Source organism: Loxodonta africana, chromosome 1, assembly GCF_030014295.1.
Source record: "Loxodonta africana isolate mLoxAfr1 chromosome 1, mLoxAfr1.hap2, whole genome shotgun sequence".
Classification (NCBI taxonomy): Eukaryota; Metazoa; Chordata; class Mammalia; order Proboscidea; family Elephantidae; genus Loxodonta; species Loxodonta africana.
The window spans coordinates 86,221,463-86,282,410 of record NC_087342.1 but is presented as its reverse complement, the minus strand read 5'-3'; the positions used below and the strand labels follow the sequence as shown (position 1 = coordinate 86,282,410).

General features: G+C 37.8%; 2 protein-coding genes across 2 annotated transcripts; both read left to right on the top strand.

The window, feature by feature from the left end:
- The first annotated feature begins 22,804 nt into the window (after nt 1-22,804).
- Nucleotides 22,805-24,223, top strand: LOC135232998 (olfactory receptor 2B11-like). The gene has a single exon (XM_064295840.1). It carries the CDS (start codon nt 23,132-23,134, stop codon nt 24,110-24,112), a length of 981 nt encoding a protein of 326 aa, XP_064151910.1. The 5' UTR covers nt 22,805-23,131; the 3' UTR covers nt 24,113-24,223.
- An 18,941-nt stretch (nt 24,224-43,164) lies between these two features.
- On the top strand, nt 43,165-44,482 carry LOC100661697 (olfactory receptor 2B11-like). Its single transcript, XM_064282566.1, has one exon. The coding sequence runs from the start codon at nt 43,210-43,212 to the stop codon at nt 44,146-44,148; it is 939 nt and encodes a 312-aa protein (XP_064138636.1). The 5' UTR covers nt 43,165-43,209; the 3' UTR covers nt 44,149-44,482.
- The last annotated feature ends 16,466 nt before the right edge of the window (nt 44,483-60,948 follow it).

Sequence of the window (60,948 nt, the reverse complement as noted above, 5' to 3'; positions counted from 1 at the left end):
GAAGCAAGGATGGTGAGACTGCATCTTACATACTTTGGACATGTTGTCAGGAGGGATCAGTCCCTGGAGAAGGACATCATGCTTGGCAAAGTACAGGGTCAGCAGAAAAGAGGAAGACCTTAATGAGGTGGATTGAGACAGTGGCTACAACAATGAACTCAAGCATAACAACAATTGTAAGGATGGCTCAGGATCGGGCAATGTTTCCTTCTGTTGTGCATAGGGTCTCTATAAGTCGGAACCAACTCAATGGCACCTAACAACAACAACAACAACTCAAAGCTGAAATAGATGAGGGCAGACCTCTCCTAAGAACTAAGGGGTTAGGTAGAGATGGAACACAGTAGGCATTACAAGGAGAGTAAAAAGGAGAGTAAAAGAAATAGATGAGGGCAGACCTCTCCTAAGAACTAAGGGGTTAGGTAGAGATGGAACACAGTAGGCATTACAAGGAGAGTAAAAAGGAGAGTAGAGACTGTTATTTTCCTGATATTTGTAGTCATGGTGTCTTACCAGGTCTTGGATTTGTGAGTCTTTAGGTTTCTTCACTTCCTGTTCTCTTTATACACCAGATCCCTTGTTCATCCCAGCCAGAATTAGGATCACTGCTGGTGACCTTCTCTTCCTCATCACCCTGTCTGATGACAGGGACTTTGGAAGTAAAGGTCTGGAGGAGTGACCTCTCCAGTAGAAAAGGAATGCAGGGTTATTTGGCATTAGGAACTGTTGGGGATGTGTACTTCCCCAGTCTGGCTTGGCAGCCTACCTTAAGACAATTTACCCAGTCCCATTATATCCTGTCCATGGTAATCCCAAAATACATATTTCATCACCTTTGCTACATTCTAGTTGTTAAAAGAGAGTCACTAGATCCAGCTAATGCTCTAAGTGAGGAGATTACACAAGGGGGTGAATACGAGGAGGTGGTGATCATTGGGGGCATCTCAAAATCTGTTCACCACAAGGATGACTCTGGGAACTGTGTGAATGCATAATATCTCATGGTGCTGTAGCCAAGGTTGCAGAGACCAGAACTGAATACAAAGCTCAGGTTAAAGTGATTTGGTGCTCACCTACCAGGAAGACAGGTCAAAGTCAGGATTCCTGATAGTGGCCCATTGTTCCCGGTAATTCTGGAATTAAAAAGAGGCAATTTTGTTAGGTAGAACCATAAGGGTTATGAAATGAAAAGAAAGCCAGCAGTTCTAATAGATAACATTGTCTCTTAGGGACCAGTGAATTGGCAATGATTATTTTATTTAATATATATGTGATGTACTTATCATCATGACCATAAAAAAGGTATTCTTATGGTTGTTAGTTGCCAATGATGTGATTCCAACTCATGGCTAGATAGTGTAGAGAATATTATAGTGGCCCAGGGGATGTGGGAAACACATGACCCAGACCCGACCAATCAGGATCTACCATATTATACCACAACTCCCAGCAACAGGGATTGGTAGAAGGGTAATCTTCTCTGGTACTTCATTTATGGATGCTGTGAGAAAGATGTCTATCTTTCTCTTGAAGCTATTAAGGTGTGATGATGTGAGTGGACTTAGAAATTACACTGCCTAACTTCTTCAACAACAGATAGAGTGGAGAGGACAGGGGAGAAAGAGATGTGATGGCAAATTTGAGTCCCCAGATCTAATCCTTTCCTTCCCCAGGTAAATCAACAAGTGAAATCTCTTCTGCTAAAGCAAGAATGACTTGAGTTTTGTTGACTTGCAACTGAAAGAGTCCTGTCAAAATAACACAATTTTTTTTTTTTTTTAACCAGGGCCCACAGAATTTAATGTTTTCTCCACCACTTGACTCAAATTATTGCAAGATACTTAGGACAATTTACTTATATTAACCTTTCTACTCTCTCATCTCTGCATATCTGAAATTAATTCAGAAATTTGAAAGAATTAGGAGATATAATAAATGTGAAATGTCGGCAGCTGTCACCTATAAAGTCTTCCAAAAAAGTCAGATCTTGACATCATTTGTAAGCTAATTATTAATTTATTAACAACTTTTGAGGGAAAAATTAAATGTGTGTAATATTTTTGGCTGATTGGCCAATATTGATTATACATTTACCCATGCAATTATAAAATACTTCCCATCAATATCCAAACTTTATGATTTAATATTTTGAGAATTCTAAAGAGTCTAAAGCATTTTTAAAATTGTTATTGGCCACAGGTATTTGTGCACAGCATCACCAACACGTGGTAACCCTCTGCTCTTCAGAACTTGTTTATGACCTTGACCATTTCATCACTTTTAAGATCATCTGTTTCTCTTATGCTATGACATGGATGAACCTTGAAAACATTATGCTGAGTGAAATAAATCAGACACAAAAGGACAAATATTGTATGATCCCACATATATGAAACGTCTAGAATAGGAAAATGTATAGAGACTGAAGTTTACTAGTGATTACCAGGGGTGGGTGGGAGAGGCTGAAGGAGAGTTATTGCTTAGGGGCACAGAGTTTCTGTTAAAGGTGATGGAAAAACTTGAAAGCAGTGGTGATGGTTATACAATGTGATTAAAATAATTAACGTCACTGAATTTTAAAAAATGCTCAGTGTAAAAAAAGTTAAAATGGCAAATGCTTTGTTATATATATTTTTACCACAATAAAAAAGATCACACACACATAAAAACCTAGAACATGGCTCCCTAGACAGATGCACCACACCATCCTTCTGCGGAAAAGACTAAGTACAGTAGATACAAACACCAATCCTGGAATCCTAAGCAACGAATGAAGGGATAAAGAACTAAATCAGACACTGAATGGAAGAAGGAATTGATGGAAAACAGAGAACAAGGAAAAATATTAAGTGGAGGTCCCTGCAAACTAACACGGCATAGCATGGCCATCTTGAAAAACAGCCAATATCGACCCCAGAAACACACTTTCCACCCCTCATCTTTTTGGTAAGTAGAAGAAAGAACCCCCATCCCTGCAGGCCCACCACCAGGTTCCACAATACGATCCCCCCTCCACCCAGGCCAACCCACCACCTCCTGCCTCATAGCTTTTTTTTCTTTTTTGTTCCTTTTCTTTGTCCCTTCCACCTAGCCTTGTACACCACCTTCCTCTTCTTCCTGCCGGCTCCCACTACATCACCATATTTTTTCTTTCTTTTCTTTCTCCCTCCTGCCTGTCCCCGTATGCCACCACTCCTCCCCACCATCCCCCAGGTCCACCATGTCCCCCCTTACCATCCTCCACCACACCATCATTTTTTTTCTTACTTCTCTTTCTCCCTTCCACCAGCTGTTGAACAGCTGATGAACAGTGGGAAGTGAGCACATACCACTACCTGTCTGATGCTCGCCCCATCTGGTGAGGGACTTTGAATACTCCCACACTGCTGGACAAACATGAGCCAGATAGTATCTTCCCAGTCCACCCTCAGGCACCTCACCAAACCAGTGGACAGTGAAGTGGACTCACCCTGCCTGCTGCAGCTCTGCCCACCCAGATAAGGTAGCAAGAGCTATTGTGCCCACAGACAAGCAAGCAGCAAAACATGCCTGATCTGTGCACCCCTGACATCTCAAAACATAATAAATAAGACAAAACAAACAGACATGCAATCAATAAATAAAGAAAATAATACCTTAATATCTTGAAGACAGTAGACAATATCAAAATATATAAAAAAGCAAGACAAAATGGCTCCAGCAAAGTTACCAAAATAAAGAACCAGATGACATTTCAGTAGAAGAAATGCAATTAGAACTACCTGATATGGAATTCAAAAGACTAATATTTAGGGCTCTCAAAGAGACTAGGAAAGTGATTAAGGAAAACACAGACAAAACCAAGGAAAAAATTGACAAAGTCATGGAAAACACTGACAAAACCAACAAAAACATACCCAAAATCAAGAAAAACACAAACAAAGCAATAGAAGAATTCAGGAAATAATACAAGAACAAAACATCAAAATAAACAAACAAATAGAAATCATACAAACACAGCAACTGGAAATCCAAAAGCTAAACAACAAAATTATCAGCAATGGAGAACTCAATAGAAGGTTTTAGGTTAGGAGCAAATTTGAAACAATGGAAGACAGAATCAGTGAGATTGAAGACAAATCAACGGATGCCACTCTGAGGAAAAATCAGAGAAAAGGATGAAGAAAATATAAGAATTATATGGCACACATTCAAAAGCAAAAATTTGCATGGGATCAGAGTCCCAGAGGGGAGAAAATGGAAAACACAGAACACAGAGAAGATTGTTGGAGATTTTCTGGCAGAAAAATTCCCAAGTATCATGAAAGAAGAAAAGCTGACTATTCAAGAAGCGAAATGAACCCCAAATAGTATATAACCTAAAGAAAGTCACCAAAACATATTATAATCACATTTGCCAAAATCAAAGACAAAGAAAGAATCCTGAGAACAAATCAAGTAAAATGAAAAATTACTATAAGACTAAACTCTGATAACTCAGCAGAGACTATGAGGGCAAGGAGTCAATGGGATACATATACAAAACCTTGAAAGAAAAAACACTGCCAACCAAGAATAATATAGCCTCCCAAACGCTCTCTCAAATACAATGACAAAATTAGGACATTTCTAGATAAACAGAAGTGAAGGGAATTTCTAAAACCTGTAGCAAACTTACAAAGATATTAAGGGAAGCCCATTGGTTAGAGAACCAACATCAGACAAAAAACTGAGTCTAAGACACAGGGCAGCATCAGTCAGATACCATCCTAGGTAATGAACTCTCAATAATAAAGCAAAGCTGAAAGACTTAAAATAGGGAAACAGATGACAACATCAAAACAACAATAATGGGGGAGAAAAATGGTATAAATATGGAACTTTCAAATGGAGAAAGTCAAGGTGACATCGAGTAATAAAAGACTGGTTCAAACATAGGAAGATAAAAGTAAATTACAAGGTAACCACAAAGAAAGAAAAATTATCAGAATAAAAAGAAAAACATAAAGGTTCTGTAAACACAAAATCTATAATAATGGAAGAAATGAAAATTCACACACACAAAAATATGGAATTCAGCGCAGGAAACTAATAGAAAGAAAATGTCAGCACCACACACACACACAAAAGCACAAGAATATGACAGTAATAAACTCACACCTATCAATAATATCTGTAATCACACTGAATGTAAATGGATTAAATGCTCCCATAAAGAGACAGAGTCACAGAATGGATTAAAAAAAAAAAAATGAACCATCAATAATCTGTCTACAAGAGACAAACTTTAGACACATAGACATAAATATATTAAAAATCAAAGGATGGAAAAACTACATCAAGCAACCAAACAAGAGCAAGAGTGGCAATACTAATCTCAGATAAGGCAAAATCCACCATAAAAGATAAGGAAGGACATTATACTATGATTAAAGGGCAGTCCACCAAGAAGACATAACCTTAATAAATATCTAGGCACCAAATGACAGGACTCCAAACATACATAAAACAAACTATAACAGCATTGAAAAGAGAAATAGGCAGTTCCACAATAATAGTAGACTTCAACATGCCACTCTCAGTAAAGAACAGAATATCTAGAAAAAATGCAACAAAGACTCAAAAGATCTAAAGGCCAAAATCAACCAACCTGACCTCATAGATATGCATAGAACTCTTCATCTAACAGCAGCAAAGTTACGTTCTTTTCCAACACTCAAGGAACACTCTCCAGAGCAGAGCATATTTTAGGCCACAAAGCAACACTCAATAAAATCCAAAACATTGAATAATACAAAGCATTCTTGCTAATCACAATGCCATAAAAGTCAAAATTGATAATAGGAACAGCAAGGATAAAAAATCAAATACATGGAAACTGAATAACACCTTACTTAAAAACAACTCAGTAATAGAAAAAATGAAAAGGGAATAAAAAAATTGCTAGAAAAAATGAGAATGAAACCACATCATACCAAAGCCTTTGGCATACAGCAAAGGCAGTGCTCAGAGGTCAACTTCAAGCAATGTATGCACACATTGAAAAAGAAAAATGGGCCAAGATCAAAACGTTAGCCCTATAACTTGAAAATACAGAAAGAGAATAGCAAAAGGAGCCCACAGTCAGAGGAAGAAAGGAAATAATAAAGATTAGAGGAGAATTAAATAAAGTAGAGAAAACGAAAGCAATAGAAAGGAAAAACAAGACCAAAAGTTGGTCCTTTGAAAAGATCAACAAACCTGACAAACCATTGGCAAAACTGACAAAAGAAAAACAGGAAAGGAAACATACAGCCCAAATAAGAAAAAAGAAATGAGACGGGGTGCATTACAACAGACCAAACTGAGATAAAAAGATCATAACAGAATACTATGAAAAATTGTACTACAACAAATTTGAACACCTGGAGAAAATGGACAAATTTCTAGAAACACACTACCTACCTAAACTAAAGCATATTGAGATAGAAAATCTCAACAGACCCACAACAAGAAAAGATATTAAAGAGGTGGAAAAAAAAAAAAAAACTTTCAACAACAACCAAAAACGCCCTAACCTGGACTGCTTCAGTGGAAGATACTATCCAACATTCTGAGAAGAGCTCACAGCAGTACTACTCAAACTATTTCAGAGCGTAGAAAAGGAAGGGATGCTTCTGAATTCATTCTGCAAAGCCAGTATTACCCTGATACCAAAACCAGGTAAAGACACCACAAAAAAGAAAATTACAGACCAATATCCCTCATGAATATACATTGAAAAACTACCCAAAAGTTCAAGCCAATAGAGTTCAGCATCATATAAAAAAACAATACACCATGATGAAGTGGGGTTCATACCAAATAACCAAGGATAGTTCAACATTAGAAAATCAATCAATATAATACAACACATAAATAGAACAAAAGAAAACAATCACATGATCATCTCGATCAACTCAGAAAGACGTGTGATAAAGTCCGACACCCATTCCCGAAAAACCAAAAAAGAAAACCAAACCCAGTGCTCTCCAGTCGATTCCAACTCATAGCAACCCTATAGCAATAATACAGGGATAGAAGGGAAATTCCTTAACATAATAAAGGGCATCTATACAAAGCCAATAGCCAACATCATTCTAAATGGAGAGAGCCTGAAAGCGCTCCCCTTAAGAACAGGCACCAGACAAGGATGCCCTTTTATCATCACTCTTATTCAATGTGCTGGAGGTCTAGCCAGAGCAATTAGGCTACATAAAGAAATAAAGGGCATTTAAACTGGCAAGGAAAAAGTAAAAGTATCTCTATTTGCAGATGATATGATCTTATAAACTGAAAACCCAAAAGAATCCTCAATAAAACCACTGGAACTAACAGAAGAGTTCAGCAAAGTATCAGGATAGAAGATAAACATACAAAAATCAGTTAGATTCCTTTACACTAACAAAGAGAGCGTCAAAGAAGAAATCAAATCAATACCATTTACAATAGCCTCCAAGAAGATAAAATACTTAGGAATAAATCTAACCAGAGATGTAAAAGACCTATACAAAAAAAACTGCAAGACACTACTGCAAGAAACCAAAAGAGACCTACATCAGTGGAAAAGGATACCTTGCTCATGGATAGGAAGATTCAACATTGTGAAAATGTTGTATAGATACAAAGCAATCCTTATCCAAATTCCAAATGCATTTTTTTAATGAGATGGAGAAAAAAATCACCAACTTCATATGGAAACGGAAGAGGCCTAAGATATATAAAGCATTACTAAAGAAGAAGAACAAAGTGGGAGGCCTCACACTACCTGATTTTAGAACCTATTATACCATCACAGTAGTCAAAACAGCCTGATATTGTACAACAGATACATAGGCCAATGGAACAGAATTGAGAATCCACACGTAAAGTCATCCACCTGTGAGCAGTTGATATTTGACAAAGACCCAAAGCCCATTAATCGGGGAAAAGTCAGTCTCTTTAACAAATGGTACTGGCATAACTGGATATCCATCTGCAAAAAAATGAAACAAGACCCATACTTCACATCATGCACAAAAACTAACTGAAAATGGATCAAAGACCTAAATCTAAGATGATAAAGATCATGGAAGAAAAAATAGGGACAATGCCAGGAGCCCTAATACATGGCATAAACAGTACACAAAACATTACTAACAATGCACAAACACCAGAAGAGAAATTAGATAAGTGGAAGCTCCTAACAATCAAACACTTATTTATGCTCATCCAAGGACTTCACCAAAAGAGTAAAAAGATAGCATACAGACCGGGGAAAGGTTTTTGGCTACCACAAATCCAATCAGTGTCTAATCTCTAAAATCTACAAGATAATGCAAAACCTCAACAACAAAAAGACAAATAACCCAATTAAACAATGGGCAAAGGATATGAACAGACACTTCACCAGAGAAGACATTCAGGTGGCTAACAGATACATGAGGAAATGGTCACAATCATTAGCCATTAGAGAAATGCAAATCAAAACTACAATAAAATACCATCTCACCCCAACAAGGCTGGCATTATTCCAAAAAACACAAAATAATAAATGTTGGACAGGTTGTGGAGATGCTGGAACACTTAGACACTGTTGGTGGGAAGGTAAAATGGTACAACCACTGTGGAAATCGAATTGATGCTTCCTTAAAAAGCTAGAAATAGAAGTACATACAATCCTGCAATCTCACTCCTTGGAATATATCCTAGAGAAATAAGAGCCATCACACGAAGAGATATATGCGCACGCATGTTCATTGCAGCACCGTGCACAATAGCAAAAAGATGGAAACAACCTAAGTGCCGATCAACAGATGAATGGATAAACAAATTATGGTATATTCACACAATGGAATACTATGCAAAGATAAAGAACAATGAATCTGCAAAACATCTCATAACATGGATGAACCTGGAAGGCATTGTGCCAAGTGAAATTTGTCAGTTGCGAAAGGACAAATATTCTATGAGACCACTATTATAAGAACTCAAGAAAAGTTTTTTCACAGAAGAAAACATTCTTTGATGGTTGGGAGGGTTAGGAGGGAAGGAGGGGGTATTCACTAGATTGTGAACAAGAATTATTTTAGGTGAAGGGAAGTCAGCACAGCTGGACTAACCAAAAGCTGAGAAGTATCCTGAATACAAACAAACACTTTAAGGGACAGAGTAGCAGGGGCAGGGGTCTGGGGACCATGGCTTCAGGGGACATCTAGGTCAATTGCATAATAAAGTTTATTAATAAAATGTTCTGCATCCCACTTTGTTGAATGGCATTTGGGGTCTTAAAAGCTAGCAAGTAAGTGGCCATCTAAGATGCACCAATTGTTGCCAACCCACCTGGAACAAAGGAGAATGACACCCTCCAAGGACATAAGGAAAATATGAGCCCAGGAGACAGAAATGGCCACATAAACCAGACACTCTGTAAGCCTGAGACCAGAAGAACTAGATGGTGCCTGGCTACCACCAGTGACTACCTTGACAGGGAACACAACAGTGAGCCCCTGATGAAAAAAGTGGGTGAAGAACACAAATTCTAGTAAAAAGACCAGACTTGATATAAAGAGACAGTAGGAAATATATGTCTAAAATATCCTTATATAAGGCTGAGGGTTAGAGAAAAGAAGTCAAATTTTGTAGTCATTTTAATGACTAAAGAGAAGAGCATTTTAGATAGGAATGAAATAAAAACAGCAGCAGAAGCTGAATACAATCCTAGAATGCAGTAAGTGATGAGAACAAAAATGGAAATGATGACAGCAAATATAAGATGATTGATATAAACATTAGTGGAGGGATCCCAGCTGGTTTTATCTGCTGCTAATTTTGAGACAAGAGTGAATGAATAGATGCTTAAAGAAAGATGGCAAGGCTGAAAGTCTTCTGGGCATACATTTTGAAACACATAGGCCCCATCTTAAAACAAATCTATGTACAGTTTAATTTTTTCATACAGCATGTTGAGCTATTGTGAATTATTTCACTAGTGTCTCAATCATTGTGGAGCTAGGTTTATCAAGACACTGAGAATAAGTACCCATTACAGTTGAATTGATTTCAACTCATAGCGACCGGATAGGACAGAGTAGAACTGCCCCATAGGGTTTCCAAGGCTACAATCTTTATAATCTCTGAAAATTACTCTTGAATGTAGAGTAGCTAAAGCAAATGGAAGTAATGATGAAGTAAAAGAGCTGAACAGAAGATTTCAAAGGGTGGTTCGAGAAGACAAAATAAAGTATTATAATGACATGTGCATTGGCATTTCCGGCAAGCATGGCACCATAGACAGGAGCCATGCTGGCCTTCCACAGCAAAAATGAAAAAACTAAGTAAAACAGAGACAAATGTCATTCCTGAAACCCGAAGTGTCAAATGAAGGGATAATGAACCCAGCCAAACACTGAATGGAATAAAAAACTGACAGAGGACAGAGAATGAGGAGAGATAAGTGCAGAGGTCCCTTATCAGCTAACGCAGTACAGATTTGCCATCTTGGACTCCTGTTAGGGATCGGTGGACGGGGAGCACGGGAAAGCAACTTCACGGAACTCCCAGCAGGAGACAGAGCACCCAGTAACCAGTGATACATGCTTATCCAACCCCCTATCCTCGCCCTGCTGCTCTACTTCTGAGTTTCCCGGCCAACTGTGGTGGCTCAGCCACCCTGAAAGTGCAGCATCTGTGCCACTTGGATTAGCCCCACCCACATCTCAGATCAGCAGACAGGTGGACAGGGAGTATGGGAAAGCAGTTTCACAACGTTCCAGCAGGAGACAGAACACGGTGTAATAAGCAATATACACTTTCCTAACCACCCTTTTTCCCCTTCCCCTTCAGCCTCCTCTCTTTCCTGTCACCCACAGTCTCTTGGCCAGAAGGCAACTGCTTCCACCCCGGGCAGCTTGGATTCGCCCCTCCCACACTAGTCAGGTACCTGAGCTGGTGGTGCTTCTTTCCATCTCTATTGGTTTCTTCCATGCCTACAACCATCTCCCCCTCGTTTCTCTGGAACACCTGGCTCTGTGTGCCATGTTTGCTTCTCTCTGAAAGGCTGTGAGGCCCCACTACACTGGGGAACCACTACCCCGGCCCACAGCAACACACTGGTGGGATCCCTGGGGCTTTTTTTTTTTTTTTTTGCTTGTTTTGTTTTGTTTGTTTTCTTTCTCTTTTTGCACTTGGGAACCCCTTCTAGCAGGGCTGCACTGCACAGCTTTATGAGCCACTCCCAGAATCTGCATAGCTCTGTGGGTGGGATCCCTGGGGGCATTTCTTTTCTTTCTTGTTTTTTTTTCTTTCTTCTTCCTTTTTCCCTTTATGTCTTTCCTCATTTATCAGTTCTCAGCTGTCTATACTTACCTTCTTTTCCTGTCTCCTGAATACCTGGTGCTGTGTGACGTCTATACACCCTCTACCCAGGCTCTACTGCACAACCTGGGAGCCACTTCCCCAGTCTTTGTGGCCACATGGGTGGGACCCATGGAGGCTTTACTTGTTTTCTCCAAACTTTAATCTAGTTATTATTATTATTATTATTGCTTTTTCACTTTTTCCTTTTTTTCCCCTTTTGGTTTTCTCCATTTCTCAGTTTCTCATCTGTACACTTCAATGGAAACCTCCCTTAGCATATTTTTTTTTCTTTTCCTTTGTTTTTGGCTCCTGTTTCTCTCCCCTCATTCTCATATGCATATTAGCTTCACATACCACAACCTGCCCCTTCTTTCCTGCCTATCTACACTGTGCGGTGAACATCACAATGCTGAGCAGCACAGGGACGGCCTACTGGAACCTGCCTGGCACTGTTTCCTGGCCCACACTGTCGGCTGTAGTACATGCCATGAACAACCCATCCCAGCCTCTCTCCATGAGCTGGACCTACCCCGCTGCACCATAGCTGAGTGACTGGCCCTGCCGATCAGAGAAGGAGGTGAAAAGTAATGCGACTACAGGTGAACAGACAATAAAGAACGCACAGCTTGCCTGTTCAGACGTAACCAAATAAAACAAAAATCCAGGATGAAACAAACGTATCTATGATCAAGAAGAGAAGAAAATAACTACTGACTGTCCTGAAGACAACAGACAATATCAAAACATATGAAAATACAGGACAGGATGGTTCCAGTAGGTGTCCAAAATAAAAAAACCAGATGATTTTCCAGTAGAAGAAAAGGCACTAGAGCTACCTGACAGGGAATTGAAATCTCTTATATTCAGAACTATCCAAGAGTTGAAGCAAACAGCAGACAAATATGAGGAAAAATAGACAAATTTATGGGAAAGGCAGACAACTTCATGGAAGATACAGAAAAAAAAAATGGAAGAATTCAGGAAATTAATACAGGAACAAAATGCCAAAATAAATTCACAACTAGAAATCATACAAAAACAGCAATTAGAAATCCAAAAAATAAACAATAAGATTTAGAAATGGACAGTGTCATGTAAGGGTTGAGGAGCAGGTTTGAAATTATGGAGATAGGATCAGCGAAATTGAATACAAATGCTTGGATACAACTCTGTTTGAGGAAAAATCAGAAAAAAGAATGAGGAAAAATGAGTAAACCCTGAGAATTATGTGGGATACAATCAAAAGCAAAAATTTTCCAGTGATCGGAGTGCCAAAACAGGGAGAGAAAACAGAAAACACAGAGAGGATCACTGAAGAATTGCTGACAAAAAACTTCCCTGATACCATGAGTGATGAAAAGCCGACCATCTTACAAGCTCAACGAACCTCATATCGGATAGACCCCAAAAGAAAAACACCAAGGCATATCATAATCACGCTCACTAAAACCAAAGACAAAGAAAAAATCCTGTGAGCAGCTAGAGAAAAATAAAAAGTCACATACAGAGGAGGAACAATAAGACTGAAAAAAAAAAAAAGGCTAAGACTAAGCTCTGATTATTCAGCAGAAACCATGCAGGCAAGAAGGCAATGGGATGACATACATAAAACTGTAAAAGAAAAAAATTGCCACCCATGAATAATATATCCTGCAAAACTTTTGTTCAAATATGATGGTGAAATTAGGATATTTCCAGATAAACAGAAATTAAAGGAATATGAAAAAACCACACCAAACCTACAGGAATTATTAAAGGGAGTCCTTCAGTCTGAGAACAAGTAACATCAGACCACAGCCTGAATATAGGACCCAGGATTGTACCAGTCAGACACAAACCTAGGGAATGAACTCTCAAGGACTATCCAAAACCAAAAGAATTGCAACAGGGAACCAGAGAGGTTAATGTGTAAAAGACAACAATGTCAGAATAATAAAAGAGGGAATAAACAGTGTAGGTATAGAACTTTCTAAGGAGAGGAAGGCAAGGCAATACCAAGTAATAATAGCCTGGTTCAAACCTAGGAAGATAAAGGTAAATTTCAAGGTAACAACAAAGAAAGTTAACAAACCTACTCATCAAAATAAAGAAGAAAAACATAAAGCCTCAATGAAAACAAAATCTACAAAGACAAAAGAAATGAAAAAGAAATCCACAAAGAACTCAGCACTTAAGACTAAGAGGAACAAAGCAAATGTTAGCACCACAAAAAAAAAAAAAAGCTCTACAAAATGACAGCAATAAACTCACACTTAGAGATAATTACACTGAATGTAAATGGTCTCAATGCACCCATAAAGAGACATAGAGTGACAGAATGGATAAAAAACAGGATCCATCTGTATGCCGTCTGCAAGAGACATACCTTAGAAACAAAGGCATAAATTTATTAAAAGTCAAAGGATGACAAAATATATCAAGCAAATAAGTATTAAAAAAAAGCAGGAGTGGCAATACTAATCTCAGATAAAACAGACCTTAAAACAAAATCCACCATAAAAGACAAAGAAGGAGGGGAGGCGGGGCCAAGATGGCTGACTAGGTAGACGCTACCTCAGATCCCTCTTGCAACAAAGACTTGGAAAAACAAGTGAATAGATCACATACATGACAATCTATGAACCCTGACCATCAAACACAGATCTGAAGAGTTGACCTGAGTGACAGAGACTGAGAACGAACAACCACAGGGAAGCAGTGACTGTTTTCGGAGCCTGGAGCCAGCGTCCCAGTCAGGAAACCTTGGCACTGGGCTTTGGACTCAGCGCAGGTGAGCTGACCATGGCATCCTGAGACGATGCAAACATGGGACACAGCCCTAGCCCTCAGAAGTGAACTTGGGGGAAGCCCAGTCAGTCCATGCAGGCAGTGCAGCGACTCGGCTGACAGGAGGAGAAGTCACCAGGAGGCAGATACTGGTTTTGGAGCTGGGAGTGTGGAGTCCCAGCTAGGGAACCTTGGCGCTGGGCTTTGGACTGCAAGTGGAGGAACTAATCACGGCTTCTGAGACAGTGCAAGCACGGGACACAGGCCTGACATCAAAGTAGAAATTAACAACAGGAACACTAAGGGAAAAAAAAATTACATGGAAACTGAATAATGCCCTCTTTAAAAACCACTGGGTAATAGAATAAATCAGAGATGGAATAATAAAAAAAAAATTCCTAGGCTCAAGTGAGAAGAAAAACACATCATACCAAAACCTTTGGGACACGCAAAGGCAGTTCTTGGAGGTCAATTTATAGCAATAGATGCACACATCAAAAAAGAAGGGACAAAATCAAAACATTAGCTACACAATTCAAACAAGTAGAAAGAGAACAGCAAAAGAAGGCCACACGTCTGGGGTCTAAAATGCTAACAAGCGGCCATCTAAGATGCATCAATTGGTCTCAACCCACCTGGATCAAAGGAGAATGAAGAACACCAAGGTCACACGATAACTAAGAGCCCAAGAGACAGAAAGGGCCACATGAACCAGAGACCTACATCATCCTGAGACCAGAAGAACTAGTTGGTGCCCAGCCACAACCGATAACTGCCCTGACAGGGAGCACAAGAGAGAACCCCGGAGGGAGCAGGAGATCAGTGGGATGGAGACCCCAAATTCGCGCAAAAAGACCATACTTAATGGTCTGACTGAGACTAGAGGAATCCCGGAGGTCGTGGTCCCCAAACCTTCTGTTGGCCCAGGAGAGGAACCATTCCCGAAGACAACTCATCAGGCATGAAAGGGACTGGACAGTGGGTAGGAGAGAGATGCTGATGAAGAGTGAGCTATTTGTATCAGGTGGACACTTGAGACTGTGTTGGCATCTCCTGTCTGGAGGGGGAATGGGAGGATAGAGAGAGTTGGAAGCTGGCAAAATGGTCACGAAAGGAGAGACTGGAAGGGCTGACTCATTAGGGGCAGAGCAAGTGGGAGTACGGAGTAAGGTGTATATAAACTTATATGTGAGAGTTTGACTTGATTTGTAAACGTTCACTTGAAGCTCAATAAAAGTTAATAATAATAATAAAAAAAAAGCCCACAGCCACCAGAAAGGAAATAATAAAGATCAGAGCAGAAAAAAATGAGAATAGAGAATACAAAAACAATAAAAAGAATCAACAAAACCAAAAGTTGGTTCTTTGAAAGGATGAACAAAATCGACAAACCACTGGCCAAATAGACAAAAGAAAGACAGGAGAGGCCCCAAATAAGAAATGAAATGGGAGACATTACAACAGACTCAACTGAAATGAAAAGGAACGTAATGGAGTATTATGAAAATCTATACTCTGGCAAATTTGAAAACGTAGAAGAAATGGACAAATTTCTAGAAACACACTACCTACCCAAACTAACACAAAATGGTGTTGAAAATGTGAACAGACCCATAACAAGAGAAAAGATTGAAAAGGTAATATAAAAAACTCCCAGCAAAAAAAAGCCCTGACCCAGATTGCTTTACTGGAGAATTCTACCAAACATTTAGAGAAGAGCTTATATCAGTACTACTCAAACTATTTCAGAACACAGAAAAGGAAGCTATGCTTCCGAATTCATTCTATGAAGCAAGTGTAACCCTGATACCAAAACCAGGCAACAACACCACAAAAAAGAAAATTATAGACCAATATCTCTCATGAAAATGGATGCAAAAATTCTCAACAAAATTCTAGCCAATGGAATTCAGCATCATTTCAAATAAATAATACAACACAAACAAGTAGGATTCATACAAGTTATGCAAGGAGGATTCAACACTAGAAAATCAATCAACGTAATACACCACACAAATAAAAGGAAAATAAAGAATCACACGATCATCTCAATCGACGTAGAAAAGGCATTCGACAAAGTCCAACACCCATTCTTGATAAAAACTCTCAATAAAATAGGTATAGGAGGAAAATTTCTCAACATTGTAATGAGCATATATGCAAAACAAATGGCCAACATCATTTTTAATGGAGAGAGGCTGAAAACATCCCCCTTGAGAACAGAAACAAGATAAGGATGCGCTTTATCACCACTCCTATCTAACATTGTGTTGGAAGAGCGAGAAGGCAAGAAACAGAAATAAAGGGCATCCAATTTGGTAATGAAGAAGTTAAACTCTCCCTATTTGCGGATGATATGATATTATATATAGAAAACCCAAAAGACTCCACGAGAAAACTACTGGAATAGAAAGATTCAGCAGAGTAGCAGGATACAAGATAAACATAAAAATCAGTTGGATTCCTATACACTAATAAAGAGAATGATGAAAAGGAAGTCAGGGAAAAAAATACCATTTATAACAGCCCCTAAAAAAATAAAATACTTGGGAATAAATATAACCAGGGATGTAAAAGACCTATACAAAGAAAACTGCAAAATACTACTCCAAGAAACCAAAAGAGATCTACATAAATGGAAAAACATCCATGCCATGGATAGATAGACTCAACATTGTGAAAATGACAATTCTACTGAAAACAATTTACAAATATAAAGCAATACCTATCCAAATCTCAAAAACGTTCTTTAAAGAGATGGGAAAACTTATCATTAACTTTGTATGGAACTCTTTCCAGACAAGTAAAGCTGTATTGAAGAAGAAGAATAAAGTAGGAGGACTCGCACTACCTGAACTCTGAACCTATGGTAGTCAAAACAGCCTGGTACTTGTACAACGACAGGCACATTGACAAATGGAACAGAATTGAGAACCGAGATGTAAATCCATCAACCTATGCTCACCTGATCTTCGACAAGGGCCCAAAGTCCATCAAATGGGGAAAAGGTAGACTTTTTAACAAACGATGCTGACAAAACTGGATGTACATCTGCAAAAAATGAAACAGGGCCCATACCTCAAACCGCATACAAAAACTAACTCAAAGTGTATCAAAGACCTAAACATAAAGCCGAAAACCATGAAGTTCATAGAAGAAAAAACAGGATCAACGCTAGAGGCCCTAATACATGGCATTAACAGGATACAAACCACAACCAACAACACACAAGCTCCAGAGGATAAGCTAGATAACTGGGATCTTCTAAAATTAAACACTCATGCTTATCGAAAGACTTCATGAAAAGAGTAAAAAGAGAACCTACAGACTGGGAAAAAATTCTTGGTATTACAAATCAGACAAAGGTCTAATCTCTAAAATCTACAAGAAAATCCAACACCTCTATAACAAAAAAGACAAATAATCCAGTTAAAAAATGGGCAAAGGAAATGAACAGACTTTTTTCCAAAGGAGACATTCAAGTGACCAAGAGACACATGAGGAAATGCTCACGATCTCTAGCCATTACAGAAATGCAATTCAAAACCACAATGAGATACCATCTCACTCCCGGCATTACTGGCACGTATCAATAAAACAGGAAATAACAAATGTTGGAGAGGCTGTGGGGAGATTGGAGCTCTTACGCACTGCTGGTGGGAATGCAAAATGATACAACCATTTTGGAAAACGATATGGCATTTTCTTAGAAAGCTAGAAATACCATATGATCCAGCAATTCTACTCTTAGGAATATATCCTAGAGAAATATGAGTCACCACATGAGTAAATATATACACACCCATGATCATTGCAGTATTGTTCACAATAGCAAAAAAAGTGGAAACAACCTATATGCCCATCAACAGATGAATGGATAAACAAACTGTGGTAAATACATGCAATGGAGTATTACACAACGATAAAAAACAATGACGAATCTGTGAAGCATCTCATAACATGGATTAACCTGGAGGGCATTATGCTGAGTGAAATAACTCAGTCACAAATGGACAAATATTGTATGAGACTACTACTGTAAAAACTCATGAAAAGGTTTACATGCAAAAAGAAACAACCTTTGATGGTTACGAGGGAGGGAAGGGATGGGGATGGAAAAACACTTAATAGACAATAGATAAGCAGAAACTTTGGTGAAGGGTAAGACAGTGCACAATACTGGGGAAGCCAGCATAACTTGTACAAGGCAAGGTCGTGTAAACTCCATAGACACATCCAAACTCCCTGAGGGACCAAATTGCTGGGCTGAAGGCTATGGGGACCATGGTCTTGGGGAACATGCAGCTCAATTGGCATAACATAGTTTATAAAGAATATGTTCTACATTCTACTTTGGTGAGTAGTGTCTAGGGTCTTAAAAGCCTGTGAGTGGCCATCTAGGATAGTCCACTGGTCTCACCGTTCTGGGAGCAAGGAAGAATGAAGAAAACTAAACATGCAAGGGAAGTATTAGCCCAAAGGACTAATGGACCAAGATCTACCATGACCTACACCAGGCTGAATCCAGTAAAACTAGATCGTGCTCGGCTACCACCACTGACTGCTCTGACAGGGACCACAATAGAGGGTCCCAGGCAGAACTGGAAAAAAATATAGAACAAAATTCTAACTTAAAAAGAAAGACCAGACTTACTGTCCTGACAGAGACTGGAAAAACCTGGAGAGTATGGCCCTCGGACACCGTTTCAGCTCAGTAATGATGTCACTCCTGAGGTTCACCCTTCAGCGAAAGATTGAACAGATCTATGGAATAAAACAAGGCTAAAGGGGTGTACCAGCCCTGGGGCATGGACTGGAAGGCAGGAGGGAACAGGCAAGCTGGTAATAGGGAACCCAGGGTTGAGAAGAGAGAGTGTTGACACGTCACGCTGTTGTTAACCAATGTCATAGAACAATGTGTGGACTAACTGATGAGAAAAAAATTTGTTTTGTAAACCTTCATCTAAAGTACGATTAAAAAAAAAGAAAAAAAATATGACATGTGCATAGACCTGGAGTTAGAAAACCCAAAGGGAAGAACATGCTCAGCATTTCTCAAACTGAAAGAACTGAAGAAAAAACTTAAGCCTCAAATTGCGATATTGAAGGATTCTATGGGGAAAATATTAAATGATGCAGGAAGTATCAAAAGAAGGAGGAAGGAAAACACAGAGTCACTATACCAAAAAGAACTGGTCGGCATTCAGTCATTTCAGGAGTTAGCATATGATCAAGAACAAATGGTACTAAAGGAAGAAGTCCAAGAGGCACTGAAAACATTGGTGGAAAATAAGGTTCCAGGAACTGAGGGAATACCAACTGAGATGTTTCAAGAAATGTATGCAGCGCTAGAAGAGCTCACTTGATGGTGCCAAGAAATTTGGAAGACAGCTACTTGGCCAACAGAATGGAAGAGATCCATATTTATGCCCATTCCCAAGAAAGGGATCCAACAGAATGTGGAAATTATCTAAAAATATCATTAATAACACACGTAAGTAAAATGTTACTGAAGATCATTCGAAAGTGATTCAGCAGTACATTGATAGGGAACTGGCAAAAATTCAACCTGGGCTTAGAAGAGGACATGAAACAAAGGATATCATTGCTGATGTCAGATGGATTCTGGCTGAAAGCAGAGAATACCAGAGAGATGTTTACCTGTGTTTCATTGACTATGTAAAGGCATTCGATTGTGTGGATCATAATAAATTATGAATGACATTGCAAAGAATGGGAATTCCAGAACACTTAATGGTGCTCATGAGGAACCTGTACATAGACCAAGAGGCAGTGGTTTGAACAGAACAAGGGGATACTACATGGTTTAAAGTCAAGAAAGGTGTGAGTAAGTGTTGCATCCTTTCACCATACTTAGTCAATCTGTATGCTGAGCAAATAATCCAAGAAGTTGGACTATATGAAGAAGAACATGGCATCAGGATTGGAAGAAGACTCATTAACAACCTGCGTTATGCAGATGATGCAACTTTGCTTTCTGAAAGTGAAGAGGACTTGAAGCACTTACTGTTGAAGATCAAGAATTACAGCCTTCAGTATGTATTATATCTCAACATAAAGAAAAGAAAAATCCTCACAACTGGACCAATAAGTGACATCATGATAAATGGGGAAAAGTTTGAAGTTGTCAAGGATTTCATTTTTTTTGGATCCACAATCAATGCCCATGGAAGAAGCAGTCGAGAAATCAAATGACATATTGCATTGGGAAAATCTGCTGCAAAAGACCCGTTTAAAATATTTAAAAAACTTAGATGCCAATTTAAGGAGTACGATGAGCCTGACCCAAGCCTTGGTGTTTCCGGACAGTGTTTCATTCTGTTGTATGTAGGGTGGCTATGAGTCGCAATGACTTGAAGGCACCTAATAGCAACAGCAATCTTTACAGAAGCAGACTGCCACATCATTCTCCCATGAGCAGCCGGTGGGTTTGAACCACTGACCTTTGGGTTAGCAGCCCAGTGCTTAATCACTGAGCCACCAGGGCTCCTTGAGAATAAGTACAGGTCTATTATTTCCCGACTAGAACTTTAAGTTACATTAGGACAAGTTTTGCCTGCCATTGTTAACTGTTATATTTGCAGCATCAAGAAGAATGATACGTAGAAGGCATTCAATAAATATTTATTGAATGAATGAATGAAGGGACATTAACATATACCAATTTATTTTCAACACAATGCTTATATTGTTTAGACTAAATGAGAAACTTTAATATAGTCAATGTCAGATCAGGTAAAAACCTATACTGTGCTAGCCTATAGGGTCGCTATGAGTCGGAATTGACTCAATGGCACTGGGTTGGGTGCTAGCCTATTGTGGAACAGATATTCAAAGACAAAAACCTTTTTGTTCCTTAAATATCATATTGGAAGTTGATTGTCTCTTCTATCTCTATGTAGAACGAGGATTTTTCTGCCTTTGTTATACCAGGAATCTCAAGAAAAATATTCCAAGAAAAAAATAAATAAAAGAAAATTGGGTCTTTACACCAAAACTGATTGTCTTATATTTTCCCAGGCAATCCAAGGAAAGTTTCTATTAAATAGTTGAAGTAGATTAAGTCTCCTAGGATTATTTTACTTGAGTCTAGCATTCAACAGGCTGTGAAAAATTCCAACATTTATAATTTCATTTTATTGAGGTGAGAAAAAGTTAGAAGGTAGTATCCCCTCTGGGGAATTTCTACAGTGTCTCTTGCCAAGAAGTTTCCACTGAGGTCAATTGTCTGCATGGAGAACAAAGTCCCATGACTTTATATAAAGAGTTACAACCCTGTCTTAATGTTATTTTAGAGAAAAATACGGTTCCACTTCTAAAAATTCTTGGTATCTTTCAAATCAAAGAAAGAGATAAGTACTCAGGACTATAACATGACATAAAGCAACTGAATACAGAGAATATTAAGTCCTTATCCCCACTTAACATTGAATTCTGATGAAAAGAAAAGATCAATATCTTTTTTGCTAGAAAAAGGGTTTTTTTTTTTTTAGGTGCCATTGAGTCAATTTCAACTCATAGTGACCCTATATGATAGAGTACCACAACTGGATATAAGGTAGGTGTTGGGCAGGAGGAGGGGGCAGCTTGATTTTAATGTTTTTGTACAATCCTGTGTATGTTTTGACCTCTTCATGGAGTGTTGCATGCTAAATAATGTATGAATAAATTGGACTCTTTCAATATGAATACAATGTATTATTTAAAACATTGAAACTTGTCTTTAAAAATTGATTTAGGGATACAGTTTGCATTGGTGAGTATTTCCATTAATTAAACTGTTTGTGTACTAGCATAAAAATCTTGAAATCATTAACCTCAGATTTAAGCTTAGTGATCTCAGTAATTTAGGGAAATTAAAGGGAATAAAGTGCATTCCTTTTATGAAACTTTTTATGGGAGGATAAGGACACTTAACATTTGAATACAACCTAAAGAAAAATTAAACAGAGACTCACAATCAACCAGGACACTGTATTTCATGACAGTCAACATGAAGTATTTCACTTAATAAAGTGTGGTAGTACTTATTGAAATAATCCTTACAACACAGCAAGGTAGATAAGGAAGGTTTCAAATATTTAAGCAATGCATAAATGTTATATGTATTAATTATTGTCAGCGGCCTGGATCCAGGTTTTCTGATTCCATATCATTTTTACTTTTCTACTACATGAGTGTTTTTCAACCCTATTACCATCACCTATAGTGAGAAATATATTTTACATCATAATTCAGGTCACACAAGCACATACATACACCTGTAATGAAAATGAATAAAATAAATCAATAAAAGAGCATGTAACTGTTAAAATGGATATGATAGATTGCAAGACACATTATTAAAAATACTAAAATACACCATACTATGATTGTAAGCACCAATGCCTATTATCATTGGACTGTGCAATCAATGATTTTTAAAAAATTCTAAACATATTGCATTGCTTCCATTTATAATGAAAGTTTTATGTTGGCAAAAGTCATTCTTTGGGGAATAGGCCTAAGGAATAGCATTATGTGTTGTTGTTTCTGTGCCAATCAGACTGATCCACATGAAGCTCAATCAGTTCTGAACTTACCCTAAATCAACTAATACATCCAACCAGAGCATGGTTAAGGTCAGCAACTACTAATAAAAGAAATGAACACCTGTGGTAAGTTAACACGGATGGTTCTCGGGTACTCTTTCAAATCATTCTTTCCTTCATTTTATTCTTTTTTCTTTAATATAAAACCAATTGTGAATTCTCCTTTACCTAATCATTATTCTATTAGAATTTGCAATATTGTATTTTTGATAAAATGAGGAGATTTGTTAGTATTTTTTTTAAAGACACTACAAAAATTATAATGTGTGGCATTGAGACTGAGAATTTTTTTCATGTTGCAAGTATCAAATCGCTTCACTGGAGTTATAACACAGAGAGAACCCCTCTATAACTCACTTTATTTTATTTAACAGAATTAACAATTAAAGGAATTCAACTTGACTCCATCAACGAGAGCAATGACGGTCATGGATCTGGGCAATGGAAGTATTCCAAAGGTCTTCATTCTCTTAGGTTTCTCTGAACATCCCTGGTTGGAAATGCCTCTGTTCGTGATGGTGCTTGTTGCTTACATCTTCATGCTGGTGGGCAACACCTCAATTATTGTCGTATCCAGGATAGATCCTCACCTTGACAGCCCTATGTACTTCTTCCTTTCCAACCTCTCCTTCCTGGACCTTTGTTTTACCACAACCACCATCCCTCAGCTGCTGCTGAACCTCTGGGGACCAGATAAGTCTATTACCTATGGAGGCTGTGTGACTCAGTTTTATATGTTTCATTTCCTGGGGGCAACTGAATGCATCCTCTTAGCTGTGATGTCCTTGGATCGTTACACTGCCATCTGCAAGCCCTTGAGGTACCCAGCTATCATGAATCAGAGACTTTGTTTCCTCCTAGTAGTCATAGCTTGGCTAAGTGGTTTGGCTAACTCCCTGCTTCAGTCATCCCTTACTGTCCAGCTGCCACTTTGTGGTAACAAGGTAGAAAATTTCCTGTGTGAGGTTCCAGTGATAATCAGGATGTCATGTGTCGACACCATATTCAATGTAGCTATGCTCTCCATTGTGGGGATATTCTATTCCCTGGTGCCCTTGTCACTTATCCTTGTCTCTTATGGGTTCATTCTAGCTACCATCTTGAGAATTCGGTCCTCAGAGGGAAAGAAGAAGGCCTTTAACACATGTGGTTCTCATGTTATTGTCGTATCTCTTTTCTATGGGCCAGTCATTAGTATGTATGTCCAACCCTCTGCTACTAACTCCCAGGACAGTAACAAACTCATATCCCTGTTCTACAGTTTGGTGACTCCTATGCTTAATCCTTTTATCTACACTCTGAGAAACAAGGACATGAAAGGGGCGGTGAGGAGACTTCTTCTCATTGTACCACTAGGGAAGGAGAGCAAACATAACACCTTCCATATACAGCTCAGATGATCTCCTGTCCTAAAATCACCTCTTGATTTACCCTCCTCCAAAATTGTTAACATCCTTTAGTACCTATCCTATCAATATACATGTTTCATACCACATTATTATGCTTTATTCTTCTTTGGATATCATTTCAAGTGTGAATCCTAATTGTCGGTTTGTCTGAAATTTTTATGTGACTGGGGACCACGTCATTAAGTTCCCCTACATCCATCTAGAGATTCTACTATTGACATATCAAAGGTGGGCAATAAATAAATGCTTATTGGCTGACTCATTTACAGTCAGACAAAAAAATCCTACCATTTTATGATTTATTTTGGGAAAAAAATAGAAATAACATGTTCTATAACTGACCCCCTCAACACACATTCACTGCCTGATCCTTTATAAATGGGATATTTCAAAAATAATGCTTGACTCTTTCTTCCTTACACATCTCAATGGGATTTTTAAGATATTTGACTAAAGCAAATATTTCTAGGTTCCCAAAAGAAAAGTTGAAGATTAAAATCCTGAGAAACTTCTGCATGGACTCCTACTATGGAGAGTCACTCAGCCTTCATTGAGGAGGTAATTTGCCTAGAATGGGAAAATGAGGTGTATTTGGTACTACAGGCTAAAGTAGTACAGTTATTTTTTAAATATTTTAAATTAAAATATATATATTTATTGAATCAGAGTATTAAGTGTTAAGTAGAAGTGAAATGGAGGAAAAAAGTGGAAGATAACATGAAAATATAAAATAGATTGACTACCAGATCACTGAGTTTAAGATAGAGGTGATGAAGTACAAAGTTTGATGTGTTGAGGTGGGAGGATAAATATTCTGTTGATTTTTACTAATAACATCAACTCTTCTCATTGTAAAATGTCATTTCTCATACTTATTTACCCCCCACCATTATAAAAACCCTCATTTTCAACTTGTATTTAAGGTAAAAAAAAAAAAAAATTTTTTAAACAGCTACAAGCAGTCATATAAGGTGTATATACATTTATCTGCTCATCTTTGGGGCCAACGTATATTTGTACTGTTCCCTTCCAAACAGCAAGAACAAAATTTTCTAACTCATATAAACCTCTAACGCAATCAGTAATTAATTAATTTTAATAAATTAATTCATTCTTCAGTTTCTGCTCTGTTTATTACAGTAAAATTTCCTTTGTAGACGTGAAGGGAAGAATACTACAGTTTTGCTCTTTTTGGATAAAAGGAAACATCACTTGTTTGGAGGCAAGCTGATTCCTTAGCGTGGACATAATGTTGGTTAAGGAGTAGGTCTTCTGACTTCACTGTGTTCCCCTTCTTCATAGTGCTGACCACACTTGAAACTATACATTCCCTTAGATAACTCCCTCTTTTCTCCAAAAAGAACATTAGGTATTTTCTCTCTCACTTGGTAATCTGAATGCTTAGCAAGGTGAGTACAACAGATTAAGCTCTCAAATATTTTTTAAATAAAAATAAATGAATGAAGAAGTATTACCTACTGTACTCATCTGTTGTTGTTAGATGCTGTCGAGCTGATGTCAAAGACTTATGCAAATGCCAGTCACGTACTAAAGGATGAGTTAAGCAAGACAGGTTATTAGCTGGTTTTTAAGGCAATGTTTCCCAAACACTTTGCAATGAGAATTTACAGGGAAATCTAAACAAAACAGTAATCCATGTTCAAAAAATTTGGGAAATATCATATTTTATTCTTGGCATTTTGGAAGATAAAGTATCATATTAAGTTGGGAATTTGATAATTCTTAAGGAGTGCATGGCAAAGAGTTTGAGAAATTAGGCAGAAATTCGGGCATTTAAGAGAAAGAGAAGCTGAGCAGGATTTTTGGCAGTCATTTAAACCTAAGTAGTCAAACACTGGAGTCAGACTTGTTGCTGTTAGATGCCATGCAGTTGGCTCATCTCATGGTGACCTTATGTACAACAGAATGAAATGTTGCCTGATCCTGAGACATCCTCAAAATTATTGCTATGTTTGAGCCCACTGTGTCAATCTTTCTCATTGAGGGTCTCCCTTTTTTGCTGACCTTCTACTTTACCAAAAATGATGTCCATTTCCAGTGATTGATCCCTCCTAATTACATGTCAAAGGTAATCCTCGCCATTCTCTCTTTTAAGGAGCATTTTGGTTGTACTTCCTCCGAGACTGGTTTATTCATTCTTCTGGTAGTCCATGGTATATTCAATATTTTTCACCAAGTCCGTAATTTGAGTGAGTCAATTCTTCTTCAGTCTTCCCTTTTCATTGACAAGCCTTAGCATGCATATGAGGCAATTGAGAATACCATAGCTTGAGTCAGGCGCACCTTAGTCATCAAACTGGTGTCTGTGCTTTTTAACATTTAAAAGAAGTCTTTTCCTGTAGATTTGCCCAGTGCAATACGTCATTTGATTTCTTGACTGTCGCTTCCATGGATATTGATTGTTGAACCAAGTCAAATGAAATCCTTGACAACTTCATTCCCCCCCATTTATAATGATTTTGTTTATGGCCCCAATTTTGTGGATTTTTGTTTTCTTCACATTCAAGCATAATCCATACTGTGAGGCTATAGTCTTTGACCTTCAACAGTAAGTACTTCAAGTCATTTTCATTTTTGGCAAGCAAAATTGTGTCATGAGTTGTTAATGAGTCTTTCTCCAATACCTAAGGAAGTTAAAATGCCAAATAGAAAGGAAGCACAGAAAACCGATCCCTGCTTATAACTTCAAAATATCTGTCATTTTTTATGCATCACCCATGAAACAGAACAGAAAAGTGACAGTTAAGTGGCTTAAAAAAGCAGAGCTTTCAGTGTCTCACAGTACTGGGGAAGCAAATATTTGAAATCAGGGCCTCATAAACATCCAAGACTTTCAGATGGGACAACTGAAGGGCTGCAGCCTAGGTTATAGGAAAACTGGATATAGACCAGGCCTCACAAAAGCTGAAAGCCAGGTTTTATAATCAACTGTATTGAGTTATAATTAGTGTAGAATAAACTACATCCATTTAAGTTGTATAATTCAATAAGTTCTACACCCAATTAATTGTATAATTCAGCAAGTTTTCACAGTTCCATATACCACGAAACCAACACCACAGTCAAGATAGAGAATATTTCCATCACCCACTAAAAATTCTTTGTGCCTCTTTCCCGTCCCTCATTCCCTCCAGCCCCAGACTCAGGCAACTACTGATCTACTTTTTATCACTATAGAATAGTCTGCATCAAAAAAAAAAAAATTATATAAATGCAATCATACAGTCTGTATTCTTTTGGGTCTTTATTTTCTCACTCAGCAAAAGATTCTGAGATTCATCCATGACATCCCTTGTATCAGTAGTTTGTTCCTTTCGTTAGTAGTAGTGTTCCATTATACGGATATACTATAGTTTATCCATGGCAAAAAGATATGGCAGCCTGCCTCCATAAAGATTTACAGCCTTGGAAACCCTATGGGGCAGAGCCACTCTGTCCTATAGGGTCACTATTACTTGGAATCGACTCAAGGGCAGTGGTTTTGTTGTTCTTGTTGTTGTTGTTATAGTTTATCCACTTCACCTGTTGGCAGACACAAGGATTGTTTCATGGGTTTTGGCTATTTTGAATAAAGCTGCTATGAATATTTGGGTATAAGTCTTCATGTGAGCAAATGTTTTAATTGTTTTTTGAATAAATACTTAGGAGTTGAATGGCTAGATCATAGGGTGGGTATTTGTCTAATTTTTTAAGAAACCATCAAACAGTGTTTTAAAGATGGCTTACCACCAACCACCCAGGTGGCTGTATCATTTTACTTTCCCACCCAGCAATGTGAATCAGCTCCATTTCATTCAGAATTAAGGTGATTTGTTTTTACTCTAACTGCCTGCCAAAAGTAAAAATAAATTCTCTCTGGAAAAGGGTCATACTACTCAGGACTTTTTAAATATGTTTCTTGCCTATCATTCAATAAAAAAGAGCCAAATATATAAAAACAGGACCAAGACAAATATATATATACATATGTTAGAAACAAACCAGGTAAACCAGGTATTGAAGTAACCAGACATGACTTTTTAAGTCATTATGATTTAAGCGTTAAAGTAGGGGATATTGGTGATTCTGTGGTAGAATGCTTGCCTTCCATGTGGGAAATTCATGGACAATACACCTCATGGTGGCGGCTTGCATGTTGCTACGATGTTGAACAAGTTTCAACAGAGCTTCCAGACTAAGACAGACTAGGAAGAAAGGCCTGGTGATCTACTTTGGAAAAGCATTCAGTGAAAACCCTATGAATCACAATGGTACAATCCACAACCTATCATGGGGCTGGCATTGTTTTCTTGGTGGTATGAGGTCCCCCCGTCTCTCTGCTTGCTTCTCTCTTTTATATCTGGAAAGAGATTGGCTAAAATGGTAGAGTAATCTTGTAGATTGAGTCCACATAACTGCCACTAACCATCTCAATAACATCATAGAGATGGGATTTATAACACAGAGTAAATTCCTAAGGCATCATACATGAAGAAAGCAAGAGGTCATTGAAAAGACAGGAAAGAAAGAAAAGACTAAGCTGGATGTCAGAGGAGACTCTGAAACTTGCTCTCGAACATCGAGCAGCTAAAGCAAAAGGAAGACTTGAAGAAGTAAAAGAACTGAACAGAAGATTTCAAAGGGCGTCTTGAGAAGACAAAGTAAAGTATTATAAAGACATGTGCAAAAAGCTGGAGATGGAAAACCAGAAGGGAAGAACATGCTCGGCGTTTCTCAAGCTGAAAGAACTGAAGAAAAAATTCAAGCCCAGAGTTGCAATAGTGAAGGATTCTATAAGGAAAATATTAAATGACGCAGGAAGCATCAAAAGAAGATGGAAGGAATACACAGAGTCATTATACCAAAAAGAATTAGTCGATGTTCAACCATTTCAAGAGGTGGCATATAATCAGGGACCGATGGTACTGAAGGAAGAAGTCCAAGCTGCTCTGAAGGCATTAGTGAAAAACAAGGCTCCAGTAATTGTTGGAATATCAATTGAGATGTTTCAACAAACAGATGCAGCTCTGGAGGTGCTCACTCGTCTATGCCAAGAAATATGAAAGACAGCTTTCTGGCCAATTGACTGGAAGAGATCCATATTTATGCCTATTCCCAGGAAAGGTGATCCAACCGAATGTGGAAATTATACGATATCATTAATATCACATGCAAGTAAAATTCTGCTGAAGATCATTCAAAAACAGCTGCAGCAACATATTGACAGGAAACTGCCAGAAATTCAGGATGGTTTCAGAAGAGGATGTGGAACCAGGGGCATCGTTGCTGATATCAGATGGATCCTGGCTGACAATAGAGAATGCTGGAAGGATGTTTGCCTGTGTTTTATTGACTATGCAAAGGTATCTGACTGTGTGGATCATAACAAATTATGGATAACATTACAAAGAATGGGAATTCCAGAATACTTAATTGTGCTCATGAGGAACCTTTACATAGATCAAGAGGCAGTTGTTCGGAGAGAACAAGGGAATACTGATTGGTTTAAAGTCAGGAAAGGTGTGCATCAGGGTCGTATTCTTTCACCATACCTATTCAATCTGTATGCTGAGCAAATAATATGAGAAGCTGGACTATATGGAGAAGAACAGGGCATCAGGATTGGAGGAAGACTCATTAACAACCTGAGTTATGCAGATGACACAACCTTGCTTGCTGAAAGTAAGAGGACTTGAAGCACTTACTAATGAAGATCAAAGACCACAGCCTTCAGTATGGATTGCACCTCAACATAAAGAAAACAAAAATCCTCACAACTGGGCCAATGAACAACATCATGATAAACAGAGAAAAGGTTGACGTTGTCAAGGATTTCATTTTACTTGGATCCACAATCAACAGCCATGGAAGCAGCAGTCAAGGAACCAAAAGACGCATCACATTGGGTAAATCTCCTGCAAAGGACCTCTCTAAAGTGTTGAAAAGCAAAGATGTCACCTTGAAGACTAAGCTACGCCTGACCGAAGCCATGGTATTTCCAATCACATCATATGCATGTGAAAGCTGGGCAGTGCATAAGGAGATCGAAGAAGAATTGATGCCTTTGAATTGTGGTGTTGGCAAAGAATATTGAATATGCCATGGACTGCCAAAAGAATGAACAAATCTGTCTGAGAAGTATAGCTAGAATCCTCCTTAGAGGCAAGGATGACAAGACTGCGTCTTACATACTTTGTACATGTTGTCAGGAGGGATCAGTCCCTGGAGAAGGACATCATGCTTGGCAGAGTAAAGGGTCAGTGGAAAACAGGAAGACCCTGAACGAGGTGGACTGACACAGTAGCTGCAACAATAAGCTCAAGCATAACAATGATTATAAGGATAGCGCGGGACCGGGCAGTGTTTCATTCTCTTGTGCATAGGGTCACTGTGAGTCGGAACCGACTGGATGGCACCTAACAACAACAACAGTGAAATCGCATCAGATGACAAAATGGTGAACAATCACACAATACTGGGAATCATTACCTAGCCAAATTGACAGATATTTTTGGGGGGATACAATTCTATCTATGACAATGCATCTGCCAAGTGCGTCTGTCTTCATATGGCATCTTCCCCCTGTGTATGTCTCTGTGTCTATTTTCCTTTAATTATAACTCAGAAGTGATTAGGTTTGGGACTCACACTTTTCTGGTACGACTTTATAAAAAATGAAAAACCCTATCTCCATACAGGGCCACATCCACAGGTATAGGGGCCAGGATTTCAATACATATTTTGGAAAGACACAGTTCAAGCCACAGCAGCATGCTATCTTTGCTTTGGAGAAATGGCCTCAAGGTCTTCCTTCTTATTCTGCACTCTGAAATAGTTTATTACTGTTGAAATTATCTGATGTTTAAAGTTTTGGTGGAGCTGTGATGAGGACTCAAAGCTATCTCTATTTCTTCTATAGAAATTGGTCTTCTTAAACTTTCTAACTTAGTGGGCTCATTTCTATAAATTATGTTTTACTAGAAAATATAAACTTTTATCTACCTTTTAAAATTGATGTGCATGGAGTTGCACAAAATGGTCTAACATTTTTATAATATTTGCTAATTTGATAGTCCTTTCTCGCTGGTGTTTTTTAAATTTGCGTATTTTTGCTCTCCACTGTTTAAAATGATGTTAGCTATGGTTTGTCTAGTTTCCTAATTTTATTTCAAAGAACCATTCAGTTTTGTTTTTATCTTTACCATTCTTTCTGTTTTCTTTTCATTCACTGTTTTTTTTCCTATCTTTTTGAGTTGGATGTATATTTCATTCATAATAATTTTTATTCACCTAAGTGTTTTAAAGTAATGAATTTTCCTCTGAACTCTAATTTCTCTATATACATAGATCCTGACATGTCATGTTTGTATTATTGTTATCTTACTGAAATTTTGCCATCTTTATTTAGTTCTTCTCCTTTATCTGAAGAGTTGTTTAATAGTATATTCTTAATTACTGTGTAAGGGAATTAAAAAAAATTATATTGAGGTTCCTGATAACAACCGAAATGGCCAGTCTGAAGATTGGGTGAGATTCCTTGATTGCTGGTTCTGTTTTCACCCTAGCGGCAGCCAGCTACCATACTGTTTCTAAGAGAGGGATGTCTGCTAGGGTTAGCGTAACTGCACTGCAACCCCTCCCTGTCACATAGCTGTGTAATTGCCACACTGTAACCACTCTAAGAAAGAGATGTTTTCTTGGTCATCTCGTGCTGCTGTAACAGAAATACCACAAGTTGATGGCTTTAACAAAGAGAAATTTATCTCCTCATGTTGAAGTAGGCTAAAAGTCCAAACTCAGGGTGTCAGCTCCAGGAGAAGGCTTTCTCTCTGTCAGCCTTCTCATCAGTCTTCCCCTTGGGCTATGAGCTTCTCCACACAGGGACCCCGTGTCCAAAGGACCCACTGTGCTCCTGACACTGCTTTCTTGGTGGCATGAGGTCCTCTCCTCTCTGCTTGCTTCCCTTTCCTTTTATCTATTGAGAGATAAAAGGTGGTGCAGGCCACACCCCAGGGAAACCCCCTTTACATTGGAATGAGGGGTTTGACCTGGTAAGGGTGTTACAATCCCATCCTAATCCTCTTTAACAAAAAACTACAATCACAAGCGGAGGACAAACACAGAATACTGGGAATCATGGCCTAACCAAGTGGACACATATTTTGGGGGACACAATTCAATCCATGATAGACATATACCCTTTTAAGCCAATCACCCTATAGAGCTTGCATAGGAAGTCCTATCATACAAGCTCCTGCCATAGGAAGTCCTGCCTTAAAATGATCCACTACCAATCAAGTAATGCCTTTGGATGATGAAAGTCTGTAAATACCAATCAAGTAACATGTTTCATATCCATTGTTCCCCTCCTGTAAAACTTCACTGCTGAGTTGCCATTTGGAATTACTGTATTCCAGCTCAAGGGGTTCAGTCTATTCCCAGCTTGAGCTGTCTCTTTTCTTTTAATAAATCTCTCAATTTTACATTAATCAGAATACAAATCTTTACACTATAACACCACAAAGTCAAGGGGATTTTATTTTTTTCTTCATTATATTCTACATTTATTGGATTGTGGTTTCAGAATGTTATTCTCATCATTTCTATTTTGGGGGATTTATTGAGGTTTTTCTTTGGGGTTTATTGTCTAACATAAGGAAAAAAAACAAAAACAAAAACAAACCCAGTGCCGTCAAGTTGATTCCGACTCAAAGCGACCCTACAGGACAGAGTAGAACTGCCCCATAGAGTTTCCAAGGAGCACCTGGCGGATTCCAGCCGTAGCACTTAACCACTAAGCCACCAGGGTTTCCATTGTCTAATATAGAGTATATAATTTATATTAGTGATTATGTTTAGTCTTAGTATATTTTTTGCTCACTTGATTCATCTTCTATTGAGAGAGGTATATTAAAGTCTACTATATTAGTATGTTTCTATCTCTGTTTCCTAGTATACTCAGTTATGTCACTTTTGGTGACTATGTGTTAAGAAGATGTAGGTATTATATCAATAGCCATTATATCCTCATTGAGCATTTTAACCTTTAGCATTAGCAAGAGTCTTTGTTTCATTTCAGATTTACTGATCTTAATTCTTCTTTGTCAAATATCAAGACCATGACCATTATTGTCTTTTTCTTTAAAGTACCTTGTAAATTTTTGTCCTTCCTTTTATTCTTTTTTTATTATTATTATTTTTTATTGTGCTTTAAGTGAAAGTTTACAAATGAAGTCAGACTCTCAAACAAAAACTTACAAACATCTTGGTATGTACTCCTACTTGCTCTCACCCTAATGAGATGACACACTCCTTCCCTTCACTCTCTCTTTTCATGTCCATTCGGCTAGCTTCTGACCCTCTCTACCCTCTCATCTCCCCTTCAGACAGGAGATGCCAACAGTCTCATGTGTCTACTTGATCCAAGAAGCTCATTCTTCACCAGTATCCTAGTCTATCCCATAGTCCAGTCCAATCTCTGTCGGAAGAGTTGGCTTTGGGAATGGTTCCTATCTTGGGATAACAGAAGGTCTGGGGGCCATGATCTCTGGGGTCATTCTAGTCTCAGTCAGACCATTAAGTCTGGTCTTTTTATGAGAATTTGGAGTCTGCATCCCACTGCTCTCCTGCTCCCTCTGTTGTGTTCCCTGTCAGGGGAGTCATTGGTTGTAGCCAGGCACCATCTAGTTCTTCTGGTCTCAGGACGATGGAGTCTCTGGTTTATGTGGCCCTTTATGTCTCTTGGGCTCATAATTACCCTGTGTCACTGGTGTTCTTCATTCTCCTTTGATCCAGGTGGGTTGAGACCAATTGATGCATCTTAGATGGCCACTTGCTTGCATTTAAACCCCAGACACCACTCTCCAAAGTGGAATCCAGAATGTTTTCTTAATAGATTTTATTATGCCAATTGACTTATATGTCCTGTGAAACCCACTCCTGCTACACTGGCCTTTGAAGAATTCAGTTTATTCAGGAAACTTCTTTGCTTTTGGTTTAGTCCAGTTGTGCTGACCTCCCCTGTATTGTGTGTTGTCTTTCCCTTCACCTGAAATAGTTATCTACTATCTAATTAGTGAAAATTCCTCTCCCTCCCTTCCCTCCTCCCCGCTCTTGTAACCATCAAAGAATATTCTGTTTAAACTATTTCTCCAGTTCTTATAATAGTGGTCTTATACAATATTTGTCCTTTTGCAGCTGACTAATTTCACTCAGCATAATGCCTTCCAGATTCCTCCATGTTATGAAATGTTTCATGGATTCATCATTGTTCTTTATCGATGCATAATATTCCATTGAGTAAATATACCATAATTTATTTATCCATTCATCCACTGATGACCACCCGGGTTGCTTCCATCTTTTTGCTATTGTAAACAGTGCTGCAATGAACATGGGTGTGCATATATCTGTTCATGTAAAGGCTCGTATTTCTCTAGGATATAGTCCAAGGAGTGGGATTGCTAGATTGTATGGTAGTTCTATTTCTAGCTTTTTAAGTGGTTGTACCGTTTTGCATTCCCATCAGCTGTGTATAAGTGTTCCAGTCTCTCCACAACCTCTCCAACATTTATTATTTTGTGTTTTTTGGATTAATGCCAGCCTTGTTGGAGTGAGATGAAATCACATTGTAGTTTTGATTTGCAATTCTCTAATGGCTAATGACTCATGAGCATTTCCTCATGTATTTGTTAGCCACCTGAATGTCTTCATTAGTGAAGTGTCTGTTCATATCTTTGCCCATTTTTTAATTGGGTTATTTGTCTTTTTGTCATTGAGTTTTTGCAGTATCACGTAGATTTTAGAGATCGGGTGCTGATCGGAAATGTCATAGTTAAAAACTTTTTCCCAGTCTGTAGGTAATCTTTTTACTCTTTTGGTGAAGTCTTTGGATTAGCATTGGTGTTTGATTTCTAGGAGTTCGTTCCATGTGCACTGGTAAAGAAAGTATACTTGGCTGCTGTTGTGTGGAGTGTTCTGTGTATGTCTATAAGGTCAAGTTGGTTGATTGTGGCATTTAGATCTTCCATGTCTTTATTAAGGTTCTTTCTGGATGTCCTGTCCTTCACTGAAAGAGGTGTGTTAAAGTCTTCTGCTATAATTGTGGAGCTGCCTATCTCACTTTTCAATGCCGTTAGTGTTTGTTTTATGTATCTTGCAGCCCTGTCATTGGGTGTGCAAACATTTAATATAGTTATATGTTCCTGGCATATTGTCCCTTTAATCATTATATAGTGTCCTTCCCTATCCTTTGTGGTGGATTTAACTTTAAAGTCTATTTTGTCAGAAAGTAGTGTTGCCACTCCTGCTCGTTTTTGATTGTTTGCTTGATATATTTTTTTTTCATCCTATCAGTTTTAGTTTGTTTATATCTCTACATCTAAGGTGTGTCTCTTGTAGGCAGCTTATAAACGGATCATGTTTTTTAATCCATCCTACCATGCTCTGTCTCTTTATGGGTGCATTTAGTCCATTAACATTCAGTGTAATTACGGGTAGTTATAAAAAAAAAAAAAAAAAATTTTTTTTTTTTATGAGTTTAATGCTGTCATTTTGATGTCTTTTTTTGTGTGGTGTTGACAGTTTCTTTTTCCCACTTAATTTTTTGCACTGAGTGGTTTATCTTTATATATTGTCTTTTCCTCTTATTCATCGCTGTTGATTTTGTTTCTGGTGAGTCTCTATTTTTTTCTAGTATTTTATTTTGATGTATAGGATAGTTAGTCTCTTTTGTGGTTACCTTAACATTTACCCCTATTTTTCTAAGTTTAAACCTAACTGATATTTCTTTATATAGTCTTGTCTTCCTCTCCATATGAAAGATCTATGACTATATTTCTTAGTTCCTCTTTATTATTTTACTGTGGTCTTCTTTTACATAATGTTATCACTGTTTTCGTGTTTTAAGCTTTTTTTTTAAATCTTGATTTATTTTTGTTATTTCCCTGTCTGGGTTGACATCTGATTGCTCTGACCAGTGTTCTAGTCTTAGGTTGATACCTGATATTATTGGTTTTCCATCCAAAGAACTCCCGTTAGTATTTCTTGTAGTTTTGGTTTAGTTTTTACAAAATACCTAAACTTCTGTTTATCTGGAAATATCCTAATTTCACCTTCATATTTGAGACAGTTTTGCTCAATGATTCTTGGCTGGCAATTTTTTTCCTTTAATGTTTTGTGTAAGTCATCCCATTGCCTTCTTGCCTGCATGGTTTCTGCTGAGTAGGCTGAGTTTACTCTTACTGACTGTCCTTTTTAGGTCGCTATCTGCTCTTAAAATTCTCTGTCTTTTGTTTTGGCAAGTTTGATTATAATGTGTCTTGGTGACTTTCTTTTAAAATCTGCCTTATGTGGAGTTCGATGAGTATCTTGGATGGATAAGTCCTCATCTTTCATGATATCAGGGAAGTTTTCTGCCAACAAATCTTCAACAATTCTCTCTGTATTTTCTGTTATCCCTCCCTGTTCTTGCACTCCAATCACTCGTAGGTTATTTCTCTTGATAGAGTCCCACGTGATTCTTAAGATTTCTTTATTTTTTTAATTCTTTTATCTGATTTTTCTTCAAATATATTTTTTTATATTTATATTTATTGGTGCCAAGTGCTTTATCTTCAAGGTCACCAATTCTGCCTTCCACTTGCTCAATTCTGCTCCTCTTACTTTCTACTGAGTTGTCTAATTCTGTAATTTTATTGTTAATTTTCCAAATTTCTGATTGCTGTCTCTCTATGGATTCTTGGAGCTTATTAAAATTTTCATTATGTCCTTGAAGAACTTTTTTAATTTCTTCAACCATTTTATCTCTGTATTCCTTGGCTTGTTCTACATATTGCCTGACCTCCTTCCTTATGTCTTGAAGAGTTCTGTGTATTAATCTTTCGAATTCTACATCCGGTAATTCCGGGAAGCCACCTTCGTCCAGAAGATCCTTTGATGCTCTGTTTTGAAAGCTTGTTGAAGCTATCATGGTCTGTTTCTTTATGTGGTTTTATATTGACTGTTGTCTCTAAGTCATCTATAAGTTATTGTATTAGTTTATTTTATGTTTGCTTACTGTATCCTAGTTTCTTGCTTTGTTTTGTTTTGATATGCCCAAGTGGGTTGCTTGAGTGAACTGGCTTGATTATTTTCACCTTTAGGGCTCTGATGTCCTGTCACCAGATGGCTAGAGCTGTTATCAGGTGTATGAGTTTATGCGTCCATTCACTTTTCTTGTTTGGATTCAGCTCAGGTGTCCAGGTAGCTGGTCATCAAGAGTGTGGTACAGGCTCTGTCCTACAGTCTTAGAGTGGCAGAGTGTTTGGTGTAGGTACTGGTATCTGGTTGCGGCAGGGGGTCATGCTCTGAGCAAGGCAGGAGGCTGAGAACCATCCCCCGAATGTCTCTGAGAAAAGCACATCCCTGTTCCCTAGAGCATACAGGCGGGTGAATTCTGCAGATGGACCAAGGGCACCCAGTGCTTTTTGTTGGAGGACTGGGAGATATCAGTTATCCTTGTACCCCTGGGTGACCTGAGTGGAGCCACCAGTCCTTAGGCCCCTGATGTGGGTAGGTGAGGACCGTGTTTAATAGGCAAAGCCTTGTTAAATATCAAACACCCACCTCTCCACTGCACAGCTTAAACAGTCGCAGTCTGCCAGCAAGGGCCTATTCTCCTGAAATAGGCCCATATAAGTCCATGCAGTGGGAAAGGTATTCAAAGTCTGCAGACCATTGATGCCTGGACTGGAGCCTCTTTTGTTCTGAGCTCCCCAGGTTAGTGGAGCTGACAAATTATCTTTTCCCCTGTTGTGAATTTGTTCCTTCACCAGTGCTAGGTGGATGGCTCTAGGCACTCAACAGGGCCTATCTCAGGCCCAGGGAAATCAACAGGCACTGAAGCTGGCTTGGGGGTGGGGAGCACAGTAAAATATATGCAAGTACTTAACTTTTGCCAAGAGCACAGTTCTTTTCTGATTCTGGAGGTGCAAGTAGGCTGTATGGCTGGCTGGTTCTCCCTGAAAAAAGTACAGCTGAATTCTACCACCAGCCTGCTGCAGCCACTTCTGGGAATGGTGCCTGAGGGGTCCCAGCGATTCAGGTCTGGCAACTTCTCTCCGCTTCTGAATGGTCTCTTTCTCCACCTGCCACTCAGTCCATTTTCTAACTCTGCCTTTGATGTTGAGGGCTCCTAGCTTGTCATAAATATAATCGTTTCAGTTGACTTTTTGGATCTTTGTTGTAAGAGCGATTGCCGGAAGCATCTTGCTATTCCGCCATCTTAGCCCAGCCTTCCCTTCCTTTTATTCTTAATGTTTCTAATTATCTTTTTAGGCATATCTCTTAAATACAGCGTGGAGTTGGATTTTGCTTTGGAAGCTAATCTGAAAATCATTTTTTTAGTTCAGCAGGTGAGTTACAACCATTTTCATTTATTGATATATTTGATAAATTTTGATTTAGATAGGTCATATGATGTTTTAATACTTATTTAAAAATATGTGACTATATATACGTATGTGGCCATAGAAGCATAAAAAGCATATAAAATCTTTCACTATATGGTCAGTTTGCTTTCTATATTAATTTGATATTATTTTGGTATTTTGGAGATTTAAAATTTTTGTTCTTGTAGGTACTTTCATACCAATACTTTTTATAGACCTTATCAGTTTTCTAGTAGGAGCACTATTATTATTAATAATCTCCTTCCTCTTACTTCCCCAGCATTCATTTCAAAATAATTTCCTTTTAACTCTAGTTAGTACCTAATCTGTGAAGTTTTTCTTCTTTCCATATACTTTCTTCTTTATCCTACTCTTTATAATTGGTGTATCTACATTATCAGATGTTGTCATGTGCCATTGCACCTATTCTGACTTGTAGAGACCCTACAGGACAGAGAAGAACTGCCTCACAGAGAGTTTCCTAGGCTGAAACTTTACAAGAACAGACAACCAGGTCTTTCTCCTGCAGAGCCACTGGGTAGGTTTGACCTACCAACCTTTTGATCGACAGCCAAGCATTTAACCATTGTGCCACCAGGGATCCTCACATTATTATAGCATATACCGATTACTTATTATTCTGTATCCTTTTTCTCCACCATTTGGCCTGCTCATTGTAGAAATCAAACTTTGGTTGTTTGCCAGTGTCTTCCCTTTCCAACTCATCTTTATTTCCTTTAATAATACAAATAGAAATAATTGAATATCATATGAGATATTCTAAGAATGAATGAAGTAAGATATTTAAGGAACTCACATTTAAGTACCCCAGAATGATTTATTCAGGTAAACTCTAACCTTAGGGTGACTTTTTAAAATTAGTGACTGTTTGCTTTTTAAAAAATGAGAGGGATGCTGGTGAGGAGTGAGCTTCTTGGATCAGGTGGACACTTGAAACTATGTTGGCATCTCCTGTCTGGAGGGGAGATGAGAGGGTATAGCGGCTTAGAAGCTGGCAGAATGGACATGAAAAGAGAGTGGAGGGAGGGAGTGGGCTGTCTCATTAGGGGGAGAGCTATTGGGTGTATGTAGCAAGGTGTATATAAATTATTGTGTGAGAGACTGACTTGATTTGTAAACTTGCACTTAAAGCACAATAAAAATTAAAAAAAATGATTATTTCAAAACAAATCTAATAATCAAAGGACTTGCTACCAATCTCAGTGCAGTAGGTGACTAATTGAACATAGCATCTATTCAGAGAGCTCTGTCCCAAGGAACTTTTGTGCTAATCCATCTGGAATAAGGATAAAAAAAAAAGGTTAAATAGCTTGTTGGAAACAATGCCCAGAGGCCTCAGGAATAGAGTATAAATAACATATTAGCAAGGCATCCCTGATACTATCTACTATTATGTTCCTAACACATGCTTTTCTCTCTTTGGAGTCCTATCAACTGAAAAACTCACAGACTGAAGCTGATTCTTAGATATACATCTGTGTATGACAGTTTCTCCTACGAACTTTTAAAAAATTTAAATGTATCCTTTCATAATTCCTTTTCATTGAATGATATTTCTTAAAATAAGGTAAGTAAAAAGATACTTTAAAATGTCATGCATTCTTAGGAAAGGTTGGAATATAGGTAGGTCAAAGTGCCTGATTTACATGTAAAAACAGAATATTTCAGAGGTTTTTCCTAAACTTTAGGAATATCTAGTTCTGTGGCTAGGAAGCAACTGGCTTTCCCTTTGTAATAAATTAATCTCTCCCTCTCTCTCTCTGTATGTCTGTCTGTCTGTCCCTCTCCCTTTCTTTCTCACCAAGAACAATCTAAAAAGCATTTAAATTTCATCAAACACTGTGTCTGATAGATGTCAAACACCTGAATGAAGTATAAAGCCCTCATTCAATTCTGTGAACTTTTCAAAATGTATAGTACAAATTTAATGGATTGACCTGTCTATGTGTTTCATCCGGGTGGTTTGGTGTCAGACATAATTTTGTTTCTTCTTATGACCTTTTACTGTATCTAAAACTAAAACGAGCTGTAAATACTATGTGTGAAGAAAAAGTTGTAAGAATAAGATATGCTAGAATGAAAATGTGAGCAGAGACGCAAAGAAGATATCAAAAACAATGAATCATGGCATTTTATTAAAGGGACTTTAAAGAACTGTAGATAAATGTATTTCTGCATAGCAACATAGGGATGGAAGATCACAGGAAGTGGGAGATCCAAATGTCATGGGATCCAAGAGCTAGCAGTGATGAAATATCATGAGAATGACTTGAAAAAGACCTGAGTATAGAATTATGAAGTTTAACCATATATTTCAACAATAAATCTCATAGATTAGGACCACCTGCTGTGGCAACACTATAGAAATATCCAGAGAAATTCCTCATTTTTGGAAAGTTACCAGCTTCATGAAGGAGGCTCTGGGGTAGTCACTATTCACAAACAAAACTACACTTAATTCAGCAAACAATATGAACAAATTCCCAACTAACACAAATTAAGCAAAATTGCTGAAAGTGTACTTGAATGAATACCATCATTAATGTTATATCTACATAGAGTTACACACATTAGAGTTACAAAAATACTGTCCTTAGAGTTACATATTTGAATGCATACTGTCATAGAGTTACATTAGAAGAATTCATGGGCAATTAAATATTAATCTTAAAAGACTGAAGAATGATTCATGATTGAAAAATATGAAAAGGTGAATATAAAGTTAAAAGAATAGGCAATAGATAATTTTAGACAATTATTTAATAGCACGGGGAGATTGGAATTTTTAGAATGTTAATTTTAAAGATCAATGTAATTCACACCATGGTTTTATTTCATATCCCACCTACAGCATAGAATTTTCACCTGTAAAAGAACTTTACTCACAACACGTTTTAAAATTCTATATGTTCATGTAACATTTTGCATAATGTCAAGGTCAAATTAGGGTGTAAGGGGCAAGATTCATTTGGTAAACATCCCAGGAGTAGAGATGCTTTCTAAGGAATTTTCAAGCTCTGAATTTTTAGTCTCATTACCTAATGCCTCTTTTAAGGCATTAGTTTTTCATCTTTAGACCCTTCCTACTTATTAGCAGAGTATAAACTTAGGATACAATAATTAACAACATCCTAAAATATGGGTCCTAAAAACTCCTGTGTCATAGGGTTTGATGGTGGGAACTACATGAGTTAATGCATGTAAAAAGTGTATTGCAGTGTTTGGCATAAAATGAATTATTAAGGCTTAACTAGAATTATTGGTTTTATTATTTTTATTTTACACTACTAGCCTAGATAGTGTGTAAACAAAGGTATTCACATCTTAGCCCTGGGAAGCTTTGTGTGACCCTTCACAAGGTGGCTCTGAAGATGTAACAAAATTGTATCTGAAAACTGTATTTTGTAACCCTACAAATGTAATCTTTTACCTTTACATCACTAATTGAGAATAACTCAGAATTTTGTCACTAGGGTGCACTATTTTAACTCCCCATCTGTATTTCTGAATATACGCCATTTTAGGGAAGATTGTGGATTTCATAAAATGCACATTATGAACAAAAAAGCCTCATTACCTACTTAGCCTTTCTCAAAATTATTCTTCACTTGTCTAGTTAATTTTGTTGTGTTAATGTACACTTTAGCTAAACAAACAAAGGAATGTCCCAAAAATGTAAAAAATATATCTGGACTGGAATAAATTTGAGCCTCAAGTAGGATATAGACTTTTCTCCTGACAGCAGTTCCCTGGAGTTAAAAATATATTTGCAAACTTTTATATATGACAGGATAATAAGTTCACTCCAACCAAGAAAATCCCTATACAATAGATAAATTAGCTAAATTTAACATGAAAGATCAAATACCCAATATTTGAATTCAATAGTCACATATGAAAATATACACCTGAAAACAAATTCTTGGTATGTTCAGTTCTCTCATTTTATACTTCAAAAAATTAAAGCTAAAAGTGTTTTGGTTCTAGCTCCATTCCACATAGCTAAGATGGGTTTAAAGCAAGCCTTCTTACTCCCTATAGAGTTGACATAGTTAGTCAGCTAACTAAGTGGGGATGGACAGGGCTATCCTGATAACTCTTATCTCCAGGATTTCTCCTCCTGCTCCTCCTCCTGTAGCTACCTCAATATCTTTACTCTTCTTGTCACTGCTTTTTCAGCAATTTTTCTGTAAATGAGTCACATGAATTCTGGGCCCTGTGACATATTGACTATCAGACACACCTCGATATAAAAACTAATAATTTGCATTTTAACAGCCACCATACCTGAGTTTTTATATCAGCCAAAGTTTGAAAACCATTGCTCTAGAGTTTCCAAAACACATTCACATCTATTTTCCATTAGATCCTCACCCCAACCCAAGGAGATAATCAGTGTTATCTTACAAAGGAGGAAATTCCGTTTTAAAATGGTTAGGTTGTTTAAAATGACTGCCTTTAATTTGTAGTGTCATGAAGGGAAATTAGGCCACCTGGTGCCAGAACCCTTATTATTTCATCCTCAAGTTACTGCACTCCATAGTCTATGAGTGCATGATCAATGCATAATCATGTTTTGCCACTGTTCCTAACTTTCCGTCTTCCTTGCCACTTCCTACTGCAGCTGAAATAAAGACAATGGCACTAATTAACGTAAGCCACCCTGAAGAATTTATTCTACTAGGCTTCACTGACCGCCCTTGGATGGAGAAACCTCTCTTTGTTATTCTTCTGATAACATACCCTATGGCCATGATGGGAAACATTGCCATCATTCTGGTGTCCAGGTTAGACCCCAGGCTCCACAGCCCCATGTATTTTTTCCTCACCAACCTCTCCTTTTTGGACATGTGTTATACTACAAGCATTGTCCCTCAGATGCTGGTTAACCTGGGAAGCTCTAAAAAGACAATCAGTTACATGGGCTGTACAGTTCAGTTATATTTCTTTCACACAATGGGTGGCACAGAATGTCTGCTCTTGGCTGCTATGTCCTTGGATCGCTATGTGGCCATCTGCAGGCCACTTCACTACACCCTAATCATGAATCGGCGAATCTGTGTCCTCCTAGTATCCATTGTGTGGCTGAGTGGAATCATCTCTGCTGTCTCAGAGGCTGCGGTTACATTACAATTGCCACTCTGTGGTCTCAACAAACTGGATCACTTGTTGTGTGAGATTCCTGTTCTGTTAAAGATTGCCTGTGGTGAAAAAAGTGTTAATGAGCTTACGCTCTCTGTTGTATGCATTTTTATGTTAGCTGTTCCGCTCTGCTTAATTCTTGCTTCCTATGCCGGTATTGGGCATGCCTTATTGAACATTAAGTCTTCAGAGGGAAGGAAAAAGGCCTTTGGGACATGTTCTTCACATCTTATAGTAGTTTTATTATTTTATGGCCCAGGTATTAGCATGTACCTTCAGCCCGCCTCTTCCATCACAAGGGACCAGCCCAAGTTCATGGCTCTCTTCTATGGAGTGGTGACACCTACACTCAACCCCTTCATCTACGCCCTTAGGAATAAGGATGTGAAGGGGGCATTAGGTAACCTGATGAGGAGGCTTTTCAGTTCCAAGTGAAAGATGGTAGACAGCAAATGAAATTATTTACCAATTAAAGTAGGTTTATTCGAAATTTCTGTAATAATGCGTTCTTGTCCCTGTTGTAGGGGAAAAAAAATCTCCAACTTTAGTAAAGCAAAAAGAAAGCTTTATTCGTCATATATTCCAAAGGACAAAAGTTGAGAAGCAGACAACGCATGTTGCCAGAGCTGTGTCTGCCTGAGTCTAAGGAAATATTACAGACTAAGCAAGAATGGGAAAACAGACAAGCACACTACCACAGCCATGTCTGTCCAAGTCCAAGGAAATTCCAGAATAAACAAAAGTGGGAAAATGGACAAGCATGCTGGTACAGCCTTGTCTATCCAAGTCCAAGGAAGGTTAAAGAGTCATCAGTATAAATTAACATTAAAAGTGGGCAAAACAATTGAAAGCGTCACCTTTTCACAGATTGGCTAGAAACTGTCATCCTACATATTGAATTGTCTTAAGAATCATTGGTACAGGTTTCAGTAAGGACAGTCAGGAGGGTCTTCATTGGTCCAACAAATTTCTATTCACTAAATGTTTGTTAATAGAAAAAGATAAGAGTAGAAAGTCTTTTGTGTTCTGGCTTCTGTGAAAGTTTCCCTAAAAGATATTTTCCAAGATTATCCTATCTATTGCCTTTATACCTCAGGGCCCAGTTGATGTCCTTGTGAGTCCTTGTGAGCCCAGCTCCAGCTGGGTCATATTCTCTATGCTCAGAACAGGAAATAATAAGTCTAATATTATTTCCTAAATCATTCCCTCCTTTTGATTGGAGATTAGAGATACCACATCGATGATCAATACCTGTACTTAGTTGAGTTCATGGATGGCAACCATAGAAGGTTCTTTAAATGCACGGTGCTGGTTTTCCACCGGATACCATCTGGTTCTTCACCAGGATCTTAAGAGCAATATTCTCATTATTTGCACTGTCAAAGTGAGTAAACTCAATGTACATCAGCATTTTAGCCTGAGGCCTTCTTTTGCATTTTAGATGTGTAAGACAATAGAAGATAAGTTTTATTGTACCTAATGCTATCAAGATGTAGACTAAGAATCTTACTTGTAGTAGTACAAATAAATCTGGTGTTTGTAAGGGTGTTACAGTGTGTAACCAAGTAGCTTATTACCTAATTTATGTATATCTTTTTCTTCTCTTGTGTTGTTTATCTAAATGCAACAAGAGGTATTTGCTACAACACATACTTTTGTGGACCAATAAATAAAAATCTAAGGCTATTTTATCATCTCATGTCACCTTAGCTTAAGGAGGTCAGAGATCACTGTTGTGTTTCTATCACACTAGCAACATAACTATGTCTGTTATTTGTCTCATAGTGATTGGAAAATTTTTTAAAGATTTCTTCAATTCAAATATACTGTAAGTAGGAATTAAATTTACCAACTATACCCTGAGTATTGGACCAATGGGCTTTCTTCTGACTCTCGTTTTACAAAGGATAACAAACTAACATTACCTTTCTAGTATTTACTAGGAATACCTAAAGATAATCTTAACATTCTCAAAGTGTATTTATTGCCCACAGATTCTCTAGGAATCTAAACAAGAGATGGTCTACATAAATTCACTATTGGTTGGAAAGTGATCATCTAAATTTGTGTAGTTGGGTGTACCACACAAAAACATATTATCTATAAAGCACACAAAGTTTGTCTAGAGAGAACAGAAGGCATAGAAAAATTTACATATGAAAAACAAGTTTCTATTAAAGAATACATGATTAGCAAGATAATATAGGATGGACTTCTGTTGGAGGTCTCCAGTTAATCTGTCTAAAACATACTAAGTGCTTTCCCTGAGGGCAAGCTGCCTCTCCTTGGTTTACCTATCAACAGTCATGGGTCACTTACTCAGTAGCAAAAGTGGAATCTAAGACAAAATGCAGTCTGAGCCATGAGGTCAATTTCTTCTGAGAACCTGATTTCATTAAGACACATAATTTTCTACATAGCAAGAGGGTAAGAGTGTGATTACAAGCATTAGACAGGTATTGCATCGTCTTGAAGCCTGATAAACTGATTATTGATTTACCCTAAACATAACTCTATTTATTGAACTTTGGAGTCAGTTTCTCAAAACAAACTGAATCCTTCAAAAAAAAAAACAAAGCCCAAAACAAAATGGTCTTGTTAGTTTATCTGGACAATTGTTTGACTCAAAGTGGCTTCAAGAATCAGTTTTTTTCTCAAAGCCCGAGGTTTAAATGGACGCCAAAAGGCGATGGCCTATGTAGGTTGCCCCAACCTCTGTGAAAGCGAGAAATCTGGATTCCAGGAGAGTTATATACAGTCTTTCATGGTTCCCTCCTTTGGGTCAGGATCTTGTTATAGAATCATTGGTCAAAAATATTCAATAAATGGTAATTGGGCACTTTCTGGTGTTTAAGATCCCAGGCACCATACAGCGAATCAGAAGGTAGAATAGGAACACTAACACTAGGCCAATTGTCTGAAGTAATCAATGAAACCATGACCCTAAGGTCTTTGAACCAAGGAAACAAATCTCAGGAGGTGTTTTGTTTATGCATAAACAGTATCAGTAACTGCTTTTCATGTGCCTCAGCAACAACTACATTCTCCCAAACCTGACTGTGTATTAATATAAACACAGCAATATTTATCTATTAAGGCACAAACTATTCCTTGAGAGAACTAATAGAAAATCTAATGCTATTATAACTTCTAAAACCATAGCTCAAATTTCAGACACTTTTTTGGTTATGATATTTACAACTCTGCTAAATTTACCAAAAGGAACTTCTAATTCAAGGGTTAAAATAACTAAACCCATTAGTTATTTAGGAGAAAAGAGGAAAATGGTTTCTTATATCCAGAAAGTAGGACTTAAAAGCATTTCTTATTTCTAGAAAGAAAGACTTTCAAGTAACAGAAATATTTTTACATAAAACCTATAGTATCATTTCATTTACTCAGTCTGGTGTAGTTAACTTCTGTTGCAAGTGATTCTGGATGGACCGCAGTCTGTGAAACCATCAGCTTCTGCATCAGAGTTCTGGAAATCTTGATTGGGTCTAGTCACAGTCTTTTTTGCAAGTTCAATACAGTCCATATTTTTTGTTGAGATATTCTGGTCAAATGTTTTCAGAAAATCAGAAAGTAAAAATTTATCTGTAGATGACAAAACTTAATATGACCATGATTAATTTATAAACATAACTCTTAATGGTTAAGAGACCTGATATAAATTAATTATAAGCATAATGTAAAGATCAAGTAAAATCAGCTAAAAAAAAAAAACTTTAGATAAAAAATTTTCTAAATATAAACATTAATTGTATTTTTAAAAAATTTCAGATGTAACACATTATAATCTTGAGACATAAAACCTTATAGTCAGGTTATACTAAGAATAGACCAAGATTGTCAAGCCTCTGAATGCCTGAATAGTAATAAAAAAATAACTTCATAGGTAAATGATTTGAATTCTCCAGTCAAACTATTGGCTTTGATGATGCTATATTCAAATAATAAAGTTTGAACCAAGTTAGTAATTAAGAAATAATAATAAAATTATGACATAATGCTATGCCTTTATTGTCTACTATTAGGCAAAAACACAACAGGAAATACTAACATATAAATTTTAACCCAAAGAGAAAGAATCAGCACTTCTTTTGATTTTAACAACACAGTCTAAGTAATTTATAACATGTTAAATGAGCCTTTTTAGCGCTTCTCTCTTAAACAAATTTTGTGGCTTTCCATGAAGTTTCAAACTTGTCAGGCGTTTGTCATAAGTTACCGTGAAACAATACTTGTTATTTAATCAAAGATCTCAAAATAAAGACCTTAGCTTTTTTCTTCCAAAAGCCATGTGTCTTGGCTGCTGACTCAGGAATCTTGTTCTGATGAGAGACCAAACCTTTGTTTCAGAGGCAGATTACTCTAATAAATTAACTCTTTAACTCAGAAATCGAAGAAAATTTTGTGATTTTAACAGCTAGAAACCTGATTCTTTCTTTTATATGCTATAAAAGTTCTTAAAAACTATCATGAATTAAACCATTAAACTTCAATCAGACAGAAAACTTCTGACAATATCTAATAAATTTCCTTTTAATAAACTTCTTAGAAGTTGTCTTTGTTGTATATCTCTTAGAGTAAAAAAAAAAAAATTTTTTTTTTTTTCTTATAGTACATCCCTGTAAATGGCAAAAATAAACTTACTCATTAGCTGACCCAAATATATATCTTTTCTCTTGTGGTATAAAAAGCAAAATGTATAAGCTTAAATTATGAAGAATAATGATTTAGTAAATAATATTGGAGTCTATATTCCCTGTCCTTGAGCATAGAGAATGTGACCCAGCTAGAGCTGGGCTCATAAGGAGTCACAAGGACACATTAACTGGGCCCAGAGTTATGAAGACAATAGATAGAATAATCTTGGAAAACATCTTTTAGGGAAACTTTCACAGAAGCCAGAACACAAAAGACTTTCCACCCTTATCTTTTTCTATTAACATTTAGTGAATAGAAATTTGTTGGACCAATGAAGACCCTCCTGACTGTCCTTACTGAAACCTGTACCAATGATTGTTAAGAAAGCCAATTCAAAATGTAAGATCACAGTTTCTAGCCAATCTGTGAAAAGGTGAAGCTTTCAATGGTTTTGCCCATTTGTAATGTTAATATATACTGATGACTCTGTAACCTTCGTTGGCCTTGGGCAGACATGGCTGTGGTAGCATGCTTGTCCGTTTTCCCATTCTCGCTTACTCTGTAATATTTCCTTGAACTCAAGCAGACATAGCTCTGGCAACATGCTTGTCTGCTTCTTAACTTTTGTCCTTTTGAATATACGCTGAATAAAATTTTCTTTTTGATTTATTAAACTAGGAGATTTTTTTTCCCACTACAATATCTATTAACTCAATTCAACATCAATATCTAAAATATCTTAGAAATTATTTTAAGCCTGCATAAAACATAACTAATTGAAATAAAGTTTGTTTAAACATTTTAAGTTTTTATTTAACTTTTACTATTTTTCATATATATATATATTTTTAATTTTAGCCCTTAAAGATTTCATTAACTGGTGTTGGAAATTACAAAGTCTCTGTTTAATTGACCAATTCATTAATATGGATATAACCTTAAGTCTCCGGCTACTGTTGGAAACATTTTTCTAGGCCATTTTAGGTGTGTCATTATGATTTTTATTTGACCTTCCCTGCTGAGGGCTGGGGGCTGAGGATGCCTGATTTTGTATCACCCTACCTACCTTTTAACTCAAGGTAGAAGACAAGATTAGCCCAATCTGATTCATTTACATATGTTTAAATTGATAGAGGCATTTTGAAAGGTTATCTACCCAGTAAATACCAAAGCTCTTTAGCAATTATGTAAATGAATCCATTAATTCTTAGCTAAGCATCTGCATCATTTACTATGTTTAAGTCTACCTAGACATTTTGAAAGGCAAAAGATTAATTCTTTCTCTTTTGTTGTTTTGAAACTGTTAACTTTTTAAGACAAAACTATCCTTTTTCTTTAAATAAAACACATTTTATATAACATCTAGCTTAAGTTACTTAGAAAGATTTTGTTTTTAAGACTGACTTACAGAACATAAAGACCTTGGTGTGCTTTTCAAATAGACCAATTTATATCATAGTTTCTCTAAGTAGCTACTAAAAGCCTAAATCAAGAGACAGACAAGAGACACAGTTTTTCAGAACAAGGAAAGAACTGAGGTTCTTAGACAGTCTTTAAAAAAAACCAACAATTCTACAAATAATCCAATTAAAAAATGGGCAAAAGATATGAATAGACATTTCACTAAAGAAGACATTCAGGTAGCTAATGGTATAAGAGGAAATGTTCACGATTATTAGCCATTAGAGAAATGCAGAGCAAAACTACAATGAGATTTCATCTCACTTCAACAAGGCTGGCATTAATCCAAAAATCACAAAATAATAAATACTGGAGAGGCTGTGGAGAGATTGGAACACTTATACATTGCTGGTGGGAATGTCAAATGGTACAACCACTTTGGAAATCGATTTGGCACTTCCTTAAAAAGCTAGAAATAGAACTACCATATGATCCAGCAATCCCACTCCTTGGAATATATCCTAGATAAATAAGAGCCTTTACAGGAACAAATATATGCACACCCATGTTCATTGCTGCACTGTTTACAATAGCAAAAAGATGGAAGCAACCAAGGTGCCCATCAAGGGATGAGTGGATAAATAAATTATGGTATATTCACACAATGGAATACTATGCATCGATGAAGAACAGTGAGGAATCTGTGAAATATTTCATAACATGGAGGAACCTGGAAGGCATTATGCTGAGTGAAATTAGTCAGATGCAAAAGGACAAATATTGTATAAGACCGGTATTATAAGAACTTGAGAAATAGTTTAAACTGAAAAGAAAACATTCTTTTGTGGTTACGAGAGGGGGGAGGGAAGGAGGGTGGGAGAGGGGCATTCACTAATTAGATAGTAGATAGGAACCACTTTAGGTGAAGGGAAAGACAGCACACAATACAGGGGAGGTCAGCACAATTGGACTAAAGCAAAAGCAAAGAAGTTTCCTGAATAAACTGAATGCTTCAAAGGCTGGCGTAGCAGGGGCAGGGGTCTGGGGCCATGGTTTCAGGGGACATCTAAGTCAATTGGCATAATAAAATCTATTAAGAAAACATTTTGCATCCCACTTTGAAGAGTGGTGTCTGGGGTCTTAAACGCTAGCAAGCAGCCATCTAAGATGCATCAATTGGTCTCAACCCACCTGGATCAAAGGAGAATAAAGAACATCAAGGACACAACATGATTATGAGCCCAAGAGACAGAAAGGACCACATGAACCAGAGACTACATCATCCTGAGACCAGAAGAACTAGATGGTGCCTGGCTACAACTGATCACTGCCCTGACAAGGAACACAACAGAGAACCCCTGAGGGAGCAGTGGGATGCACACCCCAAATTCTCATAAGACCCGGCTTAATGGTCTGACTGAGACTAGAAGGACCCTGGTGGTCATGGCCCCCAGACCTTCTTTTAGCCCAGGACAGGAACCATTCCTGAAGCCAACTCTTCAGACATGGATTGGACTGGACAATGTGTTGGAGAGGGATGCTGGTGAGGAGTGAGCTTCTTGGATCAGGTGGACACTTGAGACTATGTTGGCATCTCCTGCCTGGAGGAGAGATGAGAGGGTGGAGGGGGTTAGAAGCTGGCGAAATGGACACGAAAAGAGAGAGTGGAGAGAGAGAATGGGCTCTCTCATTAGGGGGAGAGTAATTCGGAGTGTGTAGCAAGGTGTATATGGGTTTTTGTGTGAGAGACTAACTTGATTTGTAAACTTTCACTTAAAGCACGATAAAAATTATATATATATATAAAAAAAAAACCCAACAATTCTAAGCCACAGCCTCTAACCTGATATAAGACAGAAACTTAGACACAACACTCTAGACCAGAAGCAAGCTCTTAGAACAAAAGCAGACAGAAAGATCACATAAACTCACTAAACAATGCCACACAAAACAAGGATATAGGGATCTCAGTTTCTAGAAGTGTATATAGCAATTTTTGGTAAGACCTACTCAATTCAATGGAAAAAAAAAAAAGGTTCTAAATAAAGCTTATAAATTTGCCAGAGCTTCAGATGGAGGAATATTATACCTTTTGACAAAACCTGAGTATCAAGTGTAAGTTCCCTGAAGTGGAAAGAAAAAAAATTGAATTTTTTTTTTTTTTTACAATGCAAATGAAAGGTCATTTTCCCAAAATGGTCACTGCAATTCCAAATTACTTCTGGTATACTCAATTTATAGCAGATTTCAATATGAACCCCAAACTGGTGTCTCAGTAAAAAAAAAAAAAAAGTGGGGGGGAAATACAAGTTCATTTATCAAAGATATTAAGCTCTAAGGTTCAAGCTTCTGGTACCCTTCTTTTTGGGAACTTAATTCATCCTGCTGGCTAGAGACTGTCGTAGGGGAAAAAACATCTCCAACTTCAGTAAAGCAAAAAGAAAGTTTTATTCGGCAGATATTCAAAAGGACAAAAGTTGAGAAGCGGGCAAAGCATGTTGCCAGAGCTATTCCTGCCTGAGTCCAAGGAAATATTACAGAGTAAGCAAGAATGGGGAAACAGGCAAGCATGCTACCACAGCCATGTCTGCCCAAGTCTAAGGAAGGTAACAGTCAGCAGTATATATTAATATTACAAATGGGCAAAACCATTGAAAGCTTCACCTTTTCACAGATTGGCTAGAAACTGTCATCCTACATTTTGAATTGGCTTTCTTAACAATCATTGATACAGGTTTCAGTAAGGACAGTCAGGGGGGTCTTCATTGGTCCAACAGATTTCTATTCACTAAATGTTAACAACAAAAGATAAGGGTGGAAAGTCTTTTGTGTTCTGGCTTCTGTGAAAATTTCCCTAAAAGATATTTTCCAAGATTATCCTATCTATTGTCTTTATACCTCAGGGCCCAGCTGATGTGTCCTTGTGACTCCTTATGAGCCCAGCTCCAGCTGGGTCACATTCTCTACGCACTAGGACAGGGAATAATGACTTAATATTATTTCCTAAATCATCCCTTAATTCCCCAAATTTCATGTTAAATGTTTCTCTTTCAAAGTGTGTCATGTTTCTGATATTCTTGATGATGGTTTTAGGCAAGAATGATACTTAGCAAGTATGCACCAATACGGACACTCTGTTCTCGAAAATACATTAAAATATATTTGATCCATAGTAAAATAGTAACTGTGTTAAGAAAATTATTTAATAATATAATTTATAATATAACTTCATTTATTTCAAGCTAATTGTCATAATACAAAATGGTAAACATTCAACGGGCTTCCTATCAAAGTGTCACCTGAGAAGCATTTTATCATCCTCCCAAAGTTTGGTCCATGTCAGGGTGGACAGCATGGCTATGTTGAACATTCACTGGAAAGCACTCTGCGAGACAGATAGGGTGAACTGTGCTGGCAGAACAAAAGAGCTGTTGAGACTACCATCTAAAAGTTGAATAAACAAGAACCACACTCTGCCAATGTGAAATAAGGTTAAAACAACCCATGAATTACTACCCTGTCCATAGTGTTTCTCTAGCCCCTTCCCCCTTTATACAGGCTCCACATGTGCAGAGGAACAAAGTGTGACCGCTGTTTGACCTTTAGTTGGGGGAGGGAGGAGGGCCACCCCCCAGCAAGAGGATGATGTAGTGATGTAGAGGACCCCCTCCTGGACATCAGTCATGTTCCAGATGCCAGCACAACCTAATTAGTATGTACCACCATTCTGAGAAGTACCTGCCCCTTGAAAGAAACCCAGTAAATATTCATTACTCTATTGTCTCCACGGAACTCATATAAGCCCCAGCCTTCTTCCCTCCCCACCCCCACTTCCCAAGTCAGAGTTTTGGAGCAGCCTGTGATCCCTCTCTGACTCCGTTTACTTGTCACAAGTAAAATAAACCTATCAGAGTTAAATCCAAAATTGTGTCCTCTGTGTATTCTTACAAGAGACAGACAAGGACCCATTGAGTCCGGAAGGCCTCCAAGCCCTCAGTGGTAACACCTGTGCTTTAGAAAAATTAGAAGTCTCATGAATTCATTGCCCTAAATTTACATAGATGTTATTGCTTATTTAAAAATGCGTTGTAATTCTTATTTAACAAATATTCAGAGTTTTTGTATTGTTAATGAAGAATTTATCAGTAAATATTAAAGTAAATAGAATAGAGACAAAAAATATGAATACATTTCTTATTGTCTCTTTTAAATATGAAAAGCATGAGTTTTCTGAATTAGTGAGAGAACAAATAAGTGATATTAATAATGAATTACAACCTGAAAATTGTTCTATGCATAGCTTGGAAAAGGCAGAAATGCCTTTGAAACCATGCAAGAATCAGTATAAGGAAGAAACAATTTGCATTTCTGGAGTGGAAAACAACTTGATTATAATATAAATACCATTTTATTGATGTAAATTTTTTATGCAAATTGTGCTCAAAATCTGTATCATTAAAATTTGAAAGTGCTAAAATTTGGTTCAAGGACTCATACTCAAAATTTAAAAGCTTGTCATTAAATTAGTTATAAGTAAGAGAGAAAAATCAATAGATTTATAATTATTTTGTACTGAATTAATATGGTAAAAATTCAACACAAGGTGTAGGTGAGAAAATGAAGACTTTTTAGGAAAATAAGAGGGCACTTGGACTTCTGGCAAATCTTCTGATATGATCAAGATCTACGCAAATCATTGGAAGGAAAATCACATGCTATCCTGAACAAGAATCAACTGCAAACCAAAGCAACTCTTTGAAAAATAACAGATCATCTGGTACCAGCTACCAGCCCTTGAGATCAATGAATGAACTTTGGTATATTTAGTTTGGAAAGGATCCTAAGTAACTTTCAAAACTGGCTAATTATCAAAAATATTTTTTAATTTTCCACATACACATGAAAATAAAAATTTTGTGATGCTAAGTAAATATATTTGACAGTTATTATTATTTAAGGTACACTTTTTTTAACTTAAGGCCCTGGGTCATGAAACAAATTTGTGCAGTTCAAACCCACTAAGTGGCACTTTGAAAGAAATGCTTTGAGTCTTAGTTTTCTAGTGCTGCTATAAAAGAAATACCACAAGTGGATGGCTTTAACAAACAGAAGTTTATTCTCTCACACTCCAGTAGGCTAGAAGTCTGAATTCAGGGAAGCAGCTCCAAGGGAAGACTTCCTTACTTTGTCAGCTCTAGAGGAAGGTCCTTGTCATCATTCTTCACCTGGTCTGGTAGCTTCCCAGTGCAGGGACCCTGGGTCCAAAGGAAACACTGTTCTCCTGGCTCTTGTTTCTTGGTGGTATGAGGTTCCCCTGTTTCTCTATTCACTTCTCTTTTTTATATCTCAAAAGAAATTGATTTAAGACACAACCTAGTCTTGTAGATTGAGTCCTGACTCATTAACTCAACTGCCACTAATCCCACCTCATTAACATCTCAGAGATAGGATTTACAACACATATTAAAATCACATCAGATGACAAATGGTGGACAATCACACAATACTAGGAATCATGGCCTAGCCAAGTTAACAGGTATTTTGGGGTGACACAATTCAATCCATGACACCTGGCACTCTGCTTCCATAAATATCACAGCCAAGAAAACCATATGGCATTCAGTTTTACTCTTTAACACATGAGGGGGAATCAACTCAACAGCAATAGGTTTTTTGGTTTTGTCTAACAGCCTTATACACACAGGAATATAGTCATTTTTATCTTTTCAGGGGCAAAACCTATCAAGACATATGTAAAAGCTTAGCTATAGACACTAGTTAGAGTGTTTTGATTCCTCTGTTAATTATATCATTCTGTCCAGAGCTCAACTACTGTCTTGACTACCTCCCAAGCCTTTGAAGTTTGGTCATTTCAGAAGTGCATCATCCTGACTCAGTAAAAAATCAAGCTAATTGTGTAAGGTAAGGTAAGGATATATATAATATCAGGATAAAGAATACTGTGAGAGTAGTGATCAGGAAAACCCATAAAATCATTTTACTTGTACTAGACTTCAAACAGTAATGGGGTGCAATGAGGCACCGTCGCACACCCATCATCCTGGCTAGAACCTCCAGAGGCCAAACTGTGACCTTGACCACGATGCCTGCTGGTTCCTCCCTCTGCCACACTGGGGCCTCCCATCGCTCACCTATGTCCCAAGACCAGCCCCCAGCAGTGCCACCCCCTCCAAGTGAGGCCCCCAGTCCTGGCCTGCCCTGGTGTATCGGCTTACCACTCTGAGAAGTTAGCCCACTTCACGTACCTCCTGAAGTAGGGACTGCAAAGACCCCACTTTGAAAATAAGAAAACTGAGGCTCAGTGGGAAAGGACTTTCCCAGGGCCACGTGGAAACACGATTTGAATCTGATCTGTTTCTAGTCATTAATCTCACCTCCAGGCCCACTCAGCTGGATGCTCAGCTTCCAGTACTCACCCACCTCCTAATACTCCCTACTCTTGAAATACTGCCTGGCCTCCCCTCCTATCCCACGGTACATTAGGCTCTACTTGCACAATTCCAGAAAATATATGTTCAGTATATTTCAGCATGAGGGATACTCTGGGAAGCTCGCATTGAAGGGAACCAAAACCAAAATCAAACTCATTGCCGTTGAGTAGATTCCACCTCATAGTAGCCCTATAGGACAGAGTAGAACTGTCCAGTAGGGTTTTCAAGTTGCTGCTGGTGAATTCTAATTGCTTACATTTGGTTGAAAGGAAGCCACATATTGTATCTGAAGACAAAAATGTACACTACCCTTGATGCAATGTGTGAGCAATATGGAAATTGACTTTTCAAGGAAAGTGAGAAAAAACTTGTTTTCCCAAGCAAGGGGCCTCTGCTAAACAACAAATTAAGACTGCAAGGCATTTTAACCCCAAGTTGTAAAGACACTGAAAAATGCAGACACATATTTGGGGAAGCCTTTAAATTAGAAACAAAGAGGGTTTATGAGGATTTTTTCCCATACTAGGCACATTTTGAGATATACATAGCATAATGACTGCAGGCCAAATCATTTTACCCTGAGGTAATGAGGATGATAACTAAAACAAATCAGGATTCTGTTTCAACATATGCCTTAAATCTAATATAAACTCAACATCTTTTTCACTGGTACTCAGAATTCTAGTGCCTTGGAGGGATCCCAGGAGCCACTGGGGAGTGATGGTGGGGTGGAGAAAGGTTAGATGTAGTAGAGAGAGGAAATTTATGTCAGATTGTATTTGAGGAGGAGGGAGGTAGTAGGATATAAAATGAGTGACAACTCTTTGTTTCATTAGAGAAGTCATTTTACTTAGTGCTCACGTAACCAAAACAACAGTGTATTTTGACTAAATGCTCAGATTTTCCCCGCGTGTGTCTGTCAGTTTCTCATGCCGTGGGAGCTTGCGAGTTGATGAGATGCTGGAAGCTATGCCACTGGTATTCAGATACCTGCCGGGTCACCCATGGAGGACAAGTTTCAGCTGAGCTTCCAGACTAAGACAGATTAGGAAGAAGGACCCGGCAGTCTACTTCTGAAAACACTTAGCCAGTGAAAACCATATGAATAGCAGCAGAATGTTGTCTGATATAGTGCTGGAAGATGAGCCCCCCAGGTTGGAAGGCACGCAAAAGATGACTGGGGAAGAGATGCCTCCTCAAAGTAAAGTTGACCTTAATGCTGTGGATGGAGTAAAGCTTTTGGGACCTTCATTTGCTGATGTGGCATGACTCAAAATGAGAAGAAACAGCTGCAAACATCCATTAATAATCAGAACCTCAAATGTATGAAGTATGAAACTAGGAAAATTGGAAATCATTAAAAATGAAATGGAACACATGAACTTTGATATCCTAGGCATTAGTGAGCTGAAATGGACTTGTTTAGGCCACTTTGAATTGGACAATCATAAAGTCTACTATGCTGGGAATGACAACTTGAAGAGGAATGGTGTTGCATTCATCATCAAAAAGAACATTTCAAGATCTATCCTGAAGTACAACGCTGCCAGTGATAAGAGAATATCCATATACCTACCAGGAAAACCAGTTAATAGTATTATTCAAATTTATGTACCAACCACTGGGGCCAAAGATGAAGAAATTAAAGTTTTTATCACTTTCTGCAGTCTGAAATTGATCAAACATGCAATCAGGATGCATTGATAATTACTGGTGATTGGAATGTGAAAGTTGGAAACAAAGAAGAAGGATCGGTAGTTGGAAATATGGCCTTGGTGATAGAAACTATGCCGGAGATCGAATGATAGAATTTTGCAAATACCTTTTTTCACAAACATAAACATTGACTATACACTTGGACCTCGCCAGATGGAATACACAGGAATCGAATTGACTACATCTGTGGAAAAAGACGATGGAAAAGCTCAATATCATCAGTCAGAACAAGGCCAGGGGCCAACTGTGGAACAGACCATCAATCGTTCATATGCAAGTTCAAGCTGAAACTGAAGAAAATCAGAGCAAGTCCATGAGAGCCAAAACATGACCTTGAATATATCCCACCTGAACGTAGAGACCATCTCAAGAATAGATTTGACGCATTGAACACTAATTATCGAAGATCTGAGGAGCTGTGGAATGACATCAAGGATATCATACGTGAAGAAAGCAAGAGGTCATAGAAAAGACAGGAAAAAAAAAAAAAAGACCAAGATGAATGTCAGAGGAAACTCTCAGGCTTGCTCATGAACGTTGAGCAGCTAAGGCAAAAGGAATAAATGATGAAGTAAAAGAACTAAACAGAAGATTTCAAAGGGCAGCTCAAGAAGACAAAGTATAATGACACGTGCAAAGAGCTAGAGATAGAAAACCAAAAGGGAAGAACAGCCTTAGTGTTTTCAAGCTGAAAGAACTGAAGAAAATAATCAAACCTCAAGTTGTAATAGTGAAGGATTCTTTGGAGAAACTATTAAACGAAGCAGAAAGCATCAAAAGAAGGTGGAAGGAATACACAGAGTCATTATAACAAAAAGAATTAGTCGACGTTCAAACATTTCAAGAGGTAGCATATGATCAGTTACTGATGTATTGAAGGAAGAAGTCCAAGCTGCACTGAAGGCACTGGCGAAAAACAAGGCTCCTGGAATTGATGGGATATCAATTGAGATGTTTCAACAAATGGATGTGATTCTGCAAGTGTTCACTTGTCTATGCCAAGAACTATGGAAGACAGCTTCCTGGCCAATCGACTGAAAGACATCCATATTTATGTTTATTCCCACGAAAGGCGATCCAACTGAATGCAGAAATTATTGAGTAATATCATTAATATCACATGCAAGCAAAATTTTGCTGAAGATCATTCACAAGCGTCTGCAGCATTATATCGACAGGGAACTGCCAGAGGTTGAGGCCGGATTCAGAAGAGGATGTGGAACCAGGGATATCGTTGCTGATGTCAGATGGATCCTGGATGAAAGCAGAAAAAAAACCATAAGGATGCTTACCTGTGTTTTATTGATTATGCAAAGGTATTCAACAATGTGGATAAAAACAAATTATGTATAACATTGCAAAGAATGGGAATTCCAGAGCACTTAATTATACTCATGGGGAACCTCTATATAGATCAAGAGGCAGTTGTTTGGACAGAACAAGGGGATACTGAGTGGTTTGAAGTCAGGAAAGGTGTGTGTTAGGGTTGTATCCTTTCACCATACCTATTCAATCTGTATGCTGAGCAAATAATCTGAGAAGCTGGACTATATGAAGAAGAATGGGACATCAGGATTGGAGGAAGACTCATTAGCAACCTGCATTTTGCAGATGACACAACCTTGCTTGCTGAAAGTGAAGAGGATTTGAAGCACTTACTAATGAAGATCCAATACCACAGCCTTCAGAATGGATTGCACCTCAACATAAAGAAAACAAAAATCCTCACCAATAAGCCACATCATGATAAACAGGGAAAAGATTGAAGTTATCAAGGATTTCATTTTAATTGGATCCACAATCAATACCGATGTAAGCAGCAGTCAAAAAATCAAAAGACAGGAGAGGGCCAAGATGGCTGACTGGGTAGATGCAACAAAGACTCGGAAAAACAAGTGAATCGATCACATACATGACAATCTATGAACCCTAACCAACAAACACAGATTTAAAGAGCTGACCTGAGTGACAGAGACCAAGAACGAACAACTACGGGGAAGCAGCGCCTGTTTTCGGAGCCAGGAGCCAGCGTCCCAGTCAGGAAACCTTGGCGCAGGGCTTTGGACTGGCTGCAGGGAGGCCGAGCAGGGCATCCTGTCACGGCGCAAACACGGAGCACAGCCCTATCCCCCGGAACTGACCTGCCAAAAACAAAGACAAAGACAGAGTCCTGAGAGCAACTAAGAATAAATGAAAAGTCAACTACAAAGGAGACCAATAAGACTAAACTCTGATCACTCAGCAGAAACTATGCAGGCAAAAAAGCAATAGGATGACATATATAAAGCCTTGAAGGAAAAAAAAAAAAAATGCCAGTCAAGAATTATATACCCAGCAAATTGTCTCTCAAATATGATGGCAAAATTAGGTCATTTCCAGATAAACAGAAATTAAGGAGCTATTGAATTGTGTCCCCCCCCAAAATATCTGTCAACTTGGCTAGGTCATGATTCCCTCGTATGGTGCTATAATTGTCTACCATTTTATCTCCTGATATAATTTCTTTATGTGTTGTAAATCCTATTGCTATGATGTAATAAGATGGATTAGTGGCAGTTACACTCATGAGGTCTACAAGAATAGGTAGTGTCTTAAGCCAATCTCTTTTGAGATGTAAAAGAGAGAAGCAAGCAGAGACATATGGGGACCTCATACCACCAAGAAAGCAGTGCCAGGAGCAGAGCACAACTTTTGGACCTGAGGTTCCTGCGCTGAGATGCTCCCAGACCAAGGAAAGACTGATGCATCACAAGGACCTTTCTCCAGAGCAGACAGAGAGAGAAAGCCTTCCCCTGGAGCTGATGCCCTGAATTTGGACTTGTAGCCCACTCAACTGTGAAAGAATAAATTTCTCTTTGTTAAAGCCATCCATTTTTGGTATTTCTGTTATAGCAGCACTAGAGGACTAAGACAAAAGCCTTAAAAAAATCCAAAACATCAAAATAGTACAAAGCATCTTCTCTGATCATAATGCTGTAAAAGTAGAAATCAATAACAGAAACAGCAAGAAAAAAAA

What these genes read in the sequence shown, in the direction of transcription:
- LOC100661697 (XM_064282566.1), top strand. Translation starts at nt 43,210, where the DNA reads ATGGCACTAATTAACGTAAGCCACCCTGAAGAATTTATTCTACTAGGC.
- LOC135232998 (XM_064295840.1), top strand. Translation starts at nt 23,132, where the DNA reads ATGACGGTCATGGATCTGGGCAATGGAAGTATTCCAAAGGTCTTCATT.